The following is a 50633-nucleotide window of genomic DNA, read 5'->3' on the forward strand; positions in this document are numbered from 1 at the left end:
TTCTATAACTATGATGCTAGTAGCCCGGCTCCCTGCACTGTGTTCGGTCAGGGAAATACTGCCAACATGCGGACCGTATATCACAGACCGAACGCGGTCGTTTGAATTAGGCCTAAGAGACTCGGCACATGTCCAAAGAGTAGTCAAATCACATGAAGACTTTCGGGGTAATTTATCAACCTTTCTACACCAGAAAAGTCTTGAGGGCCTATTAGTCACAATTTGCTGTCGTAATTGCGACTCGCCCTTTTTGTGCCACCCACGACACTTTTGTAGAATGGGGCGTGACCGCTGGGAAAGAGCGTGACCACCGCGGCCCAATAAATTTATTATAATTTATGCCAGGCTAAGGGTATGTGCACACGATAACGACAATTACGGCTGAAATTACGTAGCTGTTTTCAGGAAAAAACAGCTCCTGCATTTCAGACGTAATTGCTCGTACTCGCGTTTTGCGGGGCGTCAATTACGGACGTAATTTGGAGCTGTTCTTTATTGAAGTCAATGAAAAACGGCTCAAATTACGTCCCAAGAAGTGTCCTGCACTTCTTTGACGACGCTGTTATTTTACAGCGACACGTAAAATTACAGGTCGTCGGCAAACCCATTGAAATGAATGGGAAGATGTTTGCCGACGTATTTGAGCCGTGTTTTCAGGCGTAATTCGAGGCGTAAAACGCTTCGTTTACGCCTAAAAATAGGTCGTGTGAACCCAGCCTAATTGTAACGTAAGGACACAGCATGTATGTCTGCAGCTTTCCAGGCGTACACGATAGGTGTATGGAAAGTGATGTGAATGGGGCCTTGTGTATTTGACCTCAGGTCTCAGTTCTCCTGCTGCTCATATATGCACCACACCATATATACTGTACATTGTATACTAGCAATGCACCATATATACCCTGTCTTGGTATTAACAAAAATCTGAAAATCGAGATTCAAATCGAAAATCGTGCATAGTGTTGAAAAAAAATCTAGATTATATTTTTGGGCAAAATCGCCCAGCCCTAATCCACTTCTAAAGGTTATTAATTACATTTTATAGGGGGGGGGACCCGGATGAGGAAACGCACGCGAACTGTTTTTGTTCAACGTCACACAAGTGGAGGAATACAACGATCTGTGAAGCTCGGTTATAGATCCGGGAGGGGGCGTGGCTCTGTTCTATGGGCTGTTTTGTTGGCGCATTGATTCGCATGCATGACGCCTTGAGGCCCATTCACACGTTGTGCGGCCTAGCACTACTGCTAGACGGGAGAGAGCTGTGGAGAGCGGAGCTGTAGCGGCTGCACGGCGCCTCGGTGAGAGCGGGTAAGTTGTGTGAGAGAGGTTGTGGAGGGACGCGGTGTTGTTCTTGTGTGGAAACAACGTACTTACTTGAGGCAGTGTGGCGGGAGTGTAGGCCGCGGTCTTCGGTGTTGGGCGGGAGCATAGTGTGGTTATTTAGGCTGGTGAGCTGAGGCCTATGTGTTCCTGTAATAACCACCCCTCATCTAAGTGGATAGCTGAGCACTAGGTAAGAGGCTGAAGAGCTAATACGAGCACACCGGGGGTTGTTTCGTTCCATCCTAGGTCAGTTGTCCGGCATGTGGCCTCGGTAAAGCGCCCGTGGAGCGGTGTACCTCCTTGTGATAGGAGCGGTAGTGTGCAGGACAATGGCTGATCAGTAAACTTGTAAAATTCCGTGTAGGAGTTCTTTATATGCGTTGATGGTATATTTGGGTTCCCTTCGTTCTAGGCATCAGAGGGGATCCCAGTGGTTGGTGCCCCGTTTATCAGTCAATGATACTATATCTTACCCATATGGCATCAATGTTATTGAAGCAATCCCTTGATTCATCGATTTATGTTGCATCCAATAAAAATAAAAAAAAAGGGGGGGGGTTTAAAAAAATCTGAATTGCAAAATAACAAACTTTACGATATACATTCCTCGATTACTTTGTTTCCCAGGACGACCTTAGGGCCTTTTCACATCTGCGTCAGTGTTTCCGTTCTGCTCCTTCAGAGTACCAGGATATTGAAAATAGCGGAAACTTCGGTCCGTTTTCTGAACTGACATTGGCACTTAACGGTACTTATGGTGTCTGTCCTTTTATCGGAAACTAAAGCATGCTCCGCTATTGTTTCCGTTATTTCGGGCCATATCTGTGATGGCGACCCCTAACGAAGCCTCCAACGCATATGTGAACAGGCCCTTATGTGTCTTCTGACTCTACATCTGGTGATCCCGGCAGCCAATTGCTGGCCGCACCACTGGAGCTATCTCACCAAAGTCATTCAACAGAGCACATTTTCTAGACTGGGCTTGAGCTGCAGTACCAAACACAGCAGTGTGTATGGCGGAGCCGCTGATCTCGGATATACTGTGGAATGGCTACAGTGCTCCAGCGCAGTTGGACCCTGACGATTAAATATTGATGGCCAATCCAAAGGCCTAGTTCACACACAGTTTTTTTGAAACCAGAAAATTCTGCCTGCAGGTTTTGACTTGCCTGCACTCTCTTTGCCACGTTTTTTTTGCAGTGTTTTTCGGCCGCGGCTATTGAGCGCTACGGGGAAAAAAAAACCTGCCAAAACCAATTTCTCTGCCTCCCATTGATGTCAATGGGAGGGTAGAGACTGAAACGCAGACAAGAGCATGATGTTTTTCCACTCGCGGGGAAAAAACGCCTCCGCCTCCCATAAAAATTGATGGGAGGTTTTTTGGTGTGGTTTCCGACACTGTTCCTTACACGGTTCCTGTGTCAAAAACCGTAAAACAAAAAAAACTGTAGAGGAAGGAATCAATGTTTTAGTTATGGAAAACCTGTTTAAGGCTATGTTCACACAGAGTATTTTGCAGGAGGAATATCTGCCTCAAAATTCCGTTTGGAAGTTTGAGGCAGATTTTCCACTCCCTGCATGACGATTTTCGCGGCGTTTTTCGCTCGAGGCCATTGAGCGCCGCGGGCATAAAACACTGCGAAATACGCTTTCTCTGCCTCCCATTGAAGTCAATGGGAGGTCAGAGGTGGAAACGCCCGAAGATAGGGCATGTCGCTTCTTTTTCCCGCGAGGCAGTTTTATTGCTCGCGGGAAAAAGACGCCGACGCCTCCCATTGAAATCAATGGGAGGCATTTTCGGGCCATTTTGCGGTTTCCGCGTCAAAAAACTCGTCAAGACACTCCGTGTGAACATAGCCTAAAGAGGTTCTCCAGGTTGTTAAAGTGTAGCTAAACGTTTGTCAAACTTCTAACATGTCATTGTGACATGTCAGAAGTTTGGATTGGTGGTGTCCGATCACTGAGACCCCCACCAATCGCTAGAACAAAGCAGCTGAAGCCCTGTGTGAGCGCTCAGCCGCTTCGTGTCTGTTCAGCTTTTTCCGGAAAGCCGATGTATCGGAGTAAATCAGTGTAGCGGTGTACGGATTCAATCTAAAGTCTATGAGACCGTACACCGCTACACTGATTTACGGAAAGAGCCGAACAGACACGAAGCGGCTGAGCGCTTCAGCTTCTTCGTTCTAGCGATTGATGGGGGTCTCGGTGCTCGGTGAGCCCCACCAATCCAAACTTCTGACATGTCACTATGACATGTTAGAAGTTTGTCAAACGTTTAGCTACACTTTAAAATATTTTACAAACCGCTGCAATTGTCCTAAAATAAAACAGTATGTACTTGCGTATTCTTTCCCCTGGCGATCCAGTGCTGACCTTCTTGCATGTTGTACTTTTACTTTAAACACGCCCAGTTGGACTTTAGCAAGCCTCATTTGCATAAATACAAAAATGGTCATAACTTGGCCAAAAATGCTCGTTTAAAAAAAAACAAAAAAAAAACGTTACTCTTATCTACATTGCAGCGCCGATCTGCTGCAATAGGAGATAGGGGTTGCAAAATCTGGTGACAGAGCCTCTTTAACCCCTTCGCGCTCAGGTCAGTAATAGTACGTCCTGCTAAGTAGAACGTTCGCGCTCAGGTCAGTACTATTACTGACCTGAGTAAACACGGCGCCATTTAATCCCGGCGCGTGCTTGAGCTGTGATACCTGCTGTTTCTGACAGCAGGCTATCACAGCTTAGTGTGCAGGGACCGATCGCGGTGGTCCCCGCCGATTAACCCCTTAGAAGCCGCGTTCAATAGCGATCGCGGCTTCTTAGGGGTTAAGCTGTCATCGCCGGCCTGCTACACGATAGCGGGCCGTGATGGCTACTATGGCAACCAGAATCCTAACAATGGACTCTGGCTACGCCATCGACGGAAGCCTAGTGGGTCCCGACAAAGTCAGGACCCACTATGCTTGCTGTCAGCGAACAGCTGACAGCTCTAATACACTGCACTACGCATGTAGTGCAGTGTATTAGAATAGCGATCAGAGCCTCCTGCTCTCATGTCCCCTAGTGGGACAAAGTAAAAAAAGTGTGAAAAAGTAAAAAAAAGTTGTGTAAAAATAAGAAAATAAAAGATTTAAAAGTAAAAGTCCCCCTTTTTCCCTTATCAGTTCTTTTATTATTAATAAAAATATATAAATAAACAAATAAACTATACATAATTGGTATCGCCGCGTCCGTAACGACCTGAACTACAAAACGATGTCATTATTTATCCCGCGCGGTGAACGCCGTAAGAGAAAATCATAATAAACCGTACCACAATCACAATTGTTTGGTCACTTCACCTCCCAAAAAATGGAATAAAAAGAGATCAAAAAGTCGCATGAACCGAAAAATGGTACTGATGGAAACTACAGTTCGTTACGCAAAAAATAAGTCCTCGCACGACTTTCCTGATGGAAAAATAAAAACGTTCTGGCTCTTAGAATAAGGTAACACCAAAAGTGAGTGATTTATTACAAAACGTATTTTATTGTGCAAACGCCATAAGACATAAAAAAAAACTATAAACATCTGGTATCGCCGTAATCGTATCGCCCCGCAGAATAAAGTGAATATGTCATTTATAGCGCACGGTGAACGCTGTAAAAAAAAATAGAATAAAAAACAATAGTAGAATTGCTGTTTTTTAGTCACCACGCCACCTAAAAATAGAATAAAAACTGATCAAAAAGTCGCATGCACCCCAAGAAAACTACAATGGATTCCTCAAGGTCTCTAGTTTCCTTTTGGGGGGTTTCCACTGTTTTAGCACCACAAGACCTCTTCAAACCTGACATGGTGCCTAATAAATTAAATTAAATTAATTAAATGTCACCTCTACTTTGCTCTAAATTCCTGTGAAACACCTAAAGGGTTAATAAACTTTTTAAATGCTGTTGTGAATACTTTGAGGGGTCTAGTTTCTGAAATGGGGTGTTTGATAGGGGTGTCTAATATATGGGCCCCTCAAAGCAACTTCAGAACTGAACTGGAACCTAAAAAAAAAAAATGAGGCAATCCTTCGCTTCTTACATTATACTGATAATGAGCCGTGCCCACCCCGAGATGACCCCAGTTTTGACCGTTTGTATAAACGTAGACCCCTATTAGACCGTTTCAGTGCCCGGTTTTCCCAGCATTCACCCCCGAGAAGTGTATTTCTATAGATGAATCCCTGGTACATTTGAAAGGGAGGCTTCAATTCCGCCAGTACCTTCCGGGTAAGAGGGCAAGGTATGGCGTGAAGATGTATAAGCTGCGAGAGTGCATCAGGGTATACCTACAAATTTAGGATATATAAAGGGAAGGACACCAGTATTCAGCCCCCACAATGCCCCCCCTTACTGGGAGTTAATACAAAAATTGTGTGGGATTTGGTGCACCCACTGCTGGACCAGGGTTACCACCTCTACCTGGATAATTTTTATACCTTTGTCCCACTCTTCAACTGCCTCACTTCCATGCGGCACTGCTAGAAGAAATCTGAGAGGCCTCCCTAAGACTCTGCAGGGCAAACGCTCAGAAGGGGTGAGAGCAGGGCACAATCCAGCAGCAACATATTGTGTGTCAAGTACAAGACCAGGGAGATGCCACACCAGTACCCATGTACCTGTATGAGGTACCAGTACAGAGACCCCCAAACCAGACTGCATCCTGGACTACAATAGGTACATGGGAGGGGTGGACTTGTCAGATCAAGTCCTGAAGCCTTACAGTACTTCTGGAAGCGGGGCCACAGGCATCGTACCAGGGCAACACTTTTTAGGAGAAGTTCCCCAAACTGGCAAGAAGGGAAAAAGTCAAAAGAGGTGCAGAGTCTGCTATAAGAGGGGGATAAGGAAGGACACAATATATCAATGTGACGCGTGTCCCGAAAAACCAGAGCTCTGTATGAAAGAGTGTTTTAAAATGTATCATCCATCCCTTTATTTTTAATTTACCCCAGTTTTACTCGCTCTGATCCACTTCGCACAGCTTACCCCTCCTCATCTTTCCCCTCTGAGCCCTGCTGTGTGCCCAGGCAGCTGATAACAGCCACATGTAGGGTATTGCCGTACCCGGGAGAGCCAACATTACAGTTTATGAGGTGTATATCTCCGGTGGCGCATGCTGGGCACAATATATCGGACACTGAATTGGCATATATGTATAGAAAATTGCAAATTTCACTCTGCACCAACTGCTGCACATTATCTTTTACACAATACCTGTGGGGTCAAAATGCTCCCTACACCTCCTAGATGAATGCCTTAAGGGGTGTAGATTTTAAAACAGGGTCACTTCTTGGGGATTTCAACTGTACTGGTACCTTAGGGGCTTCTGCGTACAAGACTTAGCACCAGAAAAGCTCCAGTAGGCCAAATGGTGGTCCTTTCCTTCTGAGTCCTGCCGTGTGCCCAGGCAGCTAATAACAGCCACATGTAGGGTATTGCCGTATCCGGGAGAGCCCACATTACAGTTTATGGGGTGTATGTCTCCGGTGGCACATGCTGGGCACAATATATCGGACACTGACATGGCATATATATATAGAAAATTGCAAATCTCACTCTGCACCATCTGCTGCGCATTATCTTTTACACAATACCTGTGGGGTCAAAATGCTCACTACACCTCTAGATGAATTCCTTAAGGGGTGTCGTTTTTAAAACGGGGTCACTTCTCGGGGGTTTCAACTGTACTGATACCTCAGGGGCTTCTGCACACACGACTTAGCACCAGAAAATTCCCAGTAGGCCACATGGTGGTCCTTTCCTTCTGAGCCCTCCCATGGGCCCAAACGGCAGTTTATCACCACAAATAGGGTATTTCCACACTCAGGACAAATTGGGCAACAAAATGCGGTATTTTATTCCTTGTGAAAATAAGAAATTTTGAGCCAAAACTACCTCTTATTGGAAAAAATTAAATTTTTTTGAATTCACAGCCCAATTCAAATAAATTCTGTGAAAAAACTGTGGGGTCTAAATGGTCACAACACCCATAAATAAATTCTTTGAGGGGTGTAGTTTCCAAAATGGGGTGACTTCTGGTGGGTTTCCATTGCTTTGATACCTTTGGGGCTCTGCAAATGCGACATGGCACCCGAAAACCAATCCAGCAAAATCTGGGCTCCAAAGAACACATAGCGCTCCTTTCCTTCTGAGGCCTCCCATGGGCCCAAACGGCAGTTTATCACCACAAATGGGGTATTGCCGCACTCAGGACAAATTGGGCAACAAAATGGGGCATTTTGTTCCCTGTGAAAATAAGAAATTCTGATAAAAAATGACATCTTATTGGAAAAATTGTCATTCTTTTAATTTCACAGCCCAATTCAAATACGTGCTGTGAAAAAACTACGGAGTCAAAATGGTAACAATAACCATAAATTAATTCCTTGAGGGGTGCAGTTTCCAAAATGGGGTCAGTTTTGGGGGATTCCTACTGTTTTGGCACCTCAACACCTCTCCAAACCTGGCATGCTGCCTAAAATATATGCTAATAAAAAAGCACCACCACCAAAATGCACTAGGTGCTTCTTTGCTTCTGGGGCTTGTGTTTTAGTCCACGAGCACAGTAGAGCCACATGTGGAACATTTCTAAAAACTGCAGAATCTGGACAATACATATTTAGTTGTGTTTCTCTGGTAAAACCTTCTTTGTTACAGAAAAAAAATAGAATAAAATTGAAATTCAGAAAGAAAAACGAAATTTGCAAATTTCACCTCCACTTTGCTTTAATTCCTGTGAAATGCCTGAAGGGTTAAAAAACTTTCTAAATGCTGTTTTGAATACTTTGAGGGGGTCTAGTTTTTAAAATGGGGTGCTTTATGGCGGTTTCTAATACATAGGCCCCTCAAAGCCACTTCAGAACTGAACAGGTACCTTAAAAAAAAGGCTTTTGAAATTTTCTTAAAAATATGAGAAATTGCTGTTTATGTTCTAAGCCTTGTAACGTCCAAGAAAAATAAAATAATGTTCAAAAAACGATGCCAATCTAAAGTAGACATATGGGAAATGTGAACTAGTAACTATTTTGGGTGGTATAACCGTCTGTTTTTCAAGCAGATGCATTTAAATTCTGAAAAATTCTATTTTTTCTAAATTTTCTCTAAATTTTGCAATTTTTCTCAAATAAAGACTGAATATATCGACCAAATTTTACCACGAACATGAAGCCCAATGTGTCACGAGAAAACAATCTCAGAATCGCTTGGATAGGTTTAAGCATTCCGACGTTATTACCACATAAAGTGAAATATGTCAGATTTGAAAAATGGGCTCTGAGCCTTAAGGCCCAAACTAGGCTGCGTCCTTAAGGGGTTAACATTAAAAACTAACTAATATGGCCGATGCTTAGCTAGTCTTGTAAAGTCACAGTGGCTGCTCACGCTGTGGTGATACTTAGTATTATATGTCCAGCATACCAGTTCCCATAGACTTTGATAGCCAAAGATAAGCCAAAAGAGTGTTCTGGTATATTTCGGTATATAAATCGTAGTTTATTTCAAGTGGATGCTGAAAAAAAAAAAAGCGTTTTGTGCTTTATAATTTTTTTTATAATGCAAGTCAAGAGGTACAGGTATGAAGGTGCATCCATGGCAGTAGTTTTGCGTTCTTAAGTGATGGTTTCCCCACTTCAACTTGCTAAAGAGAACCAAGAACCGATATTCGTCTGAACAGCCGCGTGCAGGACTTCGACTTTGTGATCTATTTTCTTTTTCAACATTGCTAAAAATATTTTGAGCAGGTGTTGTCTGGAACAATTTACTTAATTTAACTTTATAAGGCTATGTTCACACGGGGTCTTTTGCCGAGTTTTTTGACGCGGAAACCGCGTCGCAAAACTCGGCAGAAACGGCCCGAGAACGCCTCCCATTGATTTCAATGGGAGGCGTCGGCGTCTTTTTCCCGCGAGCAGTAAAACTGCCTCGCGGGAAAAAGAAGCGACATGCCCTATCTTCGGGCGCTTCCGCCTCCGACCTCCCATTGACTTCAATGGGAGGCAGGAGAAAGCGTGTTTTCTGCCCGCGGCGCTCAATGGCCGCGGGCGAAAAACGGCGCGATCATTGCTATTCACACGGAGTATTTTGGGGGAGGAATATCTGCCTCAAAATTCCGTTTGGAGCTTTGAGGCAGATATTCCTCCCCCAAAATACTCCGTGTGAACATAGCCTAAGGCTATGTTCACACGGAGTATTTTGCAGGAGGAATAGCTGCCTCAAAATTCAGTTTGTAAGTTTGAGGCAGATTTTCCTCTCCCTGCACGCCGATTTTTGTGCCGTTTTTCGCCCGCGGCCATAAAACATTGCAAAATACGATTTCTCTGCCTCCCATTGAAGTCAATGGGAGGTCAGAGGCGTAAACACCCGAAAATAGGGCATGTCCCTTTATCCCGCGTTAATTTTTTTTTTTCTGCTCGCGGGGAAAAAAACGCCTTCACCTCCCATTGCAATCAATGGGAGGCGTTTTCCGACGTCGTTTCTATGTAAAAAAAAACTGAACTGATCCTAAGAGATTTGGATTTTCTTCATGATTTGTCGATATTGAATGCCGATTTGTAATTCCTGTATTCCCTCCAAATCAGGGTGAAGTCCCACGCAGTGGATTTCGCATTGCAAATCTGCAGGAATTTGTAGTACAACGCATGTGGATGGGGTTTTGAAAATTCAATCCAAATGTAATGAAAATCAAGCTCATTATGTTCTGGAAATAACAGCAGTTTTCACACATTCAATGTTATAGGGTGAAATCCACTGTGAATCAGCAGCAAAATATGCATGTAACACATGCATATTTTGTTGCAGATTTGCCGTAACATGCACATCGGGATATTTTTGCTGTGTGGTTGTACCCTTAGGCCTTATTCAGATAGCTGTGATATATACGGACTGTGTGTCGGCCATATTTTCCTAACCAACCACAGTTCATGAAGCCGGGCTCCTAGCGTCATAGTTATCTATGGTGCTAGGAGTGCCTCCCTCCTCGTGGGAATACTGTCCCGTACTAAAAACATGACTACACTATGGGACATTATTCCCGTGGGGAGGGACTCCTAGCACCATAGATAACTGATGCTAGGAGCACGGCTCCCTTTGGTCATCTGAGAGAGAGGCCCGACACATGGTCCGTATATCCCGGACCGATCACAGTTGTCTGAATAAGGGTATGTGCACACAGTGTTTTCAGGCGTATTTCAGGGCCTCGGAAAAATCGGAAGCAGAACGCCTTCAAACATCTGCCCATTGATTTCAATGGGAAATACGGCGTTCTATTCCGACGGGGTGTCTTTTACGCCTCATTTTCAAAAAAACGGCGCGTATAAAAACACCCCGTAAAAAGAAGTGTATGTCACTTCTTGAGCCAGTTTTCATTGCCATAAAACGCTGCGAAAAATGCTGGCTGCTTAAAAAAACAGCTGAAAATCAGGAGCTATTTTCCCTTTAAAACCACTCCGTATTTTCAGCCTTTTTTTTAATTAAATGTGTGAACATACCCTTAGGCCTTAGATTAAAATCATGTACAAATGTAGACACCAGCAAAATTTGACCAGTGGGCCCTGACAGTTTCATCCTCTGTTAAAGAGGCTCTGTCACCACATTATAAGTGGCCTATCTTCTACATAATCACCGGCGCTGTAATGTAGATTACAGCAGTGTGTTTTATTTAGAAAAACGATCATTTTTGATGGAGTTATGAGCGATTTTAGCTTCATGCTAATGACTTTCTTAATGGACAACTGGGCGTGTTTTACTTTTTGACCAAGTAGGCGTTGTACAGAGGAGTGTATGAGGCTGACCAATCAGTGACCAATCAGCGTCATACACTTCTCTCCATTCATTTAGTCAGCACATAGTGATCTTACTAGATCACTATGCACACACACACGTTACAGAAGTGTCCTGAGAGTTAATAGACCTCACCACCAGCCAGGACGGGATGTCTATTCACAATCCCGACACTTCAGTAATGTTTGTGTGAGATTTACAGCACAGCACATCGAGATCACGCTGGGCTGTCATTTACAGTGTGATCTCGCAAGATTACGATTGCTGTGCTGTAATCCTGCACAAAGTTACCGAAGTGTCAGGATTGTGAGTAGACCTCATGTGGTGACAGAGCCCTTCTAAGTAAGAGCTATAACTTTTTTATTTTTGCGTCTAGATCTCTCTATAAGGCTTTATTTTTAGCGAGGCAAGTTGTGTTTTTTAATAGTACCATTTTGCGGTACATGTAATTTATTGATTTACTTTGTTTAACTTTTTGTTTGGTGGGTAATAGAAAAAAAAAAAAGCCTACATTTTTCCACACTTTTTTTGCATCCTAAATTTACGCCGTTTACCGTATGGTAGAAATAACACTAACTTTATTTAGCGGGTTATGATTGCAACAATACAAAATTTATATAGATTTTGTATGTTTTACACAGTAAAATCTTTTTTTCAAAATGATTTGTTTTTGTGTCTCCATATTTGAAGAGCCGTAACTATTTTTTCTTTATTTTTTCTGCCGGTGTATGAAGGTTGTTTTTTTCTTTTTGCAGGACGACTTGTAGTTTTTAACGGTACTATTTTGGAGTACGTGCGACTTTTGATCACTTTTTAGCACATTTTTTTTTAAGGCATGATTCACAGAAAACAGCAATTTTTTGCTTTGTTCGCCGTGAGGGTTAAATAATGTAATAACTTTGTAGTTGGGTTCGTTACAGACGAAGCGATACCAAATATATGTAACTTTTTTTTTTTTACTTTTAGTTTTTTAATAATAAAGCAGTTTTTAAGTGGGTTTTTCTTCTTTTTTTATATATTTTTTTTTTCGTTTTTTATTTATTAACTATTAAACTTTTTTTTGTTTTTACCAGTCCCACTAGGGGACTTTACTATGCGATCGTCCGACCGCTTTATAAAACACTGCAATACTTCTATATTGCAGTTTATTAGTGCTTCTCAGTGTAAAATGAATAGGCATCTGCTAGGCAATCATTAACTGGGGCAGACTTGGGGGCCTTTATTAGGACCCCTGGCTGCCATAGATGCCGACACTCTGCGATCACACGCAGGGTGCCGGTGGGGTGAGAGGGGGAGCTCCCTCCCTCTCTCCAAAACCACTCCGATGCGGCAGTCGCTATTGAGCTTTGCATCTTATGTGTTATGAGCGAGATCGATACGGATATCGATCTCGCCCGTTAGAGCAGGGATGCTCCCAGCCCTTAGCTACCTCCGGTAGCTGAGCGCAGGGAGATTTAACGGCTCCATGCTCTATTTATTTATTTATTTATTTTTATTCTGATGCAGTGCCGTAAAAAGGCTATCGCATTGAAATAAAGCCTGTTAGTGGCTGCCGGTAAAAACACTATGGGGCGGTCACTAATGGGTTAAGACATCACTTGAGCTGTTTGTATTGAGATCTTGTCACGTGTTCTATGTTGAATAGTTTTTTAAGAAGTAAAATTTATCGGAAGAATTTTTTTTGTTTCTCCAGGTCTTCAAAATGACGCAGTTTTTGCCCCCCAATTTGTTGGCTCTGTTTGCTCCCAGAGATCCGGTTCCGTACTTGCCACCGTTGGAAAAACTACCTCATGAAAAGCACCACAATCAGCCATACAGTGGAATAGCTCCTTACATTAGAGAATTTGAGGTGAGTTCAATGAGGTTTGATCAAATGATGTATTAAATTATTTTCTCTTTTTTGAGATTCTTAAGTGTTCTTACATTTATTTTTTTCTCTTGACATAGGATCCTAGAGATGCTCCACCACCGACAAGAGCAGAGACTCGTGATGAGCGGATGGAAAGAAAGGTAGAGGCCTCATGTTCTACTGTATATCCGTAGTGTTCGTGACTGATTATTCTTCCTCTTCTTGTTCTTCTCCTGTTTATTAGCCACAGGGCATTCTGGGACACGTAATGTGTGTCACAAGCCCTTAAGTTATGGTGAAGTACGCAAATCATCGTGACGCTCCTTCTTTGACAATAAGTTTGCCGTTTTTAAGATTTTGTAGGTCTGTGGATGACTGCACAGGCGCTCTTGAATAGATAAATGGCTCAGGAGTTATTTGCAGCTTGCTACGGTGTAAATGTTTTTAATGTCTCAGTATTGCTATAAGACCTGGTATATATTGCAAACTATTTTCCCTTGCACAGAGGAGAGAGAAGATTGAGAGAAGACAACAGGATGTGGAAAATGAGCTGAAAGTCTGTAAGTGTTGTCTGAGCTCACTTATCAGTGTTGTATGCTATTAAGGCTGGTTTCAGTCGATCTGTTGGAAGACTAGTTTCACACTGCGTTTTGTCCTCTGTTTAGTGTATATTCTGGGAAGAGCTCCCAACCTATACATTAATCGGAGGCTGTGACCGTGACATCCTTCACCCACAGGCTTTAATGGCATCTGTTTGACGGATTAATCGTGAAAAACTCATGACGTATACATTAAACGGATGCCCGTAAAGTATGCCAAACATTGGCATATGTCACGTATGGACTAACATGGCAACCGTTTAACAGATAGTTTATCTTACAGGATACCACTGGATTGAATAGCGTCGTTTTCTATGCTATTCCATACTTAATTTTTTGCGATATACGGACAGAGGCCGAAAGGACACTTTTTTGTCCTCTGTCTAATGGGCCCATTTGGAGATGTTTAGCGTCTACGTCAGTTTTCCCAAAATACGAGCTAAATGTATGCGGAAATGCAGCGTGAAGCCGGCCTGTGTTTAAAACTTGTGTTTAACTGAAAACTGTCTTTTTTTCTTTTTTTTTGGCAACCAGGGGATCCCCACAATGATCCAAATGCTCAAGGAGACGCCTTCAAAACACTGTTTGTTGCCAGAGTGGTAAGTTTGCATGCTCGATACATCTGGTAGTAATTTCTAACAGGCTTTGTTTTCCACAAGTTATGTTTGCATGTGGCATAACAGTGTAATTTTAAACCTGTATTAACATTTTAATGTCACTTTTGTGATGTGTACGTTAAGCACACCCAATAAACCTAAACTAGATTTAAAAAAAACTTATTTTGGAACTTTACTTTTAATTACTGTATTGCTGAATGGTTTTGTTGAGGTGATAGATGCTGTTTATTATGACGTCTTGTATAATTGACTAGCCATGATATTTTGTAAGGGGTGTATTTGCTTGTTGCAGCAATTGTAATTTTTATAGCGATTTGTTGCAAAACCACAGCAATTTTGCTAAAATCCGAGCAATTGGCCACTCAATGACTTATTTTTTTTCAGAACTATGACACAACAGAATCTAAGCTGCGAAGAGAGTTTGAAGTATATGGACCTATCAAACGGGTATGGTTTTTCCCTTCAAATTGGTGCTTGTCCAACTTGCTTTAGTGTCTTGGTAAATTTACAGACCATCTGAAAGTTGGGATTAGAGTCTTAATCCCATGATCTCATGGTTGTTTTGTTTTTTTTTTACAAAGGAAATATGTATTCTTAGAGGGCCTTTTCAATGACATGTTGTCAACCCCTTAACAACATATGCTGTACATGTATGGCGGATCTGTGATACTGGGCCTGCACCATACTTTGCTGTTCCAGCTTGTTTTTACAGTTGACTCCCGCCTGCAACGCTCGGGATCATAGAGAACGCCGGTTTTGGCTGTGTAAATTCTTAAATGCTGCAGTGAATAGTGACCGAAACATCTGTGCAGATAGATGGAGGGGGCTCCCTCTGTCCCCCAATCGTGCCACCCACCTTTCTACTGAATAGTAGAGCACAGGAAAGGGCAATACATAACCATGCGATCCTGACGTTCCCTAGGTAGACTAAAAAAAAAACTGTAGAACTTTCAAAAAAATATAGTACGTTTAAAAAAAAAAAAAAAAAAGAATAATAATAATCGGTGTTGCCGGTATCGAACTATTAAAATATCATGTTTAACCTGCAGAGAACGGCGTAGGAAAAAAAAATCCAATACTAGAATTGCTGTTTTTCTGTCACTTCGCTTCCCCAAAATAATGAAACACAAGCCCTCACACTGCTTAAAGATGCTCTATCACCAGATATTTTGAAAAACGACTATTTTTGAGCAATTTTAGAGTTATGCTAATTTGTTTCTTAATGACCAACTGGGCATGTTTTTACTTTTTACCAACTGGGCGTTGTACAGAGGAGTGTATGAGGCTGACCAATCAGTGACCAATCAGCATCATACACTTCCCATTGTTCTAGCCCAGCTTCTTTCACTGCACAGCGTGATTGTGCACCGCGTGATTGTGCAGTAAAACAAGCTGGGCTGGAACGATGACGACGCTGATTCGTCAGCCTCATACACTCCTGTACAACGCCCGGTTGATCATTAAGAAACTAATTAGCATAAATCTAAAATTGCTCATAACTTGCTCAAAAATGGTAGTTTTTGAAAATAAAAAACACTTATCTAGATTACAGCGCCGATCAGATTATGTAGCAGATAGGGCATTTATAATCTGGTGACAGAGCCTCTTTAAACAAAAAAAAGTTGTTTTTTTGTTGTAAATCGTTAAACAATAAAAATGTGGTATCACCGTAATTGTACTGTCCCACATAAAGTTCAAGGGGTTATCTGGGTTATTAAAATTGATTGCCTATCCTTAGGATAGGCCATCAATGTAAGATTGGTCTGGGTCACCATATTTGTGAGGTTTTCTTTTTACTGGGGGGGTGGGGGGGGGGAGGGCTGTTCTGCAGAGCTTTCTTACATAAAATTGGTGATATTGGGACTAATATTGTGGTGCATGTAGAAAGAATATTCCAATTTCTTAATGAATATAGAAAAGCTTTGATTCACAGAACATTTATTAGGTTCAGTTAATTTAATTATTGATACTTCTTTTCACAAGACGTTTCTGTGAAACCAGTTCACCAGTAACGCAATGGTAAATTAGAACATGCAAATTGGAAATATATAAAACCAATGCAAAAAAAATCTTATTTTCGCTTTATTATCACATCCTATCTTTTTGTTTAACAAATAGATTCACATGGTTTATAACAAGCGTTCGGTGAAGCCTCGTGGATATGCCTTTATAGAGTATGAACATGAACGAGATATGCACTGTAAGTACCTCCTAATAAGTTATTCTGTAATGTGTTTTCTGTACGTCAGTGTAAATTAAGTAAAATGCCCTTAACTTTAAGGGCTGTTTCCAGAAGGTAAGTTATTGCATATGTGGGTACCCGAATTCCACTAATCCTACTGCTACACGTAACACGTGAGGGAAAACATATAATTTCTTAGGCATTCTGTATTGCTAAAATCTGACCCATAAAGTTACAGCTTGCACATAAATTACTAATGTGCAACTTATAACATTATCTTGTCCGTGTAAAGTGGAGTTGCAGGACAGTTTTTAGTTTCTATGAGACGAAAGTTGGTTGAGAAAATTCCATGTTGAGTTTTAGGATATGAGTATTGTAGAGAAATATTTGGGATTACTGTAACCCGGGTCCTACTGTAAATTGACAGATTGTGATGGGCAACAATGTTTTAATTAATGCCAGGATCTAATCTAATTTTCAAAGCAACAATTCCCCATAGTTTAATGCATCCTGTTCCCCCATGGCATTAAATCTAAAAGGACAAGTTGGAGTTCACTGTATAGAATACATTCTATGTTTGCTCCCCTTTTTCTAACTCCACTTGATGAGCGTAGCTGTAAGATCTCTTGCAGTAGCTAACTGTTGCCCATCTTTGTACTTTAAAATGTTTTATTACAAAAAAAGTCCATTGTGAGTGGGGTGTATTAATTTTGTGTTCTTATTGCCACTGCAGCCACCATTGTGATGGCAATTGCCACTGCTGGCTTGCAGCTGATGCTAATGCTCCCCTTTACAACATCTCATTGTATGGTTGGTATAAGGGTTTGTATGATGGGTAAGACTTTGCAGCATTTACACACGAGACACAGGGATGCAGATTAAACCATCAGCCTAGGTGTCAGTGAAGCTCAGGTGTTATAAACACTTATTACACAAGCATCATAACATGTGTACTAGGCAGTGCGTGAAACCTAGAATCTTAGCGATCGATATCCGGTAATGGTACAGAATACAGTGCATATGGCATTGTTTAAGGGTAACTCCATCCAAAATATTACATACTAGACATTTCATATTTAGTTGCAGACACTTATTAGATTTACTATGTTCATATAATACATTTTTATTTATATTTTTTTTCACGATAAGCTTATTTATAAAGTTCTAACAATATGTAAATATATCCCCCACCCCAAACATTTTTCCCACCTTTAGCAAGGTATGTATTACAACTGAGAACTTGGGGATACACAAGTGAGTTAATAGTTTTTACTCCATTTTTTTTTTATTTTTTTTTTTCCGTTTTCTATTTTGGGTGGAATTACCCTTTTAAAGCGGCTCTGTCAAGTCTCCTATTCTATCCATACACATTAGAGTAAAGTTGGTTGGACTGGCTAACTAATGTGTATGGGGGATGTCCCTACCCTCCCCCCGACAGCAGTTGGGGGAAGAAGGATTGGGCTTGTTTAGGTTTTAAAGTGCAAAATCCTTGGCCACGAGAGTGCCCCCCACTCAGGTGTGTCAGCAATAGCGGTCAGCCGAACGAGCATTCAGCCAACAGCTTTTGTAAGTGTATGGGCAGCTTTGGTATTTTTATGTTAAAGTTGTTTGAATGCTGCCTGGACTTGTAGAGAGTAGGTGCCTGTGGGTTCTGCTTCCCCTACCCACAAAGAGTGATCACTTATGAGTTTATAAATAGGGAGAGATGACAATCACTGTGTGAGCGTGGCAAGCAGAGCCCAATCGGGTCATAGAAAACGAAACATTCCAAGCTCACGTCCCCCTTCTATCCTATGCCCTCGAATACAGGGTACAATAGGAGGCCTAGCAGATCTGCTTTAAAGAGGTTGTCCTGGATTAGAGAAAACGGCAGCTTTATTCCAGACATTTGTGCCACACATGTCCACAGTTTGTGTATGATCGTGCAGCTGAGCCCCATTCACTCCTTAGAGCTGAGCTGCAATACCAGACGAGCCATAGACTGCTGTAGCGCAGTGTCTGGAAGAAAGCAGCCAAACTTTTATAATCCTGGAAAACCTCTTTAAAATTTCAGCTTTGGGTAATGTACCATGTGATCAGAGTTAGAGGGGTTCCTCTGAGCATGTCTCCTCCATACAGACTAGTAGTTGTAGTGTAAAGTACTGCAAGCCTGCTAGACACACACCATTACATACACAAGTTATGGCTAAACTGTTGAAGTACATCTACAAATATTCTCCATTGCATATATATTACTTTAAATGCCTATGTGCCCACAATAATTTATTTGTTAGTTACATTCAACTACACAGATTTGTCATAAGTTTGCTTGAAGTAGCATTGACATCTAAAGACATGGAATAGACATTTACAGTTTTAGAATCAGGCTATTGATTTGGACAATGAACCACCCACTTCTATTCAAATTTGTGGATTGCATATCTGGGTAAATTGCCCATAAGGCCAAGTTCAGAAGTAGCAGAATTGCAGTGTGGATTCTGCACCGCAAATCTACAGCAAAGTACAGTACAATGAATGTGGATGAGGTTTTGAAAACCCCATCTACATATAGTGCAGAAAAATCTGCACTGTATTGGCGTCATGCTGCAGAATTTCAAATCCACAGCATGTCTATTATGACAGATTTTTCACTGTGTAATTCACCACTTCAACTTCGGATGTGGGTTGGTGAGAAATCATCAGTCAATCCGCATGGAACACATGTAGATTTTGCTGTGGACTTGTGGCGGATCTCTTCTGCTACCTGTGGACGTAACCTTATTTTTGTCCAGTAATAACAAACGGTACTACTTGGAAAGGTAAGATTACAAAGTAAAGTTATTCCTGTGCTCTACCTTAAGCAACCCCCCTTAGAGGAACCGAAAATAGTTCTTCTGTGGGAGAATATGGTCCAAGAATCGTCATCCAATGGCCTATATAACCATACCTATAAAAAAAATACGTAAGTAAGCACGCCCACATTCAAATGCATTACACCTGCATTTGGGATCCGTGTGATAGGGTTTCCAAATACATTTGTGTGCATACGGACCTGGTAACAATAATACTCCTAAAGCGGAGTTCACGTGTGGTAGTTACTATGTCCAGTGGTAGTTAATGAAGGCTAAATTGAGCGTTTCTTAGGTTAAGTGACAGGAAACATTGGGAAATACATTCCTGAACTTCTAGTGTTTTTTATTTTTAAAATCTATGAAGCACTGTATTTTATGGATGAGGTTAGGATTGCTCTGCAAAACCGTGCCTAGTTTGAAACTTTCCACCATCCTAGTCTCTGTGGGTAACTGTGTGCCACCTTCCCTATTTCCATAGTCTTTGTGGGAAGCATAGGGAGCAACAGTTGTTAAATAATGCAGACCTTCTGGGTTGCTGTGTCATGGGCATATTGAGTCAGTCATTTTGTGACTGCTTTTGAGTGGGAACAAGTATTCCAACTCTTCCATGCCCCTAAGAGTGTTACTTGAGATTTTAGTTGCATAGCTCTGTACTTAATACGGAAATAGAACTTCAGTTAAGTTTTATAGTTGCAATAATGCATGCATAGATTAAAATGAGCCTGAGTGAGGAAAGGTGTAGGGCCCAGGTAAGCCACAGCAAGTGGAGTCATCCTTTCGCCTTCTCACTGGCGCATGATGCTTCAATCAAATAGAGGCAATAACGAATCGGCAGCAGCCAACCAGCAATGGTAAATCTTCACTTTTTTTTAAAGGATGAAGCTGAAGACTGCTTGGATGGAGAGGGGTAGGTGTGGGAAGTAGGTTTTTGTCAATGTTAAGGCCTAATCGAAGATGATTTTGATGTTGCAATCACGACAATCCTGAGTTCCTATTCTCGGTTTGTAACCTTTTGTCTGGGCCTTTGTCCCATCCTCGACCCTGCATACAAAAGAAACCAGTGCCCATTTTTTTATTTTTTTTTATATATTTCTCCCTTTTGTACCCTTTTATTCACTTCCCCTCTTTTTTCCAACCTGTTGATCTTAAAAGCAGTCTATCTTCAGTGTTGCTTTTGATCTTTTGACCAGTTATTTAAAGATTGTTTCCCTTTGTTTAAATTTTTAGCTAACGTAATATTGAAGAGTTTTTAGTCTCCCTGAGTTACAAATTATCTTAAGATAAACAATAAAATTTTGGTAAACCTGCACTTGTATGTTAAGGAATTGCATTATGAGCAATTTCCTTACGGACTATTACCGGAGTCATTCCCTCTACATGAGTGAGGCATTTTGGTATTGAGCGGCAGTTGGAATATCTTCCGCACAGCTGTTCTCATTGTGCCTTTTACTGTCCGTGCAGATAGCAGAGGAGCTGAGATTTGTCAGCACTTTACAACATTGCCTCTGCTCTCCATTGAGAGAAATATGTTTGTATTGTGTGGTGAGAGCAGCTGCAGAAGATTGAAGAGACAACTTTAAAATCAGATTGTCGCTGGTCTGGCTTCAGAAACCCCTGGTGATCGTCTGGTCATGTGTTTCCCTTGCAGCAGCCTCTGCACTGGAAATGTAGTATTGCATACCAGCCATTCAAATTAGTGGCCAACTCTGTAATTCATTAAGTCTTGCCAGGGATGCACTTTGCTCTGCCCTTCGTGAGACTATCTCTTAAACTTGCTTGCGGCTACTCTCCTTTGGCACCCAAATTCTCTCAGGTCCTGGAAGGGAACTGTTCTGGTAATAGAGGTATTTTACTGAATTGCTCATAATGCAGTTCCTGAATGTAAAAGTATAGGTTTTTAATAAGGTATTTTGCTAAATTCCATGTAGATCTACCATTGCAAATGTTAGTTTGGTGTCTTTCTAAGCCTGCATTTAAAATGGTCAAAATACATACCAGCTTTGAAGTGTAACCACACAGGTATGGTGATCAATATAACAGGAATTCAGATACAGGAAATCCCCTCATATCTGCCAAGCTTGGTAATCTTGGTAGAAGCTGGTAAATTGTTGCTGTATGTTTACATCACGCTTATGAGAACATATTGGTGTTGTCTATCTACATGCACATATGCAAGTTCTAGTTTAGCTTCCTCTGAATGGACAGCGCGGTTTGGCTAGTATGTACATTCATTCCTGCCAAACAATATTCTTCCGGCTGAAACGGCTCCGTATGCTATTTGTGGTGTTAAATCCAAGGAAAGGACTTGATATGGACTTTAAACTATGATATGGCAGATATTGGCAGTTTTGCAATTCGAAGCAATGAAAGGCCGTAAAGACTTAAACGAAGCCTATGTCTCTTAGCTATCGGGTGTCGATCCTGTTCTGCAGCTATCAACTGTTGACCATTTACTTAGAGCATGGTTATACCGGATTTATTTAGAGCAGCTGAGACAGGTAAGCTTTTCTCAGCTGTAACAAATGCATCAGACTTTTCATACAAAAAAAATAAATAAAAAGGACCTTCCAAGATTCAAACCTCCTTTCCCAAGATATCGTCATGAAATTCGTTGAATTTGAGGCGGTAATTTGAAAGTTTTTGTAAGTAGATTCATCAGGTAACTTTTTTTTTTTTTTAATTACTTTAGTGGTCTTGTCTAGTGCTTCTTGCTGTGTATTATTGTAGCTGTTCACTACCAGTGTGTAATTCTTTAGAGACCTGCAAACACTGAAGGTAAATCTAGCTGCCATGCACATAACATACCATTGTGGGCCCCCCCCCCCCTAAAAGGGTTACGTATAGTGCATATCCTTTAATATGTAGTGAATAGGAAACCTATGATTTTTATAACCTATACTTTCTCCTTTTCAGCTGGGTTCATCAAGTGGGGGACATGTTATAATGGCTGTAGGATTCCAGAAGTGGGCATCCATAACCCTTTGGAATTCTCTTTAAATTCATTTAGAAATCAAGTGTCTGTAGTAATATCATTCATTCTTTAACTGCTATCTGGGGGAATCCCAATGAACTTTATTCACTCATTTAGGATATTTTACTATGAAAGCCAAAACCCTCTACACACTGTTGGGGTGCAGTCACACGCGGCAGATTTTGTAGAAGAAATGTCTGCGACTACAAAACCGTTACATTCATCTAAATGGAACCTGCAGAAACAACCCCATTTAGATGGATGGGACAGATTTTCAGTCGTTTAAATTTCTTCTAAAAAAATCTGCCGCATCCGACTGCATCCTTTTTAAAGCGGTTGTATGAGAAACCGCCACTACTGTCCATGGACTGTCTGGTATTGCAGCTTATCTACTTTTAAGTGGATGAGATATACCTGCAATACCAGACAGCTCCTCCTCAAGAGTGGTGGTGTTTCTGCAAGAAAACTGTCGTGTTTTTCTAATTTCATACAACTCCTTTAATTTGATTGAAAGTCTTGACTCCTAATGAATGTTTGGAATAAGGGAAAAGTATTCGTTTTAATTGAAACAAGACCAGTGTCTTTGACAAGGCATGTTTTGCGTTTTAAAATGGGTGTTTCAGCTAGCACATGGCAGGATGCAGTTGCTGAGGAGTGCTGAATAATGGTGAGAAAATGGACTATATGATACGGTTACCAGATATGGTACTGCTGGCTCTAGTTAATGGCTTGATCAGCATGGGAGGGCAACTGCTTCATGTCGTGCATTTAGTATTCTGTTCTGGTTATTTTAGTTTTTTAAAGTATTGGGAGGGGGAGCTGTGTTCAGCACCTGGGCTAACTTCTCTTGTTCTGCCCTTCTGGAAACAATGTGTTACAGCGGCATACAAGCACGCAGATGGAAAGAAAATTGATGGAAGGCGTGTTTTGGTTGATGTTGAGAGAGGACGTACTGTGAAAGGCTGGCGCCCACGCAAGCTTGGTAAGAACATCGTTGTCAGTCACTGCCTGGTGCCTTGAAGGAGCTGCAGTTGTTAAACAGATGGCATTCGTTGTGCTGGGAAAAGCCATCATGAAAAATACTTTAAATGTTGATATTAAGTTTGTATGTGTAAGGCTAGGGCCACACGGCGACTAAGGCCATGACCCGGTTCATGTGGCCAAAGATCGTCGTGTCGTCCTGCCTTAGTATCGAGTAATGAAAGTCAATGTGAACGTGTTGTGGCCTGCAAGTTGCCACAAACACCACTTCAGTCGCAAGAAATCCAAATACGCTGGACTTCTTGAGTTGGTCGCAGCAATTACGCAAAGCGACCACATTGACTTTCATTACCTGCGACCCAGGCAGGGTAGCACAGCGGTCTTAGGACAAAGCCGCAGTGTAACCCTAGCCTAATTTCTAGAGCCCCAAGTTTGGAGGAGCTTCAAAACGATATTTAAAAAATTGGTGGTCATCAAATTCCCGAACGATTTCTGAATTAGTTTTTATTGATGGTGCAAAGAATCTCAATCGCTTGCCTGCTAGCCCAAAAAGAGGCTGCAAATTGTTTGAGAACAATGGAGCAGCTAGTAATATTTAACCCCTTAATGACCAGGCCTAAAAAGACCTCAAAGGGGTTTTCCTATGAGGGACATTTATGACCGGATATGTCATAAATGTCAGGTGCGGGTCCCAATAAAAAAAAAAGAAAAAGTTGAGGCTCCTGAAAGTCACGGAGGGAAAAACAGGAGCATTTTGCTGGTCTTTAAAGGGGTTTTCCCCATCAGACATTTGACATATCCACCTCTGGGACCCGCACCTATCTCTAGATCGGAGTTTAGGGGACCCCATTCTAGTTTTTTTTGTTCTCACGCTGACTTCCGGCCACTTCCTGATTACATGGTCGGGAGTTACGGAAACGGCGTAACTCGCTGATCTATGTGGTTTCCATAACTACTATACAGTTCAATTGGAGTTACGGGAGCTCAGCGAGTAACTCCCGACCATGTAATCAGTAAGTGGCCGGGAGGCAGAATGCGCACAAAAGGCTAGATCGGGGTTTAGGAGACCCCGATCTAGAGATGGGTGCAGGTCCCAGAGATGCGACCCGCATCTATTTGACATATCCTGTGGACGTTTCAGAAATGTCTGATGGGGAAAACCCCTTCCCGACATTTGACGTATCCATACGCCAAAGTCGGGTAGGGGAAGTATGGAGCGGGCTCACGGAGTGAACCCGCTGCATACGATGCCGGTGTCAGCTGTTTGTTACAGCTGACACCTCAGAGTAACTCGCAGCATCGCGCTCGAGCACGATCCCACTCGTTAAATGCCACGGTCAACAGAGACCGCAGCATTTAAATCGTTAGAAAGAGGGGGACGTCCCCCTCTAACAGCTCATCTTGCCCCCAGCGACGCAATCGCGGGGGTATGATGGTTGCTACGGCTGCCTGGGGGCCTAAAGAAGGCCCCCAGGTCCGCCATCTTTGTACACCTATTATGCCCTGCCTCCGGCAGGGCTTAATAGTTGCCTGTCAGAATCACGATATACTGCAATACATTAGTATTGCAGTATATCGTGCAAGCGATCTAACGATCGCTGGTTGAAGTCCCCTAGGGGGGACTAATAAAAAAGTAAAAATGAGTTAGTTTTTTTTTTTTTGTGTAACAAAAATAAAAAAAATATTAAAAGTTAAAAAAAAAAACCTTTTTCCCATTTCCCCCCTAGAGCATAGTAAAAATATAAATAAAAAAAAATTGGTATCGCCGCGTCCGTAAAAGTCTGAACTATTACAATAGATCATTATTTAACCCGCACGGTAAACGCAGTAAAAAAAAAAAATATGTAAACGCCAGAATCTCTATTTTTTTGGTCCCCTAATCTCCCACAAAAAATGCAATAAAAAGTGATCAAACCGTCGCATTTACACCAAAATGGTATTAAAACCTACAGCTTATCCCGCAAAAAATAAGCCCTCAAACCACTTAATCGACGGAAAAATAAAGTTACAGCTCTCGGAATTTGGCAACACAAAATACATTTTCTTTTTTACACTTAGGTTTTTACTTGTAAAATACAGAAAAAACTATATATATTTGGTATCGCCGTAGTCTTATTGACCCAGTGAATTCCGTAAAAACTACGCGCAAAAAAAACATGGAGGAATCGCTGTTTTTTTTTTTTTTTTCATTTTCTACCCCACAAATAATTTTTTTTCCGTTTCCTACTACATTATATGGCAAAATAAATGGAGCTACGAAAAACTACATCTCGTCCAGCAAAAATCAAGCCCTCATAGGACTATATCGACGGAAAAATAAAGACGTTATGGCTTTTGGAAGGTGGGGAGGAAAAAACGAAAATAAAAATCTGAAAATGGGCTGTGGCGGGAAGGGGTTAATAACCAGCCAAATATTCCAGTTTTTGCCTCCCTGACTTTCTGCAACCTTAACTTTTTTTTTATTATTATTGACGTGGCTATATGAGGCCTTGTTTTATGTGGGAGAAACAGTATTTTTTTCTGCGCAGTTTGGAGGTAGAAATTTTTTTTTTTTACTGTGCAAGTTATATCATTTAGGCCTCATGCACACGACCGTAGCCATGCGCACGGCCGTGATTTCCGGGTCGGCCGGCCATGAAATTACAGCCGTCAGCCGCCCGCAAATCGCGGGCGGTGCACATGGCCGCGGCCTTTATTTTCAATGAGCCCGGTCGCAGAACACGGCCGTAATAAGACATGTCCATTCTTTCTGCAGTGCGGGCTCCTGGGCCATGCCACGGACCGTGAAAACCACAGTCGTGTTCATGGCCCCATAGGAATGAATGGTGCCGCAATTCTCCCGTGGATTTTTTTATTTTTAATTGTTTCACACTAAATAACCCTAATGGCAGGCAAACTGAACTTTCTAGGACACCAGGGCAAACCGCAGAGTGAGTTCCTGGTCTTTGATCGCATCACCGGGTTTCCGGTGACGCAATCGAAGAAGGGAGTCCCCTTTTGATCATGCCGTGGTCACGGACCGGCGATCAAAAGGGTTCAACAGCTGGGGTTGGATTTTTTTTTTCCCATCCCAGCAGTATTCGGTAGCTGTAAGTTACAGCTCCTGTTTGGAGGATGAGCGCTCATCAGCCTCCTCTACAGCACTGCCAAACTGTCGCTGGAGCCTCCGGATTCGCACCACCTGATGTTAAAAGACAATTGTCGGTTGGGAAGGGTTTAAACGTCAATTTACACATTCTTTTCTCTCAATTGTAAGCCAGGCCAAAATTTATTTTCACTAATAACCAGGCTGTATTACATGTTCTGCAATCCTTAATTTCCTTAATGTTTTAGGTGGTGGTCTCGGAGGCACCAGACGTGGCGGCGCAGATGTAAATATACGGCATTCTGGCAGAGATGATACTTCTAGATATGATGAGAGGTGAGTATTCTAGCCATTGCCATGTTGGTGAATTCTTTCTTTGCTTCAGATGAGACTTGTCACTTAGTGACCACGAATAAGTTTTTTCATGCCATGCACTAAAGGGGCCTTATTCAGATACATGCGCCTTTTCTGATGGCAGCCGGGCTCCTGCTCGCAGCAGTTTAACCCCTTAGATAACGTGTTCAATAGCTGCCGCTGCATCGAAGTGGTTTGCAGAATGAGGGGGCCCTCTCGCCCATCATTTACTCGCGACTGCAATCTTAGGCTGCAGATGAGTTGCCATATCAGCGGGGGGCCTAGTAAAGGCCTCCAGCCAGCCCTGGCTGCATTTGACATAGGCAATCTTTTAGGCCATGCCTCTCAGTTTTTTACTGACAGGCAATAATGCTTTGGTGTGCTGGGCATACCAAAGCATTATAGAAGTCCCCAGTGGGACTAAAAAAAAAAAAAGGGAAATAAAATGTAATTTTAAAAAAATGCAGTTAAAATTTTTCCATGAAATGGTTTTAAAAATGGTCAGTGTAAAAAAAAAAAAAAAAAAAAAAAAAAAAAAAAAAAAAAGTACACCTGTATGGTATTGCTGCAATCTTAACTACCTGAAACCATAAAGTTAACAAAGTAATTGAACCGCAAGGTGAGCGCCAGAAAAATGCAAACAATGACCTTACCATAAAAATGTAAAAAAAAAAGTAATCAAAGTCCCATATATGGATGTGTTCTTCTGAATTTGTCGGCAATATATAATTTTTCAATAAAATGCACACAGTAACTTAGGGCGTTTTCTTCTTCCAACAGGGATCGTGACCGAGAAAGGGAAAGAGACCGCAGAGAAAGAAGCCGGGACCGTGATAAAGATCGTGAAAGGCGTAGAAGTCGTTCCAGGGAACGTCGAAGGAAATCCCGCAGCCGTGAAAAGGATGATAGAAAACGTAGCAGAGAGAAGAGTAGGGATAAGGATAAAGACAAGGATAAAGACAAGGACAAAGATAAGGATAAAGACAAAGATAAGGACAAGGACAGGGATAAGGACAGAGAACGCAAGCGTAGGAGTCGTAGTAGGGACCGTAAGCGAGATAGAGACCGTGACAGGGAAAAGAAAGAAGAGCGCGTTGAAGGCGATTTTCAAGAAGCTGCAGAGGCTACTAGTGAAGAATTGCAAACAGGTGATACAGGCTTGGATGTCCTTGAGGTGAAGCCTGAGCCAGAAGAGAAGAGTAGGGATCGGGACAGGGATAAAGATAGAGACCGTGATAGAGACAGGAGACGCAGCCATCGAGACAGGGACCGGGATAGGGATAAGGATAAGGAAAAGGACCGGGATAGAGACAGAGATCGCAGACGGGATAGGGACAGGGATCGGGAACACAAACGGGATAGAGACCGTGGTGACCGCAGTGAGAAGAGGGAGGAGAGAGTTCCAGATAACGGTATGATTCAGGAGCAAGTTGAAGAGACCAGCCAAGATATGTACTTAGACCAAGAGTCCATGCAATCTGGAGAAGGATATTTATCCACCGAGAACGGCTATATGATGGAGCCTCCTATGGAGTGACCGTGTTTAATGATAAGTACTCTCCATCCTCAAATTAACTTTTCTTCCGTAGCCAGACTTCTTAGTGTACATTCAAGAGCCACAGCCACTGTTCTCACTTGTGAATACAGCTTGGGTTCCCTGAACCGTAATTAAATGTGCAGTTACTAAACAGTAATGCTATTCACCATGAGTTTCAGACATCGCCATTGGAATTTTTTTTTTGTCTTGTAGGTGGGTATGTTTTACATGTTTATGTAACAAAATCATCCCTGAACTTGTGTAAAGTTGCATTTATTTTATTTCCTTTTTTACGGCCTCTCAAAAATAAAATCGTTTTAATGTTATTTTCGGTTAGGTTTGGTTATGTATGATTTCTTTAGTCATCAAGTAGTGGATTCTCATTGTCTCCTGATGTCCTGTATATAATACATAGTTTAATTAGGAAAATTGTTTGACTTTTAACAATGCTAGCTTGTTGTTTCTGTAAATTTTAGAAATAGTGGGGTAGGCAAAACTACTTTAAGAATTATAAAATAAAATAAAAATCCTGTTCTACCCCTGTACCATATATTTTCTGAAATTAGGCATCCGGCACACTATGAAAAGGCCACCCAGCACTTATTAAATTTTGCACCAAATTGCAATGTTCTGTAAAAGATGGCTAAAAATTCACATTTGTAGCTATAGTCTGACCGAAGCAGAGTCTACCCTCCTAAAAATAAAAGTGCAAGATTTGCAGAGTTCGCGCATGCCACTAATTCCTATGTTTACATGCACATATATTCATAACTGAAAAGCCCAAAAAGCTCCACGTAGGAGGCAGAGTTGACAGTCTGATTAGGGACAGGTGATTATCTTACTCTTTTTAGTATGTAAAAAAAATAATTAAATGGGACAGTCAGAGCATTCTCTGATTAGTGAAGGGGGGTAATGACATGAAGAGAAGTTCCTGTGCACTCTCCACCTTTACAAAGGGGGGGGGGGGGGGTGAGAGATGACCATGGGCCTAATTCACGTTGCGTTTTCGCCTTCCGTCGGAGTTATACATTAGGGAGGATTCTTGACGTATACCTCCGATGGTAGGTTGCGACTTATCTCACTATATAGGCATACTTATCCTAAGCGCTGTGCCCGGGGAAGCTCCTGACCTCATGGTTTGTATATAGACAATGATGTCGGGAGTTACAATGCCGGATTTCCTTGCCAGAGCATTGTGGGTGCTCTCAATGAGAATTCCATCTCTCTGGATAAGCCCCTGATGCCACTGTCCATAAATGCAAAATAGGAACAGCAACTGCTCCTATAGACTGCAATGCAAAGTTGTCCCTTGGCATGGCTCACTACCAATTCAATAGTTTACAGAGAAGGTGACCGCGTCCGTCTTCTTGAATCAAAAACACTTATTTTATTTTTTTTCATGCCAAACCTGTGCATACCGTGGTAGGCGACCTTTCGGACCCATACAACTATGCCTTCCTTTTAGTCTGGGCTTGAGGAAAGCCCAGTTGTATAGGGACTCTCCCCTCCGCCAGGGTGGTGTCCTGTCTGCTGCAGGGCAGCCAATAAAAATGGCTTTCTACTCTGCTTGTCAGGTAAGGATCCGAGCCTCTGCAGTAGCATGGCAGTGTCACTGATGAGACTCCTCAATTGTTAGGACTGTAAAGCTCTGCATCCTGAAAGCCAATTGAACCCTACACATGCCCACTCAGTCTTTACTGTTTTAATTCAGATTTGTTTCTAATGCAGGGCATACTGTGGACGTCACACATTCTATACCCTCATTATTAATAGTTTGGGTACAATACATGTACTAAAAAGCCTCCAAAAGCCAGTTGTCAAGTCACATGGTGTAAGACATGATCCCAAACGGCATCTCTGAAAAACGTGATGCAGCCTGTGATTCCTGTTTCTGAGGAGATGTGGAGACTGATACAATCTCTTGTTTCTATAAGTCCAGCAGAAAACTCCTTTTGGAGCCAATCGCTTACCCCTATGGTCTTTTTTTTTTTTTTTTTTTTTTTTATAAAGATGATTCATTAATTGTCATTGTAAACAGTCAATAAGCTTGTCATTTAACACCCCTAACAGATTAGGTGAGCTAGTGCAGTGGGATAGTTTTTCCTACATCAGATTTACTGTACAGAGCCTATTGTCGAGATTACACTTTTCATTTTGTGAATCGCTAGAAAATTCTCTGTGCGGACATTGAGCTGTGATAAAGTAAACTGATGTCTTAAACTAGACATACGCTGTAAACTCTCCACAGTTAGGGCTCATTCAGACGAGCGAAAAACTCATACACGTGCTCTGCGTGGAAATCACGCACAGCACACGGACCCATTGATTTCAATGGGGCTGTTCACACATTCTTGTGTTTTCACGCAGCGAGAGTCCGTTGTGTGAAACTCCATGTCCTGTATTGGTGTTTTCATGCACCTATACGCCCATTAAAGTCCATGGGTATGTGAAAACCACACACGGATGCACATCCGTGTGCTGGTTGTGATTTGTGAATCAATTCCATTGGAGAAAAAAAAGTGCTTTGCGAGTGCGTGAAAAACACATGCCACTCGCAAAGCACACAGATGCAATAACGCAATGCACACTGACAGATTTACACATGGTTTTTACGTGTGTAAATCTGTAACGCTCGTGTGAATGTAGCCAAATTCACAGAAAGATCTTGCCTGAACAGAGATGCTGAGCCTATGTCTAATTGCCCCCCCAATAAGTAACACTGGGGGCAGATAGTGGTCAATGAATAAATTTTTCGTTTGTTGCATTGGTGGGTATATGTGATTGCCACTAGGGGGCTTGACAGTAGGAATAATAAAGTTGCCCCTTCTGCAGGACATACCATGCCCACAGACGCTGAGCTATTCAGTTTTCGCTGAGGCTCCATGGGCACGAATGGATGCGGACAGTCAACCCCATTTGCTGGCCGTTCTCCCATTATAAAGTATAGGAGCACGGTCTGTAAAATAAAAAAAAAATAAGACGTACTATTTTTTTAGGGAAGCTTTCTATGCCCTGGACACCTTCCCATAAATATACGGGAAGGTGTCCATCAGCTATAGAAATGAATGGGTCAGTGATTGCGGACCGTATTTATGGATGAATTCTACAGGCGTGTGCATGGGGCCCTCGTGTCTGTAGGAGGCAGACCCCCTGCTAATGCAGCAGAGTCTATACCAGAATTGTTAAAAAAATAATAATAATTATCAAGCAAGAAGATGGGACGCAGGTTTAACATAGTCTCACTTTGTTCCCTCCTTGCCGTGTTCATGGTGTCATTGCAAATGCACCATTGTTCAACCTGCCTATGAAGACAAGTGGGACAAGAGCACCAGCTTCTCAGTCACCCACCAGCCGAAGGAGCACCTCTAATACTTCTCCCACCAGTGTCTCCTTGGGAAAGGATGTAACACGGGTTGCTCCTGCTGGTTGTTTCAGCTGAAAGATGGAGAAAAGCGCTGAGAAGATAGTCAGTGTTCTCCCACCCCATTGGTCAACGCTTGTAGTGTAATATACCTGGCCATCAGTAGGACATGTTTGGGTCTCTTTGGCACTGTCTTCCAGCAGCGCCATTTATTCTAATATGGCTGGCCCCATTATGCCAGCCAGTGGTGGATTAAGTGTACCATGGGCCCTGGGCTGTTGACACAACTTGGGCCCCCTGCTTCTCTCACACGCAATTCACTCCCCCCCTCACCCGCTGACACTGTACCAGTCAGTGATATTGACCTGACGGATACAGGTTTTAGCACTAGATACAGCTGCTCTGTATTCCGGATATAAAGCAGCTGTATCTCAAAAAGTAAAAATCATTTTAAATAAAAAGTATTTAGAAAGTTGCACCAATCACACTAAGACTGTTTTCATTAAAGAAAAAATAATTAAAAATAAATTATAACGCCTCTCTTTAAAGTGTAACTAAACTTTTAACATGTCATAGTGATATGCCAGAACTTTTAATCGGTGGGGGGTTCGAGCAGTGAGACCCACCGATCCCTAAAGTGAAGCTGCAGAAGCGCACGATTGAATGCTGCGCCGCTTCGCTTCTGATCGGCATTCCTCGAAGTGGTGTACGTCCGTACACTGTTTGCTTGGCTTTCCGCGAAAAGCAGATCAGAAACGGTCACCTGAGCGCTTCTGCCACTTTGTTTTAGCGATCCACGGGGGTCTCAGTGCTCGGACCCCCACCGATCAAAACTCCTAACATTTCACTATGACATGTCAAGTTTTTTAGAAGTTTAGTTACACTTTTCCGGTGAGGGAAATTTATGACCTATCCTGTGGATCTTGTCAGATAGGTGCAGTTCCCAGAGCTGGGACTCGCATCGATCTCTAGAACCGGGCCCCCTAAACCCTGTTCTACCACTTTCTGCTATCGCTGCCTCTCGGCCACTTCCTGACCATGGACTTTCCGTAACTCGTAGTGAATGGCAGTTACGGAAGCAGCATAGCATGCGAGCTACGCTGTTTCCGTAACCACCATTCAGTTCTATGGTACTTACGGGAACCGTGTACCAGAACCAAGCTCCGCACATAAATAACACACCTGAACCAAGCTCAGTACAAATATACATCACCAGAACCAACCTCAGTACATGTATACAGTACTAGAACAAAGCTCACTACATATATACAACACTAGATCCGAGCTCAGTACATAAAGACAGTACCGGAACCAAGCACAGTACATAAATACAGAACCAGCACAAATACAGCTCAATTTAGTGCAACCCCTGCTGTATAGGTTTGTATGGATAAAACTATGGCCCAAACAATGGTAAGGATATGCTGGGAGTAACTGTTTCTCCCAAAAAAATATCATACCACCCATCATCTCGCTGCAGATCATACAGTGACTACAGTACTGATTAGAGGCACAATAAACATTTACATTAAGTGACTTCATTTCAGATTCTAGTTCTTTTTCTCCATCTGGTCAAGACCCATTTCTGCAGTTTTCCATACAGATGTCTTGCATCTATAAACAAAGATAAAGTTATCATGGTGTCGCACAATACGTCCCTATATAGAATAGTACCATACACTAAACCTTTAATTATAATAACACCATACACTGTGTCCCTGATTATAACACACCCACACGCTCACACACGCTCTACATATAGTGCACCCTATATATAGTCCCCCTGTAGATTGTGTCCCACATAAAGTCTCACCTGTAGATTGTGCACCAAATATAGCCCCCTGTTGATAGCGCTCTACATATAGCCCCCTGAAGATAGCGCTCTACATATAGCTCCCCCTGTAGATGGTGCCCTACATATAGTCCCCCTGTAGATGGTGTACCACATAAAGCCTCCCCTGTAGATGGTGCCCCACATAAAGCCTGCCCTGTAGATTGTGCCCCACATATAGCCCCCCTCCTGTTGATAATGCAGCCTTTTTTTTTTTTAGTTGAAAACAACAAAACTTGCATACCGCGCCGTCCTGTGTCAAAGAAGTCCTGCTCTCTTCTGAGCAGGTCTGCTGGGGCTGAGCAACGCTATCGCGCCGCTTGCGTCGTTGAAAGACGCTGATTGGCATGGCAGAATTACATGCCCCGTCAATCAGCGCCCTGCAACAATGAAACCGGTGTGATGACGTCATCATGCCGCTACCATCATTGATTGGCAGGGCAGAATGACTCCCCACCCCCCCCCCCCCGCCAATCAGCGCCTTTCAACAGGTTGAAAGGCGCTGATTGGCGGGACAACTCATTCTACCCTGCCAGCCAGTGTCATTGTAAGGCGCTGAATGGTCGGGCACGGAACGTACTCGGCCATTCAGCGCTTATGCATGTAATTGTACCTGCGTTCTATAGACGCAGGTACAATTCGTGCAGGAGGGGGTGGCGATGGCTGGTTTGTCGCGCCGCCGCCCCCTCAGAGAGGCAGCAGGGTGTACGGTGCGTCTCTGTTCCCTCTCAGACCTCCCCTCCTCCCCATTAGCGGTGCAATGTGTTCTTTTTAAATTATGTGCGGTTCGGGCCCATATGATAATCCGCCACTGATGCAATCTGCACCATTTTCTGCTCCTTCCATCCTGCCTTTCAACTCCACCTGCGAAGGCTGGAGCCAGTAAGGCCGCTTCCGCCTGAAGGTGCGGCTGCACTTGATACATATCCACTTCAAGAACGTCTGAGTCTCACATTTCGTACACCTGGGTACAGGAGGTAGTATCAGGATACAGAATTTGCCAGCCTCTCTCCAGAGCGTTTCTTTTAGTCTGCTGTTCCACAGTGCCCCTTCAGGACAGAGGCCTTTTTTTCAAGCAATCGAGACTACTCCTTCAAGAGGTCATCATTCTGGAACCCTCAAACCAACTATTTGATGGTTTCTATTCAACTTTTGTCATGCCAAAATAAAGGACAGCAAGATTCAGCCCATTCTTGACCTCAAGCATCTACATGTTCGAGTTTGTAATTTTCAGATGGAATTTCTGGACTATCATTGCTTCCAGGGCATAGGGGGAATTTCTATCCTCAGTGGACATTAGGGCACGTCTCTTCACGTTCCCATTTGCCAAATTCACCAGCGATTCCTGCATTTTGCGGTACTGGTACTGTCCTGCCGTTACAAATTTGTGGCCATTCCCTTCGGTCTGGCAACGGCCACTAGAGTCTTCATGAAGATTCTCTCCTTCGTGATGGCGCTCCTTTGATCAACTTGTACCTGGATGACATCCTGATCAAGTTCCCCTCCAGGGAGTACAACGAGACTGCTCTCCAGATTATTATGGACACCCTGAATCGGTTCGGCTGGATTGTCAACCGATCCAAGCCTTGCCCATCTCGGTCCCATCAGATTGTGTTCTTGGGGATTGCCTTAGACACTCGCCCTGCGAAGGTTTTCCTTCCTCCAGAGCATCTATCGATTCCTTAGGACGCAATTCGTTCCCTGGGGACAACCGTTCAGACTTCACTCCTCCTCTGCTTGTGGGTTCTCGGGATCATGGAGCCCTCGATCGAGACCATTCCCTTTGCGCAGTTCCACACGTGCCCTCTTCAACCGAACCTTGGATTCTCTTGATCTGAAGTACATCTTTCCACCACCCAAGTGAGCGACTGACTGCGAGGGGATCTCTTCCCTGGAGTTGTTCCTCCCACTGAACTGGCTAATCCTCTCCACGGATGCCTGTCTCAAGGGATGGGTAGGCACCTTTTAGAAACTCACGGCTCAGGGGCTGGGGGTCTCCACAGGAATCCTCTCTTCCCATCAACCTTCTGGAATTGAGAGCCATTTTCCTATACCTGCTGCACTAGACTTCATCGCTGTCAGGACACAGTGCGGGCTCAAACGGACAGTGCCATGGGTTATCTAAATCACCAGGGCAGCACTCGCACTGTGTTGGTGATGGCCGAGATCGCGAAGATTCTGTCCTGTACGGAAGCTCATGTTCCGGTTCTGACTGCAATACACATTCCCGGGTCCACACCTGGGTCACAGACTTTCTCAGTTGGCAAAAGGTGGAACCCGGGGAGTGTTTTTTCCACCAAATGTCAGGTCGGTTCGCCCAAACATGGACCTGATGGCCTCCTGATTCAATTGCCAGGCTCACTGATTCATCTTGCGAGCATGAGATAGGGAGGCCTGCGCCGTGGACGCTCTCCTGTCACTGTGGTCCGATTACAGTCTCCTGTGCGTCTCCTCTCCTGCCATCGCTCCTCCGACAGCTCAAGGCAGAAGTGATTCTGGCCATTCTGATAGCCGCAGATTGGCAGCGCCATTGTTGTTATGCGTTCTGTGGCCCTTGCCTCTCCGTTCCAACCTTCTGTCTCAGGGACCTCTCTTCCACCAGAATTTAATGTCACTATGTTTAATGGCGTGACTGTTGAGGCTGCTGTTCTGAGGGCTCGTGGTCTCTCGGAGAGTGATAGTCACATTATGCTCCAGACTAGGAAGCTATTTCCAGCCCGCATTTACCATCGTACCTCGTAGGCCTTCCTTCGTTGGTGTGAGGATTGCAAACCTCTTCCTTGCGTTTTTCTCTATCCAGAATTCTCTCCTTTTTGCAGGGTGATCTGGATCAAAGTTTAGCTCTCAGCTCCCTGAAGGGGCAGATTTTCTGACACTCCATGTTGTTCGGTCACCCGTTGGCATCTAAGGCTGACATCAAGACTAATTTGTAGGGGATAGTTCATGCAATCCACCCATATCGTACTCCGATCTCCTCTTGGGACCTCAATTTGGTTTTGGATATCTTACAGTCGGGTGCCTTTGAGGATATATTTTTTCCGTCTTTTTGTCCATCTCCCAGGCATCCAAGGGACAGTTCCCTTCACGACCTGGATGTCATCCGTGCCTTGCAGACTTACCTTTCTGTCACTGTTTCCTTCCGAAGGTCAAATTCCCTGTTCATCCTCCCAGAGGGTCCCGAGAAGGGCTTGGTTGCCTCTTTGGCCACCTAGCTCGCTGGATTCTAATCATTGTTTGAAGGCTTATCTGCTTTTGGAAAGGTTCTGTACCAGAGCGCTTGGAACTTTTAAGTTCTACCAGGTGCATACCTTTGATTCTGCAAACGCTTCCTTGGGTTGCAAGGTCTTGCAGGCAATAGATGACCAAGTCCTGTGTTCTGTTCCCACCCCTGGACACTGCTCTAGGACGTCCCACTCTCTGTGTCCCCCAATGTAATGATTGAGAGAACAGGATTTTATGAGAACTCCTCATTGTAAAATCCTTTTCCCGTCCAGTGCATTGGGGAGACACCGCTCCTACTTATTGTATTTGCAAGGTGTTTTTTTTTGTTCATAATTGTCAGTTCGAGGGATTCTACTCTAGTGTTTGACATAACTCTCTTACCTTGTATCTGCTTCTCCTACTATTTTAAACAGACAGAATAGCTCAGTGTCTGTGGGCAGGGTATATATAGCCACTTTTTTTATTTCTTCGTGGCAACAGCACATACCCACGGTCTGTGTCCCCCAATGAACTGGACAAGAAAAGGATTTTACAGTGAGTGCTCCTGTTTTTTTTTCCAGTGTACTGATATTGTTCTGTGAGAGCTCCTCAAATGTCGGTAAAAAGGGGAGTGGCTATTTACTCGCTCAAAGTACAACTAACTTATAAAAGTTCTCTGGCACTTTACCGCAGACAAATACTTCAGCGCTGTACACATAACACTCAAAGAAATATTTAGTACAATGCAAAGCCAATTGACCCATCAGAGTGCGACGGATACAGAAGATATACCATAAAAGCACCAGGGGAACATACAAGCTCTTCCTGGAAATGTGTGAATAAGTTGACAGCCTTTTTAATAGGATGTGTCCCCACACACTGACACTGTCAACACTGATCAGAAAGTGTCAGTGTGCAGTGACACGCCCCACAGACCCAAGGAATGGTAACACCAAGTTGTAACGGCCGCGGACCGCCGTTCCTACTCACCCCTCGACGGCCGCGGCCATGGACTTGTGAGTGCTGGCCGGCATCTCCTTCCAAGGAGACGCCAGCACTCACATTCGCTCCGCTCTGCAGTGTCCCGTAGTGTGGGTGCGCTCGCACGTGCCTGGCCTTAAAGAGCCAGCGTGCACGTGTAAAATATGGTTAATTAGCCATAATAGCCATGCCCTTTCACTCCTTGCTTGAGCGTTGTTGTAGTTTTCCCCATGTTCGTATTGCAAATGGTCCCTTAGCGTTATCTTGTGCCCAGTGTTCCCATACCCTTCTACCTGTATCCTGTGCTGTGTTTAGTTCCTGAGCCTGTCTAGTGTTGGAGTCATGTTGAGCAGCCTGCTGTTATATACCACGTTTGGTGTTATCTGGCACTCCTAGTATCATCCGCCACGTCTGGCGCAACCTGCCACGCCTGCTGGTATACACCACATTTAAGCCCCATCCGTGCCTGAGCCTCTGCCATTGTCTGGACTATCTCAAGTACCCTTGTGCTACAAACCCTTTGTATAAGACTTTGCATAGACTGTGACTTGGCCAGCTAGTTCTCCGCTATGGCGGAGCAGCTTAGTGGGTCCACATACCCCTAGATCGTGACCTACGTTATCTTATGTATTCATACATTTCCTGGAAGAATAAGACTACATTCACATGAACGTAGCCCACCTTGGATGTAAAAAAACTGCAGTTTCCCACGTTCAAGGTGAACCTGTGCGGGACCCGTGTAGTCACGGATCCCCCACAGATTAGAATCTATGGAGGGATGCGTGACACGCAGTAAAATAGGACATGTCCTATTTTTCAACGGACCATTCACGCGCTCCATTGAAATAACAGTTGTGTGAACGGCCCCATTGAAATATACGGGTCCATGTGGCAGCCGTTTTTTTAACGGCCATCACACGGACGAGATTGACGTTCGTGTGAATGAGCCCTAACAAGAATGGTACATTGCAGAGTTCTAATGCACAAGAATTGTTTTGTTATGGGGAATGCACATATATAGGTTCCTTGCACACGAGGCGAGACGCAAATTCTGCAAAGTTTTTGTGCAGATTTGTGCATGGAAAAGCCACAGCGGATTACATTACCAGCCACGTGAATGAGATTTGTACAAATCTTCTCTACTTTCTGCAGAACATTTACCGCACAGAAATCAAAGCATGCTGTGGATTTTCAAATCCACAGCATATTCTATTATGGATTTTCACAGCGGATTTCACCCATTTCAATGTAGAACGGGTGAAATCTGCTGTGAAGCCGCACCAAAGTCCGTAACATGCAGAATTTGATGTGGAACCACTGTGGAAAATCCTAAACAAATATACGTGTGTGGGTACACTTACTAAAACACATTCTTATATACACTATTAGATGCATGATTATAAACATATATTCACAATATAAAACAGGTCCTTTGATCAAGTATTGAAGGGGTTGTCCCAAAATCAACAAATATGACCTATCCACAGGACAGGTCATAGTTGTCTGGTCGCTGGGAGCCCCCACCGCTAGCAAACCCACCGATGGCGAGGTCAGGGTCCGAGAACACCTGTTTTGCCTCACTGCATCCCCTCGCAGTGAGGATATTTTGGAATCAAGTGTCAGTCGAACTGATGGAAACAGCCAAGTGCTGTGATCCACCGCAGTGTAGAGGAACGGGTTCGGGACGTAGGAGTGACAGCATTAGGGTCCCCAGCGAGCATTCATTTATCACCTATCCTGTGGATAGGTGATAACTGTTAATTCTGAGAATACCCCTTTAACCAGTTCAGGACCGGGCTATTTTGAGCCTTCAGGACCAGACACCGTTTAGCCCTTTTTAGCACGTGTTAGTTAAATGGTTATAACTTTTTTATTTGTTGGGCTAACGATGTGATCTTTTGCGATGTTTTTTCCGTAGACAATGCAGGTTTCTTTTTTTATCATTTTTATACACATCCTTTTTGCTATTTTAGAATTTTTATTCTTATATTTTGAAAATAATAGTAAAAAAATAAACTTTTTTAAGTTTCAGCTATTTATTTTTTTTGGTAATAACATAGTTTTACTCTAAAATAGACCTTTTATTTGTAATCGTCATTGTATACCGTAAATTTTAATATATTACATGTCTATATTAGGGTAATTGGGTCCGGGCTAGCGTTACGACAATGATTGGCGGGAGGGGAACGTTTTTTTGGGATGGGTATTTTATGTGTATTTACTATTCATTTTTTTTGCACTTTACTTTACTTTTATTTTTTTATTACTATGGTCTGGTAAAAGGTAAAAAAAGACCTTTGGGGAACTTTATATACTGTATATTTTTTCTTTCTTTTACACCATGCTTTTCCACTGTAACTGGAGCTGCACAACCTCTATTCCTATACACAGCGTTCATTGAGCGCTGTGTAAAAGAGATTGGAGAAGACAGAAGAAGCGAAAGCTGCTTTTATCCTCTCCTCAGGGTCCCCAGCAGTCACTGACAGCCGGAGACCCAACATTCAGCTGCCCGATTGTTCGGGCAGCAAGTTAAAACCCGAGCCGTAAAAAGTCTATGGCTCAGGTTTTAAGGACCCTGACCGCTGGCCGTAAAAACACAGCCAGTGGTCGGGAACCAGTTAAAGCTAAACGTTTGACAAACTTCTGACGTGTCATAGTGACACGTCAGAAGTTTGGATTGGTGGGGGTCCAAGCAATGAGACCCCCACCAATCGCTAGAACGAAGCAGCTGAAGCACTCGTGTGAGCGCTCAGCCGCTTCGTGTCTGTTCGGCTTTTTCCGGAAAGCCGATGTATCGGAGTACGGGCTCATAGACTTTCTATTGAGTCCGTACACCGATACATTTATTTCCGGAAAAAGCCGAACAGACACGAAGCGGCTTAGCGCTCACACAAGCGCTTCAGTTGCTTCGTTCTAGCGATTGGTGGAGGTCTCAGTGCTCGGACCCCCCCAATCCAAACATCTGGCATGTCAGAGGTTTTTCAAATGTTTAGCTACACTTTAATGCGACCTGATAGGTGCCAGATTATCAAATGTTCAGTCGGAAGGAGACAGGGTTAAGGACTTCAATGACCTTGTACGGCCCTATATACCTGGGAGCAAATTTTTTGGACGGGACTTTAAGGCGCAAATTTCTTAAAGACAGCCACACCAAATCCCCGACCGCAAACAAGGGGTTAGCAGAACGTCTTCTATCTGCCTGGGTCTTTTGTATGCTCTGGGACACCTCTTGGTTCTTCTGAACCTGGGCCCAGACTGTGCACAGTTCCCGATGAACGACATCTACCTCAGGATTGTTGGAACCACCAGGTGAAACGGAGGAGAACCGTAGATTGAACCCAAAATTACAGAAAAAGGGGGAGACCCCTGACAAGTTACTGACCCGGTTATTAAGGGAAAATTCAGCGAGGGAAATGAAGGAGACCCAATCATATTGACAGTCAGAGATAAAACACCTTAAATATTGTTCTAGAGACTGATTAGTCCTCTCAGTTTGGCCATTAGTTTCAGGATGGAAGGCTGAGGAGAAGGACAGATCAATCTCCAACTTTTTACAGAAGGCTCTCCAAAACAATTAAACAAATTGTACCCCTCTGTCAGAAACAATATTGACAGGAACCCCATGGAGACACAGGATGTGTTTGATAAACAAGGTAGCCAACGTCTTAGCATTGGGTAGTTTCTTGAGGGGCACAAAGTGGCACATCTTACTGAAGCGGTCCACTACCACCCATACCACCGACTTGCCTTGAGATGGAGGCAGATCGGTGATAAAATCCATGGAGATATGGGTCCAAGCAGGGGCGTAACTAGGAAAGACTGGACCCCATAGCAAACTTTTGACTGACCCCCCCCCCCCGGGTGTCACACAACCCCCCCCTTGTAGATAGCACCTTTTTTACAAACCCCCCCTGTAGATAACGCCATACAGCCCCCTTTGTAGATATCTACAGTGGGGTCTGTATGGCGCTATCTACAGAGGGGGCTGTATGGCGTTATCTACGGGGGGACTGTATGGCGTTCCCTACAGGGGGGGACTGTATGGCACTATCTACAGGGGGGGGCTGTATGGCGCTATCTACAGGGGGGCTGTATGGCGCTATCTACAGGGGGGCTGTATGGCGCTATCTACAGGGGGGCTGTATGGCGCTATCTACAGGGGGGGCTGTATGGTGCTATCTACAGGGGGGGCTGTATGGCGATATCTACAGGGGGGACTGTATGGCGCTATCTACAGAGGGGGCTGTATGGCGTTATCTAGAGGGGGGACTGTATGGCGTTATCTACGGGGGGCTGTATGGCGTTCCCTACAGGGGGGTCTGTAGGGAACGCCATACAGCGTCCCCCCCCTGTAGGGAACGCCATACAGCGTCGTCCCCCCTGTAGGGAGCGCCATACAGCCCCCCCCTGTAGGGAACGCCATACAGCGTCCCCCATCCAAAAAAAATGCGACCTACAGTGTGTCCTAATAAAAGACATGTATCCCCTATCCACAGGACAGGGGATACATGTGTGATCGCTGGCAGCGATAGGGAGAACGGCGGACTGAAAGTCCCCCTGAAGTTCTCCATGACATACCTCTGACTTCCGGCGTCTGTGTCGGCAGCTCACTAAAAATGAAAGGAGCGCTGGTCACGCATGCGCACAAGCGGGACCGGCGCTCCATTCATTTCTCCGGAGCTGCCGACACAGACCCCGGAAGTCCGAGGTTTGTGATGGAGAACTTCAGGGGACTTTAAGCCTTAACGTCTTTAAGCAACCCAGGCCACCAATAGTCTCTGGCAATGAGGTGCTTGGTACCCAGGATGCCTGGATGGCCAGATAGTGCAGTCATGATTTTCCCTGAGTACCCTTAGCCGGAATTGCAGGGGAACAAACAGCTTGTTCTCAGGAAGGTTCCCGGGAACTGAACCTTGATCAGCCGCAATTTCGGAGACTAAGTCAGAATTAACAGAGGAAATGATTATACCTGGGGGCAAAACACAAGCATGATTTTCCTCCGAAGGAGGGCTGGCCATGAAGCTACGCGACAGTGCATCAGCCTTAATATTTTTAGACCCAGACCTATAGGTGACCAAAAAGTTGGATCTAGTAAAAAATAACGCCCATCGAGCTTGTCTCGGGTTTAGCCTCCGGGCAGATTCTAGGAAAACCAGATTCTTGTGGTCGGTAAGGACCGTAACCTGGTGCCTAGCCCCCTCCAGGAAGTTGCGCCACTCTTCAAATTCACATTTAATGGCTAAGAATTTGCGGTTGCCAATGTCGTAGTTACTCTCAGTGGGTGAGAACTTCCTGGAGAAGTAGGCACAGGGACGGAGATGGGTGAGGGACCTGGTACCCTGGGACAAGACAGCACCCACTCCCACCTCGGAGGCGTCAACCTCCACGATAAATGGCTCCATTTGGTTAGGCTGAATCAGCACTGGGGCCGAGATAATGCACTTCTTAAGGATCTCAAAAGCCTGGACCGCCCCTGGAGGCCAATGGAGGAGATCAGCACCTTTGCGAGTGAGATCCGTAAGAGGCTTAGCGATGACCGAGAAGTTAGCAATAAATCTGCTTTAATAATTAGCAAACCCAATGAAACACTGTAACGCCTTCAGGGAGGCAGGTTGGACCCATTCCGCCACAGCCTGAACCTTGGCAGGGTCCATGCGGAATTCATGAGGAGTGAGGATTTGACCCAAAAATGGTATCTCCTGCACCCCAAACACACATATTTTGGTTTTAGCAAACAGCTTGTTTTCCCGAAGGGCCTGGAGCACCTTCCTGACATGCTCAATGTGGGAGGACCAGTCCTTGGAAAACACTACGATGTCATCAAGGTACACTACAAGAAATACCCCCAGGTAGTCTCTTAAAATCTCATTTATGAAATTCTGGAAGACCGCGGGAGCATTACACAACCCAAAGGGCATGATGAGGTATTCGAAATGACCTTCGGGCGTGTTAAACGCAGTCTTCCACTCATTCGCCCTCTTTGATGCGGATAAGGTTATAAGCCCCCCATAGATCAAACTTAGAGAACCATTGGGCCCCCTGAACCTGATTAAAGAGATCAGGAATCAAAGGAAGGGGATACTGGTTCCTTACAGTGACCTTATTCAAGTTTCGGTAATCAATGCACGGCCTAAGACCACCATCCTTCTTCCCTACGAAGAAGAAGCCAGCACCTACCGGCGAAGTAGAGGGGCGAATGTAACCCTTGGCCAGGCATTCCTGGATATACTCTCTCATGGCTTCACGTTCGGGACAAGAGAGATTAAATATCCTACCCTTAGGGAGCTTAGCTCCTGGTACCAAATTGATTGCGCAATCGTATTCTCTATGAGGAGGTAACGCTTCAAAGGCCTTTTTAGAAAAAAATCAGCGAAGTCCTGAATAAACTCAGGCAGAGTGTTCCCCTCCTCAGGGAGAGAAATAAAATGAACAGAAAAACATGATGTCATGCATTCATTACCCCATTTGGTAAGATCCCCAGTATTCCAGTTAAACGTGGGATTATGCAACTGCAACCAGGGAAGGCCTAAAACCAAATCGGACGATAATCCCTGCATAACCAGTACAGAGCACTGCTCCAAATGCATGGAGCCAACAAGGAGTTCAAAAACAGGGGTATGCTGCGTAAAATAACCATTAGCAAGAGGAGTGGAGTCGATACCCACTACCGGAACATGTTTAGGCAAATCAATCAATGGCATAGCTAGAGACATAGCAAATTCCACAGACATAATATTAGCAGAAGACCCTGAATCCACGAAGGCACTGCCGGTAGCAGACCTACCACCAAAAGAGACCTGAAAGGGAAGCAAGATCTTATTAGGTTTCATATTTACGGGAAATACCTGTGCGCCCAAGTGACCTCCCCGATGATCACTTAGGCGCAGAAGTTCTTCCGGCTGCTTATTCTTATGCCTAGGACAGTTGTTCACTTGATGCTTGTCCTCCCCACAGTAGAAGCAGAGACCATTCTTCCTGCGGAAGTCTCTACGTTGTTGGGGAGACACGGAGGCCCCGAGTCGCATTGGTTCATCCGAGTTTTCCGTGGAAGAACGAAGCAACGGAACTTCAGGAGCCATCATGGGGGAGCCAGAGGAGAAGGCACAAAAACGTTCAAGTCGTCGTTCCCTTAGACGTCGGTCAAGTCGTACCGCTAAAACCATAACCTGATCTAGAGAGTCAGAAGAGGGGTAGCTAACTAACAGGTCCTTCAGGGCGTTCGACAGACCCAATCTAAACTGGCACCTCAAGGCAGGGTCATTCCACCGAGAAGCTACACACCACTTCCTAAAGTCCGAACAGTACTCCTCAATGGGTCTCTTACCTGGACGTAAGGTCACCAGCTGACTCTCGGCAAAGGCAGACTTGTCAGTCTCGTCATATATGAGCCCGAGAGCAGAAAAAAAAGGTCAACAGAGGAAAATTCAGGGGCGTCGGGAGCCAAGGAGAAGGCCCATTCTTGGGGCCCGTCCTGGAGCCGGGACATAATTATACCCACTCGCTGGCTCTCGGAACCTGAGGAGTGGGGCTTTAGACGGAAATAGAACCTACAACTCTCCCGAAAGGAGAAAAAAGTCTTCCGGTCCCCTGAGAACCGGTCAGGCAACTTGAGGTGGGGTTCAAGAGGTGAGGTGGGGGGCACTACCAGGGTAGCATCTTGCTGGTTGTCCCTCTGAGCCAGGGCTTGGACCTGTAGGGAGAGGCCCTGCATTTGCTGAGCCAGGGTCTCAAGGGGGTCCATAGTTGAGACAGGGACCAGGGTAGGAAAGGTATATGGGCCTGTGATTATGTAATGTCGGGGTAGGGAGACAGACAGGTGAGCCCTAATCTACCCGCCACTCAGTCCCTGCCTACTTGCAACGGCCCATCCTAAGCGACGGTGTACAACTGGGCGATGGTCCCTACGCTCACTAAGTGCATGACAGACAAACAGACAAGGGTACACAGAAGCTAAGGGAAATGTGGCTGTTGCCCACGGCAACCCCGTGAGCAACAAGAATAGTGAACGAGCCGAGTCAAACCAGGAGTGGACAAGGTACAAAACGCAGAGCAGGAGAATAGTCAGTCAAGCCAGGGTCAATATGAAGCAGAAGACAAGTAGTAAGCAGCAGCAGTAGAGCCAGGAAACAGACTGAAAGAATCACAGGCAAAGGAGGAGCAGGAAGTGAAGGTATAAATAGACAGAGGGCGGGAGCTAGCTCCGTCTGGCCAGGCTGTGATAGGCTCTCCCTCAGCCTCCCCGACTGATTGGTGGAAGAAGGGGTCACTCGACCAGACTTAGGAGCAGGTGCAGAGTGAGTAACCACGGGCGTCGACACAGAAGCTGTGTCAGGCAGATCCTTTACATAAATGATAAAAAAAACTATTAACACTTTTGAAAGTATTCTTACTTTGCATCATTTTTTCACAACAGTCTAAAACTTTTGCACAGTGCTATATATATATATATATATATATATATATATATATATCCAAAAAAGAGAACGTGAAGCAGCACTCAAATAAAGTGAATTTATTCATCCAACATGGAACCACAACGTTTCACCTCCTCTATGAAGGCATTTTCAACTTGAAAATGCCTTCATAGAGGAGGTGAAACGTTGTGGTTCCATGTTGGATGAATAAATTCACTTTATTTGAGTGCTGCTTCACGTTCTCTTTTTTGGATATCTAACACATAAGGAGAGGTCACTCCTTTATTTTTGAAGCTTTGCACCAGCCTAGTCAGGCATTTGTTCACAGTGCTGCTCCAATCCTCTGCTTTTTTCTGTATATATATATATATATATATATATATATATATATATATATATATATATATATATATATACTTATATATATATACACCGTGTTCCAAATTATTATGCACATTGGATTTAAGTGTCATAAACATTTAATTATTAGTTTTTCAATTAAACTCATGGATGGTATTGTGTCCTAGGGCTCTTTGGATCATTGTAATCAATCTCAGACACCTGTGATAATTGGTTTGCCAGGTGTGCCCAATCAAAGGAAAACTACTTAAGAAGGACGTTCCACATTATTAAGCAGGCCACAGGTTTCAAGCAATATGGGAAAGAAAAAGGATCTCTCTGCTGTCGATCTCTCTGCTGCAATACCTTGGACAAGGTATGAAAACATTGGATATTTCAAGAAAACTTAAGCGTGATCATCGTACTGTGAAAAGATTTGTGGCTGATTCAGAGCACAGACAGGTTCGTTCAGATAAAGGCATAATGAGGAAGGTTTCTGCCAGACAAATTAATAGGATTAGGAGAGCAGCTGCTAAAATGCCATTGCAAAGCAGCAAACAGGTATTTGAAGCCACTGGTGCCTCTGGAGTCCCGCGATCCTGAAAGTGTAGGATCCTCCAGAGGTTTGCAAGTGTGCATAAAGCTATTATTCGGCCACTCCTAAAGAATGCTCACAAGCAGAAACGGTTGCAGTGTTCTCAGAAATACATGAAGACTAATTTTCAAACCGTGTTGTTTACTGATGAGTGCCGTGCAACCCTGGATGGTCCAGATGGATGGAGTAGTGGATGGTTGGTGAATGGCCACCATGTCCCAACAAGCGGAGTCATGTTTTGGGCTGGAATCATGGGGAGAGAGCAGGTAGGCCCCTTTAGGGTCCCGGACAGTGTGAAAATGACCTCTGCAAAGTACGTAGAGTATATGACTGACCACCCTATTGAGAACCTTTGGAGCATCCTCAAGCAAAATATCTATGAGGGTGGGAGGCAGTTCACATCAAAACAGAAGCTCTGGGAGGCTATTCTGACATCCTGCAAAGATATTCAAGCAGAAACTGTCCAAATACTCACAAATTCAATGGATGCAAGAATTGTGAAGGTGATATCAAAGAAGGGGTCCTATGTTAACATGTAACTTGGCCTGTTAAGTTTTTTTTTATTGAAAGAGCTTTTGATTTCTGTAAATATGACCTGATGCTGCAAATTCAACAAATTACCATTTTAGTTCTCTTTACAACCTTTAAAATGTTTTGATCTCTGTTGTACATAATAATTTGAAACAGTGCATTTTGAGTTCTTTACATCTAAAAAAAAATCTGTTATCATTAGGAAATTTGTTCAATAAAATTTGCATTATACTCCAACGGTTGATGGCTTGAAGATTATACTGACTCATTTGCATCGACTATTTAGGAAAATCAGCGAAAAATAACATTTGCATAATTATTCGGAATGCGGTGTATATATATATATATGTGTGTGTGTAACTATATATGTGTATATATATATTTGTGTGCTATATATACCGCCAAAACAGCAGGTCAAAGGTCAAAGGTCAAACACATTATAACATTTACACATAACAGGTCTAAAAAAGAATACATAAATACTGACTAAGAAGTGATGTTTGACCACCACATAGGACATAATAATTCACATAGTTGCATTAAAAATAGAATGACAGTAGCCGAACAAAATGCGGCTCACCTTGCCGTCTTTACACACATACAAATTTAAAAACAAATGAATAATAAACAGATCATAACATCAATAGCCCCAGTGATAGCCGTAGGGATAAGATTTGTTTCTACATATTTGTTTGGAATTAAGCATAATACATATAGCCGCTATGGTTCTGAGACGCTGAAATGGCGTCCCCGGTTGCCGAGCAACCCAGACAGCACAAAAACAGGAAGTAAGTGCTGCATCGCAGAGTGGAACGCATACAGCTAAACGACAAGCAGAAGTGAGTGACGACCAGGAATCCAACAATCCACCACAACGGGTGGGGTGAACCTCATTGTTGACTATACCATAGCTGCTAAGGTCCTAAGACCCTGAGCTGGCGTCCCTGGTTGCCGAGCAACCCAGACAGCACAATGGCCTGACATGAGCGCTGGAACGCAACATTGGAACGCATAGGGCTCGACGAAGAAACTAGAGGCGAGTGATGAACAAGAATAAACCAAATTATCAACCTGGGGGAATAAGCCTCATCGTTGACTGTACTATATTGGATAATATGTTAAAATAACATAGAAAATGCGTTATACTTGCAATCTTAGTAATTACATAAAAGTAGACATTAATCATGATATTTTACCGACAGGGGAACGAAAACCGATCGCAAACACATGAACCAAGAGCTGGGACACATGCGGAACAAACCCAAAGGAGAACACAGGTACAAGGATCCAGACCAAAACACTAAAATTCAGTACATAAAACAATTAAAACAAATGATTAAAAGTGGACTGTAAATATAAGGGCTTACACTAACAAGACGCCTAATAAGTATTGTTACAATCATTTAAAACAATAAGTAGGTGTGTGACACATGATGATGATACATATAACAATACTGACCAGCAGCATAAATAAAATTAGTGATGAACAAGATTCATAGCCCTGTGTAAGCGTAGGGGGAAGACTAGCACAAAGAGGTTGGATTTATTCCAAAGATGATTCAGTGAGATCATTTAATCCATTGGGATATAGGGTACCTAATTTATATATCCAGAAATGTTCTCTCTGTTTGAGCCTAATAAATCTATCCGATAGATCAGCAGGTATTTGCTCTATAGGGGTGACTTTCAAGCACGCAAAGTTGCAATCATGTTTGGATGCACAGTGTCGTGATACACTTTGTTTCAAAAAGCCTTTATTTACATTGGACCTATGTTTATTGATACGGTTCCTTAACCCCTTCAGGACTGAGCCACTTTTGGACCAAATGACAGAGCCTAATTTTTTAAATCTGACGTGTGTTACTATATGTGGTAATAACTCGGGAATGCTTTTACCTATCCAAGCGATTCTGAGATTGTTTTCTCGTGACATATTGTACTTTATGTTAGTGAAAAAATTTGGTCGATATATTCAATATTTTTGTGTGAAAAACACCAAAATTTAGAGAAAATTTGCAAAAAATTTGCATTTTCTAAATTCAAATGTATCTGCTTGTAAGACAGATAGTTATACCACACAAAATAGTTACTAGCTAACATATCCCATATGTCTACTTTAGATTGGCATCATTTTTTGAACATGCTTTTATTTTTCTAGGACGTTACAAGGCTTATAAGTTTAGCAGCAATTTCTCACATTTTCAAGAAAATTTCAAAAACCCATTTTTTTAGGGAACAGTTCAGTTGTCAAGTGGCTTTGAGGGCCTTATATATTAGAAACCCCCACAAATCACCCCACTTTAAAAACTGCACCCCTCAAAGTATTCAAAACAGCATTCATAATTATTTTTTTTAACCCTTTAGGCGTTTCACAGGAATTAAAGCAAAGTAGCGGGGAAATTTACAAATTTCATTTTTTTTGCAGAAATTCCATTTTAATCAATTTTTCCTGTAATACTGAAGGTTTTTACCGGAGAAGCACATCTGAATATGTATTGCCCTGATTCTGCAGTTTTTAGAAATATTCCACATGTGGCCCTAGTGCGCTACTGGACTGAAATACCGGCCTCAGAAGCAAAGGAGCACATAGAGGATTTTAGGGCCTTCCTTTTCTTAGATTATATTTCAGGCACCATGTCAGGTTAGAAGAGGTCTCGTGGTGCCGAAACAAAGGAAACACTCCAAAAAATACCCCATTTTGGAAACTACACGCCTTGAGGAATTCATCTAGGGGTGTAGTGAGCATTTTGACCCCACAGGTGTTTCATAGATTTCATTAGAATTGGGCAGTGAAAATGAAAAATTACATTATTTTCCAATACCATGTAGCTTTACCTCAAAATTTTTAATTTTTTTCCACAAATAAATGATGAAAAGCACCCCAACATTTGTAAAGCAACTTCTCCAGAGTACGGAAATACCCAACATGTGGTCATAAACGGCTGTTTGGGGAAGTGGCAGGACTCGGAAGGGAAGGTATGCCATTTAGCTTTTGGAGCGCTGATTTTGCTGGATTTATTTCTCTGCACCATGTCGCATTTGTAAAGCTCCTAAGGTACCAGTACAGTGGAAACCCCCCAAAAGTGACTCCATTTAGGAAACTACACCCCTTGAGGAATTCAACTAGGGGTGTAGTGAGCATTTTGACCCCCCAGGTGTTTCATAGATTTCATTAGAATTGGGGAGTAAACATGAAAAATTTCATTTTTTTCCACTAAGACGTAGCTTTAGGTAAAAATGTT

At 43.3% G+C, this 50633-nt stretch overlaps 1 protein-coding gene across 2 annotated transcripts; it reads left to right on the top strand.

The window, feature by feature from the left end:
- The first annotated feature begins 1176 nt into the window (after positions 1 to 1176).
- SNRNP70 (small nuclear ribonucleoprotein U1 subunit 70) lies at positions 1177 to 28464 on the top strand. 2 transcript variants are annotated; one of them, XM_075839820.1, is made up of 10 exons: positions 1177 to 1311; positions 12826 to 12981; positions 13080 to 13142; positions 13487 to 13541; positions 14115 to 14179; positions 14582 to 14644; positions 16316 to 16397; positions 23062 to 23163; positions 26496 to 26583; positions 27382 to 28464. In XM_075839820.1, the coding sequence occupies exons 2-10, from the start codon at positions 12835 to 12837 to the stop codon at positions 28136 to 28138; spliced, it is 1422 nt and encodes a 473-aa protein (XP_075695935.1). In that variant the 5' UTR covers positions 1177 to 1311; positions 12826 to 12834; the 3' UTR covers positions 28139 to 28464. The 2 variants fall into 2 exon arrangements, with proteins under 2 accessions (XP_075695935.1, XP_075695936.1); XM_075839821.1 differs by lacking the exon at positions 1177 to 1311 and adding an exon at positions 1495 to 1516.
- The last annotated feature ends 22169 nt before the right edge of the window (positions 28465 to 50633 follow it).

The sequence above is a fragment of the Rhinoderma darwinii genome, chromosome 10, assembly GCF_050947455.1.
Source record: "Rhinoderma darwinii isolate aRhiDar2 chromosome 10, aRhiDar2.hap1, whole genome shotgun sequence".
NCBI classification, from domain to species: domain Eukaryota; kingdom Metazoa; phylum Chordata; class Amphibia; order Anura; family Rhinodermatidae; genus Rhinoderma; species Rhinoderma darwinii.

Coding starts and splice junctions, on each gene's coding strand:
- SNRNP70 (XM_075839820.1), top strand. CDS start 12,835: ATGACGCAGTTTTTGCCCCCCAATTTGTTGGCTCTGTTTGCTCCCAGA. Junction 14,645..16,315: donor TATATGGACCTATCAAACGG/GTATGGTTTTTC, acceptor TTTAACAAATAG/ATTCACATGGTTTATAACAA. Junction 23,164..26,495: donor CTGGCGCCCACGCAAGCTTG/GTAAGAACATCG, acceptor TTAATGTTTTAG/GTGGTGGTCTCGGAGGCACC.